This window comes from Miscanthus floridulus, chromosome 7 (assembly GCF_019320115.1).
Source record: "Miscanthus floridulus cultivar M001 chromosome 7, ASM1932011v1, whole genome shotgun sequence".
Taxonomy (NCBI): Eukaryota; Viridiplantae; Streptophyta; class Magnoliopsida; order Poales; family Poaceae; genus Miscanthus; species Miscanthus floridulus.
In genome coordinates, this window is record NC_089586.1 from 75,590,194 (window position 1) to 75,662,282 (window position 72,089).

The 72,089-nt window shown below is 44.1% G+C and overlaps 3 protein-coding genes and 2 pseudogenes across 4 annotated transcripts; 4 read left to right on the forward strand and 1 right to left on the reverse strand.

The window, feature by feature from the left end:
* Positions 1-7,111: 7,111 nt before the first annotated feature.
* LOC136463477 (protein BIC1-like) lies at positions 7,112-7,958 on the forward strand. Its single transcript, XM_066462472.1, has one exon. The coding sequence runs from the start codon at positions 7,343-7,345 to the stop codon at positions 7,838-7,840; it is 498 nt and encodes a 165-aa protein (XP_066318569.1). The 5' UTR covers positions 7,112-7,342; the 3' UTR covers positions 7,841-7,958.
* Positions 7,959-26,736: 18,778 nt separating this feature from the next.
* LOC136465674 (uncharacterized) lies at positions 26,737-28,520 on the forward strand (annotated as a pseudogene).
* A 787-nt stretch (positions 28,521-29,307) lies between these two features.
* On the forward strand, positions 29,308-30,403 carry LOC136466362 (uncharacterized; annotated as a pseudogene).
* Positions 30,404-37,640: 7,237 nt separating this feature from the next.
* Positions 37,641-41,317, forward strand: LOC136467106 (glucan endo-1,3-beta-glucosidase 14-like). The gene is made up of 4 exons (XM_066465655.1): positions 37,641-38,136; positions 39,413-40,467; positions 40,802-40,955; positions 41,039-41,317. Exons 1-3 carry the CDS (start codon positions 38,025-38,027, stop codon positions 40,856-40,858), a joined length of 1,224 nt encoding a protein of 407 aa, XP_066321752.1. The 5' UTR covers positions 37,641-38,024; the 3' UTR covers positions 40,859-40,955; positions 41,039-41,317.
* Positions 41,318-41,394: 77 nt separating this feature from the next.
* LOC136467104 (uncharacterized protein At5g03900, chloroplastic-like) lies at positions 41,395-47,388 on the reverse strand. 2 transcript variants are annotated; one of them, XM_066465653.1, is made up of 13 exons: positions 46,831-47,388; positions 46,633-46,740; positions 46,448-46,548; positions 46,087-46,161; positions 45,371-45,440; positions 45,201-45,266; positions 45,010-45,102; positions 44,791-44,856; positions 44,017-44,159; positions 43,632-43,718; positions 43,490-43,553; positions 43,142-43,285; positions 41,395-42,109 (listed from the first exon to the last, which is right to left on the reverse strand). In XM_066465653.1, exons 1-13 carry the CDS (start codon positions 47,239-47,241, stop codon positions 41,969-41,971), a joined length of 1,569 nt encoding a protein of 522 aa, XP_066321750.1. In that variant the 5' UTR covers positions 47,242-47,388; the 3' UTR covers positions 41,395-41,968. The 2 variants fall into 2 exon arrangements, with proteins under 2 accessions (XP_066321750.1, XP_066321751.1); XM_066465654.1 differs by having other exon boundaries at positions 46,087-46,158; positions 46,831-47,386.
* Between the last annotated feature and the right edge of the window lie 24,701 nt (positions 47,389-72,089).

The window sequence follows — 72,089 nt, forward strand, 5'->3', positions numbered from 1 at the left end:
GTATCTTGGGATTGACTGTTCTAGCTTCTCTTGATTTGGTTGATGTTAGAACCTTAGTCTTTCCTTTGAGCAGCCTAGCATCAATCATGTTTTGATCTCCTAGGAAAGGATTATCATCAACTTTCATTTTCCGAGGCGTATCAAATTTGAGCCTTCCTTGCTGAATAGCCCTCTGTATATGCTGCCGAAAAATTCTACATTCATTAATGGAATGAGAAGTGGCGTTATGGAACTTGCAGAACTTCTTATTCTTCAATTGATCAGGGGGGCAACATAACATGATTATCGGATAACTTGATATGTCCCTTCTTAAGCAAGAAATCGAAGAGTTTGTCTGATTTTGTGACCTCAAAGTCATAGCTCTCCTCGACTCCTCTTTCCCAAGGATTTGGCACCATTACTATCTTTTTGCCCCAATTCCATTCAACCACAGCAACCTCTTCTTCTTCTTCATAGCCGTCATCGACTGAGTATGGATTATAAGCTTCGGCCACTGTGGTACTCTTCTGGAATCGAGTGTCCCTGCGCATGCTCTGGAATTGGCTATTGAGCGCTGCCACTTGTTGAGCCAATTGACCCAAGTTGTCAAATTCTTGTCTCAACAGCTTTTCTTTCCACATTGGCAGCATTCCTTGAACAGCTAAAGTAGCTAGCTGATCATCAGTCAAGTTTAATGAGAAGCACAAGTTTCTAGTCTCTTAGAACCTCTAAAGAAACTCATTGCCCGATTTATTAGTCTTCTACCTTATATTTGTCAGATCGGTAATCTTCTTTTCTCTAGTCCCAGTATAAAAATATGTATAAAATTTCTTTTCTAGATCAGCCCAATTGGCAAAGTTGACCGACAGTGATGAAAACCAAGTGAAGGCTGGCCCTGACAGGGATAAGAAGAAGAAACAAACTCGATGGGCCTCCTCAACTGATGCCTCATCCAATTGTGTAAGATACAGACTGATATGTTCTATCGTGCTTGTACTGTCTTGGCCAGTGAACTTGGCAAACTCTGGAAGCCTATAATTTGTAGGAAGAGCGACCAAATCATACCATTCTAGATATGGGCGTTTGTATGAAAAGGTCAGCCCTTTTGGCTTCAGACCGAACTGATTCTTCATCATCTCGGTCACCTTTAGCAACAACTCGTCAGCATGTGAATTTGGATTTCTCTGCACCTACTGGCCCATCTGTGGATTGAAATCTCGTGTGCCTTGATACTCTAGATTTGGAATCATATGAAGGGTGTTATAATCTGTGCCATAATGATACTCTTATAGAATCTCTATCTACTGAGTCCTTTGCTGGCTTGCTGCTTGAAGTCTTTGATTGTAGACATGAGGATCTATATCTCTACGGATCCTTTAAATTGATGGTGCTATTTTTTGAGCCGACGACGGCATGTGGCCTGATGTGCCAAAATTGATCATCTGGTTCTGACCTTGCCCCACTGGCTGTTGTACATGATGTACTGATAGTCTAGGATTATACTGTATCTGATTCATAGTAGTTCCTTGAGCTTGTTCAGATAAACCCTGAACTGCCTAGACATCATCATTACCAGCTGGTGCTGCTTCTTGATGGCTGGTACCGACTTGATTAGTCTCTTGGGTCGCCAGATGTGAAATGTTGTAATAAGCCAGCCCAACTTGACCAACTGGAAACCCATGAACCGCCTCTTTCATGGCATTGTGAAATGTGTCCAAGAAAGCTTCATTATGGCTTGATATGGCATCACGAACAGATTTGTCTACAACTTCCACAAAGAAACGCATGTCTTCAGCTTCAACTGTATCTGTCTGCCCGTGTAATAGAACTCTTGGTAGTGGATATTTCTAAACAATTGTGTTGCCGCGTGTTTTGGTGTAGGACAACAAACACTTGTTCTAAAATTCTTCTATAGCTTTGATGATGAGACCTTTATCTCCATCAGGTAGATCTTCATGATGTACCATAAGGATGTCGTTATTGTGAACCGCCATGATGATTGTGGGGTCCCACCAGGTGTGCCAGAAATGTGTGTCAGCACAAAATTCCATCCTATGCCGAGGGCACACGAGCAAGCTCGAAGGGTCCGCTCGATAGAGCTGGAGATCTGCCTAGCTTCAGCATAGGGGTGATCGATCCTGCGCACTCCTCCTGAGACGTGCCAGTCAATTTGACCCTGCAATTGACAAGGAGAGAAAATTTATCAGTAATTTAGGGCGGAACATGCCGGTGTTGCTAGACAGTCCTGAATGTGTGGCTCTAAGAGCCGATATGAAAGGAGATCGACTAAATAGTCGATTCTGGCATATTCATAAGAATAAAGCAGTTAAAGCTCATGGGGTTGTGTAAGAAGAATCGGTTATAGTTCAGGATGAATATAATTATTTAGACAAATATCAGTCAATGGCAAAAGGATGTCAGCAATGATTAATTTATGCTAAGCCAATGACTGCAAGTAACCGAACCCCTTTTTATATAAAAGAAATAGCTCATCACCATTCAACCATTTAATAAAGATAAGTCTAATGAACATATTAGATCTCATCTATCGCTATGACCAGTGAGGCATGAGGCAGAATCATGCAGGCCGTAGAAACAACAATAAACTCGACGACCCTAACTTATCACTAATATCAGTGGGGCATGAGGCAGAATCATGCAGGTCGTAATACAATAATAAGATCATGGGGCTAACACATCTTTCAACATATCCCTACTTCAACGATCTCATGATGTGAACTGTTCATGAAAGCGCTCGATATCGGCTAAGACAGTCAATTCAGGCATAGCGCACTGTTAAGGTCGTGCCCTCTCAGAAACAGATCTACCAAATAACGATCCCCACTCCACGGTGCTAACAGTGGGGTGTGAGGTAGAATCACACAGACCGTGATAACAGGTCATGGAATAGTTTTCGCTAGCCAATAGATCTACTCAAGATCAGACATGCCTTAACCGCACGCTATGCACGATCAAGATTAATATAAAACAGCCGATAAAACATAATTCATCATTTAAAGTGCAGATTAGATCAGTTTAGATTAACAAACGATGGGTTAAACAAGATATGAGACCGATCTAGATCAATCCCAACTGGGCGAAGTGATATTGCTGTAATTAAATAAATAATGGAAGCAATAAGCAATATCGATAACTTAATGAATCTATCCGAAGGAACGTCACCCTTAGATAGAACCGATAACTTAACATTAATCTAGTTCGAGCAATGGAGGTCGACCGGATCGATACAGCCTTACTTGAACTAGACAAGAATCGATAACTAACCTATACCAGAGTCGCAGTGGAGGTCGACCGGATCGATGCAGCTATACGAATAGAGGTACAAGCCATGATGGTACTTACAGACAAGCAGTGGAGGTCGATCGGATCGATGCAGCCATACTCGCTGAAGAACTCACCGAGATCTACTCTACTCCTACTCCTAAGGGGTGGCCGGGGCCGAAAAAAGTAAATAACTTATATTGGATTGATTGTGTGTCTTGTTACAATAGCCGGGGGTTTATATTTATACCCTAGGTTGATAAGAGTCCTAAACGAACATGACTAGATAACAAAAAGAAATATAGATACATGGACTCTAACTTTCCTTATGTAGAGTCCTTGCTGATGAAGCTTCCTTGTTTGATACGTGTCCTTGTTTCTTTCATCCTGATATGCACCTGGACGTTATGTCTCTCTTAAATATATTAAATAATATTTCCTGTCTGGCTCGTAAATATCCCTTAATTAGGAGACTTTTTGCTTTTGACATCATCGGCCGATCTCTTCCTCTCTAGGATAAGCTTATCAAACTTTGGTGTAAATAATATCCCAAAAGTTTTAGTTCAGTGCAGAGTGCAGACAACATTGAGCCCTTGGTTCAGACCTGCGTGACAGCTCTATCCTCAAAGATGTAAGTCATAATAAATCTTATGTTTAATCAGTCAGCCTTTGTGATGCAGATTTTTACATTTCATTTATGGCCTTTAGTAATTCCTACATCTATGGTTAATAAGTTTAGCTTTTTAGAGGAGCAACGAGAAATTTTCTTTTGTCCATGAGTGGCTACTAAACTTGGACATGACTATGCATTTTTGCAAATAACATGTGGTGTCCCTTTGCTACAAGTAGTGCAACTACTGCAACCGCCTTAAGCAAGTATGTCATGTGAGCTTTGCTAAATTATTACTGCTTGTGCTTCACTATGTGAAGTTTAATGAGAATTTGAGAGTATGTATGAAACTAAATTAATGAGTCCTAATATCATCTAATCTACTCTTGCTCAGATGAATATGAACTTAGTTTCCTTTGACACCAAATGCTAACCGCTACTTAGTTGCTATGAACTTGGTTGTGAATTGATATTTAGATTCTCATGCTCTACTTGTTGGGCTCTCAAAAATATATGCATTGAACTATAGTAGTTAACTAGTCTCAAAACTTCCCAATAAATAGATGCATTTCTTTCTAGAATCATAGCCGAGAGCTGACTTATCTTATATTCATTTTGATTTTCAGGTAGCACATCTTATGGGTAGCAAACCAATTAAAGTGCTCGTGGATAATCTTTAAGTTCAAACTTAATTGTTCAAACTATATGGCTGTGAGTCAGACCAATTTGTATTTGATAAAATGTGACAACGGTGGGCTTGCTAATACATGAATGATCAATGTTTGTTTATGTGATTGGTGCATCTTATGAGCTATGATGTATGTTAATGTAATGATGATTTAGCACTAGTTTGTGATGTTCTTTTTTGTCACTATGGTTTGGATTTGGGCTGGTTATAAGATGCAGACAACTATTCTATGACGAACACAAATTCCAATCTGTGACGGCTCAATTTGGGCCAACAAATGTATAACGCGGGATATATGACGTTTTTTCGATAGTCATGGTGAGTTAACTATGACATATTTTCGCTTGTCTGTGACCAAAGTAAACCGTCATGTATAGGGTATTTTTTGTAGTGGACAAAGTCCCCTTAACCAAATCCACCATGGTGTTTTTATATTGGGGGGATATGATCCTAATTTTGTACATAATGAAACTTATATATAAACATAATTATATCATAGGGCCCAACTATCAACTTCTTAGGTCTTCTTTCTTGAAGCTTGTCTCTCTTCCTTGCAATCTCCTCCTCTACAAGCTACAACTTGGAGATGGCAAACCAAACCTCAAGAAAAATCCTTCTGATTGGTTTGTTACTGTTGTGATGCCCTCTAAGCCCATGATAGCCTTCCCAGTAATACTTACATATAATGTTCTTCTTTTGTCATTTGGTATACCCTATATAATAATATCCATTAGCTACCATGAAGTCCTTATCACTGACTAGCTATCGGAGATCACTACCCTTATGAAGACCCTCATCTATTTTTTCATTCAATGTTTGATCGCCGTCCACATAGCCAAATATGTGGATGATTAATTGGGATATGGGTGGGTGGGTTAGGGGGCATAGTGCACTAGTGGTAGTTGTAGATGAAACAAAGGACTGAGAAAAGCCAAGGCAAGGTGTGCATGGAGGTGTTTGTTTAGGGGAAGGTGGCGCCATTCAAGATTGAAGATGAGATGGAGAGGTAAAAGAGGTTGTGATAGAGAAAAGGGAATGCTTGTTTGATACGTGCTAACTACTTGCAAATTTGTGTGTTAGTAGCATGGTTAGAAATACAAACTAGTTGTGATGGTATCATTCCAATTTTATAAAATGAAGTGGTAGATTTTTAAACCATGAAATTCTTAATGGTATGAATCCAATTAACCCAATAAAAAACTTGGATGGATCAGGGCAGGGAGTAGTTTGTCTGAATTTAGTGCATGGATGTTGTGGGGTGTCTAATTGTATAGTTGGATATTAAGAACCAAACTTTTGCCATGGTTGGAGGCTAGCTCAAGACTTTATACAGTATCAATAACATTCATTAGCTAGGGGAAGGACGGGGCATTCAAGTTTTTTTTTTTTGACAACAGACAGGGCATTCAAGGTTGAAGATGAGTTGGAGGGGTAAAAGAGGCATCGATGGAGAAAAGGGAATGCTTTTTTTTATGTGTGCTAATTAGTACATGCAATATGTGTGTTTGTAGATAGCATGGTTAGAAATACAAACTAGTTGTGATGTTATGGTTCTAATTTTACAAAATGTAGAGGTAGATTTCAAAACCATGAAATTTATAATGGTACGAATCCAATTAAGCTAATGAAAAACTTGGATGGATCGATCAGGGCCGGGGCAAGGAGCATTTTGTCCGAATTTAGTGCACATGTGTTGTAGAGTGTCTAATTAATTGTAGAGTTGGATGTTAAAAATCTCAAACTTTTGCCGTGGCTAGAGGTTAGCTCATGACTTTTTTTTTCTTTTAAAAGAAAACATAAAGCACGACAATGTATGTACTCCGTGAAATGTTCTACAGCCTGTTCGGTTGGCTGGTTCGTATCGTTGCTGATTCGTTTACGTGAGAGAGAAGTACTGCTGGCTGGTTCGTGTGAACAGTATTTATATGAGAGGGCTGGCCAGGCCAGCCAGCCGCTCCCAGCCGATCAGGCCCCAGTAGTTTCGATGCACGTAGCATCCTTTGATGGCGGACTTGTCAAAGAGGACCAATGCTGCCGTACTATACCGACGCGGCGCCGCCTGACGGTTTGTGAGCTTTGAGCGCCAAGGCGATAGAGAGGGGGTTAGCAGTAGTACTGAGAACATGTTCTGCAGCACTGCTTCAGCGATACTTTTTAGCAAACAAATAGTATTTTTCTCTTATAATAAGTCAATATAAATATCAGCATAAGCTAAATTTCAGCGAAACTAACCGAGCCAATCTGAACAGCAAGGGGCAGGCGGCTGAGAGCGGCCGGTGTAGGCAAGTGGCCCCTCAAAAAAAAAATCCGCCCCACTCTCGCATCAACCCACTGGCCCTTCTGCGGCCAGCCAGGCCCTGAGGCCCCTCAGCTCGCTGGGGCGATCCGGCATCACAAGTGAATCCCACACGTGGACACGCACGACGCGCCCCGGCCAATGAATGCAGCGCGACGCGCAGCCATGCATATTCACTCCTGAGCCCCCTCCCGCCCGCCCCACCGCGCGCGCACCACGTAGCCGAGGCAAGCGCAGCCACACACCGCCCCGCGAGGACACGCTCTCCTCCCGCGCACCATAACATCGCGACCCCCCGCGCGAGCTTTCCCTGCCCGCTCGCCCAGCTTCTTTAATGTCTAGCAGACAGCGCACCCCGCCCGTCTACCTCCGATCCCTCGCCAAGTCTCCCACCCACTACTGATCCCCCCAGCTGATCTTTTCCTCTCTTCTCGCCTAGCCTGCCCGCCAGTTGCACCACAGCGTCTGTATCGGAGGGCCCGATTGCATGGCCATGCCGCCGCCCAACGACTCGGAGGCGCCATGCACGCAGCGGCTGCCCGCGGAGGACGAGCTGCAGCCGCCGCCGGCTGCGTGCTGCGACGCCGCCGCTTCGGACGACGATCGGGCGCCGGCGGCAGGGACGTCGTCTTCCGAGCCCGACCACCAGGCGGCGGCGCCAGCGGCGGGAAGCGGCGGCGGCGGCGGGGAGCTGGTGGCGCGGCGGCCGGCGGCGGGGGCGGAGGAGAGCGCGCGGGAGCGGCTGAAGCGGCACCGCACCGAAATGGCGGGGCGGGTGCGGATCCCGGAGATGTGGGGCCAGGAGCGGCTGCTCAAGGACTGGGTCGACTGCGCCGTCTTCGACCGCCCGCTCGCCGCCACCACGGGCCTGCTGACCGCCCGCGACGCGCTCGTCGCCGAGTGCGCCACCGCGCGCCGCCCGGGGCCGGCGGTCTCGCACGGCTCCACGGGGCGCCCGCTCCGAGTGCACAACGGCTGCTCGTGATCGTACTTCGTCGTCGGCTACATACTATAAATCGCCGCAGTTGAGAGTACTTTTGTTTTTATTTGCTACTCCGATCCCATGATTACCGGCGTACATACATGCATGATTTCAAACTCTAGCTATTTGAATCTTTACTGCGTGCTCGATCGGACTATGAATTTGATCGATGGTGGTGGTGATCCGCACCACGAAGTAATACTCACCATGCTTCTTTAGAACTGGTGGTTGTAATTAATGTAGCTGATCACCATTTTAAGCATGTCGATCCCAATCTGCTTGTTTATTTGCAGCTGATGAGCTAGAGTACGTTCTTGCTGTGTCATCGTAGTTTCGATCTTCCGAATTCATTTTTTGGCTTCTTCGTTCCATCAAAGCACCTATATCACCAAAATCCATCTACTAGAACACAATCTTGAATTTTTTGAGCTCTTAAACCTGAACACGGAGTGCTATTGCATGCACTCATGGGGTTTCCTAATCATGAATTCATGCATGCCTGCTGCTTAATAATTACAAAGATTGGAAACTTTTTGCTACCGAGAAATGTGACAGATAGACAAACAATATCTGTAGCTAGCGAGCTGGGGCTTGAATTAACTAACCTGCAGGAGCGCAGCTTTAGATCTCCATGATGAATCCGGCCGATCCTCACCAGTCACCAGATTCTGCATCAACGTCTTACCGACGTGGCCTCCTGCCCTTCTTTCGTTTGATTGTCTTTCCGTTTGTGGAACAGATTCTTCCCTCCTCAAATTTAGGCCCCGTTTAGATGCGAAAATTTTTGGCTTTAGGCTACTGTAGCACTTTCGTTTGTATTTGGCAAAAATTGTCCAATTATGGACTATTTAGGCTTAAAAGATTCGTCTCGTCAATTACGGGCAAACTGTGCAATTAGTTATTCTTTTTACCTACATTTAATGCTCCATGCATGTGCCGCAAGATTTGATGTGACGAGGAATCTTGAAAATTTTTGGATTTTGGCTTGCATCTAAACGGGCCTTACTCAACATGCTGTGGACTAGTCAATTATATATAGCTAGCTAGTCCTCATCAGTCATTAAAAATAAGTACTGTTGCGCTGACTGTACATACCAAATATTAGCACCGTACGCATCGCATGTATATGTACAGTAGCCACTTGAAATGTAGTGTAGATCACACACCATCGTCAGTACATATGCATCTGACTATGACTATATTGGAGAAAAGGATGACGAGGTGAAGTCGATATTTTGTTTTTTTGCAAATTGCTGATATAGGAGCGCGTATAGCTAGCCGAAACAAATATGATAAGCGACACAAAGTAATTACCAACTACGTACTGTGGTATATATAGCAACTAGTGGCTGTAAACTACTCCAGCAAATTAATCTGCTGCAGATTCCTCGGATTTGTTGTTCTTTTTTTTCCCCTTTTAGCAATATCATCCATATTCCGATCCCATAGTAAAACAGTGCTACATTACAACAAAAATTCCTTTTCCTCGTCAGAGGGAGAATGGAACGTCCCGCAAGAAAAAACAAGCTAGGAGAATGCTATCCGCTAGACAATTCTTAAGGTTATTCCCAGTGCATCATAAACCACTGCTACGGAACCGATTTCTAGAGACGGAAACAATTTATAGATGTGTATGAGGTATAAAATTAGTGGAATAGTTAATTATATTGTTGAGCCTCATGGGATAATTATATAAAAAGTACATTGCTTCTGGGGAAATAAACCCTCCTATAGAGATAAGGCAAGTTGGGAGTACACAATCCTAATCTACCATATATGGAGATATCCCAATATACCTAACATCCCCTCGTAGTTGGAGCAGCGCAGACGGTGAGACTAGAGATGTTAAAGCTTGTAAGCTAATGAGTTGACGATCTCCCCGCAATCATAAGGGTCGATGACTGACAAATGTTGTGGCTAGAATAGAAGCCGATGAGGTTGCTCGAGCAAGGCAATAGTCCTTTTTGTGCTGTTGTTGACGTAGCCGAGAGCGAGGGCAGGTAGCCAAGGTTGAGAATGTAGTGCTAAAGATAGTGGTGGTTGGGTCTCTGAGGTCAATGCGGTCGTACATGAATTCACGGGCGCAAAAGAGGCGCCATGGTGATAGAGACGCGTAGAGGCAGTCGTCATGGAAAAGGGCAATGCCGAGGTCAACGTGGCCAAGGCCATTGCGAACAGAGATGAAAATGACGATGCAATTGAGGCAAGGAACATGAGTGTTGATGATTAAGTCGATGTTGTCAAGCCACCAGGACGAAGGCATGCACCAATATTGCAAATGTTGGATGTACCAGGTGTGTAAGGGACCAGCAGAGAGGGACTCGACGATGGTTGAGGCGTTGCGTAGAATGGCGGGGCTAGAAAGTGCCAATGCATCCCTTGTTTTTAGGAGTAGATAGAATAGATAGGGAAGATATGGCGATGTTGGTGACGAGGTTGTGCTAGACGAAGTAGGAGTGTGGGTACGAACGCTCCTACCCAAAGGCGAGCAATCTAGGCACACATTCTAGCCCAAAGGCAAGCGGTTTGGACGCAAGGTATGTCGGTGGTGATAGTGCTTGATGTCGACAACAAAGAACTCAAATAAATTAATGAAGATTGAGGGCAAATAGATAGAGAATAAGAGGTTGTGTAGCATGGTCGTCGATGCGCAGGGGACAGTGGCGAAGATGCAGCAGCGAGGGGACATACAGGTGGTGGTGTTACGGGCCAAGGAGATGTGGCATAGCAACAACCCTATTATTGCTTCAAGAACTTGCATGTAGTACTCAATGATGTTCTTCATGAGATCCAATGGAGGTGCTGAAGGGTCCTAAATGGCTAGAGGGGGTGAATTGCCTAATAAAATTTTCTACAAAACACTAGAGCGCAATGTTAGACAAATAAATGACATAAATGCTTTTTGCTCTAGCTCTAGTCAAAAGGCAAGCAACCTACCAATATGCTAATGACTGTGATCTCTATATCACACACAAGAGCTGTCACTACTAAGGCAAGCAACCTACCAATATGCTAATGACTGTGGTCTCTATATCACACACAAGAGCTATGTCACTACTAAATGTAGAGAGCTAGCTAGCACAAGGTACAACTAGAAACAACTTGCTACTCAACTAATTACTTTACTACCCAACAAACTAAGCAAGACTACAACTATCCCTACACAAGTATATCAAGAATGTAACACAAGAGTGATAGAGATATATACCGAACCAGGCAAGAGTCAAATCAATACAAGAATACCAATAGAGACATAATGATTTAACCTGAGGTTTGGCTGCTTGCCGGCAACTTACGTCCTCGTTGTGACAACGCACTCACTTGGTGGTTCACGCGCTAAAAGGCATACACAAGCCTAGTCTTACACAAAGGTGTCGTAAGAAACCAACACAAGATGAGGGTACACAAGTCATGAGCAATTTACTAGAGTTGCCTTTGGCGCTCCGCTAGGGAATAGGCACAAGAACCCCTCACAAGAATGTCGTGTCTGTCCACGAAAAATCACCAACTCATGCCAACACTCCTCCGCTGCTCCAAGCCGTCTAGGTGGTGGCAACCACCAAGGGTAACAAGAAAACCACAGCAACAACGATCCCCAAGTGCCACTAGATGCAATCACTCAAGTAAATACACTTGGAATCACTCAATCTCACTTTGGATGCACAATTAAGCAAGGAGATGAGTGGGAGAGGTTTCTTCAGCTCAAGAGGGATGTATCATATGTAAAAAATGTCCAAGAGAGTGAGCCATGGCCGACCAAAGCACTTAAATAGAGCCCCCAAGACACCACTAGCCGTTGGCCTCCAACCAACCACCGGACCGAGCTCTGGACCTAGAGTTATGGGGGTCCGGACCAAGACCCCTCGGTCTGATGCTCCCCTGTGCCTAGTGATGAGCCGCCACATGTCCCCATTAAAAATTTCAACCGTTGTCGCGCTCCAACGGTCACTGTCGGACCCAGCATCGGACCCGCACAACGCCTTGGCCGGACCAACACGCACCACGGTCTAGAGCTTTCTAGTAAGCTTCCCAAGAGGGAAAATGTGTCGGACTGAGTCCAACCAAACTAGCCGGACCAAAGTGCCCCGGTCCGACGCCTTGCGAAATCCACACCGAGAGCTCCAAAACTGCTCAAAATCGAGACTCACGTGTAGAGCAGCCGGCCGGACTATGCCCTAGAGTCCGGAGCTCCCAAGCCTTCACTGCTGAGCACCCACCGGACCTATGGCCAAGAGGCTGAGGCCTGAGTCCGAAGCTGACGTAGGAACAGTGCACAGCTAGGGTTAGCCGTCGGACTGATGCCTTGCTAGCCTGGGTCTGACGCCCTTCTCTTTTCTTCCACCCTTGCTTCCACATGCTGACACCAAAGTGTCCCAACACTTGTGCATGTGTGTTAGAGTTTTTCCAAAGCATTTTCCTAGGTCAAGTTAGCACACACTAGGTCCTAATGCATATGCATAAATTTTACTTCACCTAGTGGCACTTGATTACCATAATTTTCCTCTCTTCATAGTATGACTATCTATCCTAAACCCAACTACACTCACTATAATGTCATGACCGGCAAAACAAAAATGGCCCTATGCCTTATACCTTTGCCTTGAACCCATTTTATTTTTTTCTTTCTTCTTTTCCAAGTTGGAGCACTTGATTCACCATCTTTTGGCCATCTCCATCACTTGAGTGCCATCTAGCTCCATTACTTGGACTTGGACCAACCTATCTCAATTACACATTTAGTGCATAGGGTTAGTCTAATAGGTTTCATCAATTAGCCAAAACCAAGCTAGGGCTTTCAGATGCACACAAATGGTTGATCAGACCGTTCACATCACTACGTAAAAAATGTTTTTTAGCAACGGGATGAATTTTTTGTAGGGGTGGCTGGTGATAGAGCCGCCCCTACAAATGGTTGTCAAATGAGCCGCCCATACAAATGAATTTGTAGGGGCGGCCGGTGTTATCAGCCGCCCCTACAAATGGCCCGATTTGCCCCTACAAATTGATTTGTAGGGGCGGCTCAACAATGAAGTGCCTCTACAAATGGACGCCGAATATTAAAAAGTAAGCACTAAAATTCAAATTTTGTAAACGACCTCGGATGAAGAAACAATAAAAATGAAAGTTGTAGATCTCGAAAAGTTATGAAACTTTGTCGTTGACAACCTTTTCAGTTGAGATCATTTACTACTTGAAAATACTGTTTGAAATTATTGTTCCCGTTTTGTCCTCTAATTCGGAGCTAATTCTTAAAACTGGTCTAGTTTTTGCATACGAACTCCGATTTCGACGTTCCATATATCAAAATCGATCAGAAAAAAATTTTGGATCCGTCCATCCCTGCTTTGTCGGGGTCGGAAAATTTTAAATTGGTCAAAAACTAGTCACAAGATCATCTTTTCGTGGTCACAAGCTTTTTGTCGATTTTGAGCACGTCTTCTGAAATTTCCACAGGCCACGTCTTTCACTTGTTTGAGCTCATATTTTCTGTGGTTACTTCTTTTGTGCTCCTAAGTGAAGGGAAAATATAAAAAAAAGAAAAAGAAAAAGTCAAAATTTCCCAAAAAAACAACGACAGCCCAAAAAAATAAAAAAAGAGAGGGGCAAAAGAGAAACAATATCTAGAGGAGCACATAGAGAAGGCCAAACGTTATTTTGGAACACTAATTGATTTCAGATGAAAAAATCATGAACATAGAAGTTGCAGAACTTATCAAGATCTACAAGTTTTATTTTGGTCATTTCTTCATCCGATAAAGTGTTAATAACATTGTTCACAAAATTTACATATCTCTCTTATAGTTTCATAAACAATAAGAGGGATATGTAACATTTGTGAACAATGTTACTACCACTATATCGGATGAATAAATGATCAAAATAGAAGTTGTAGATCTCAGAAAGTTATGAAACTCTATAGTTGACAACTTTTTAATTTGAAAACATCTTGTCAAGGAAAATTACGTTTGAATTTCTAAAATTTGAAATTTAAATTTTGTAAACGGCCTCGGATGGAGAAACAACCAAAATAAAAGTTGTAGATCTCGATAAGTTATGAAACTTTGTAGTTGACAACTTTTTGATTTGAAATCATCTTGTCAAGCAAAACTACGTTTGAATTTCCAAAAATTTGAAATTTGAATTTTTTAAACGATCTCGGATGGACAAACAGTAAAAATGAAAGTTGTAGATCTTGAAAAGTTATGAAACTTTGTTCTTGATAACTTTCTCATTTGAAACCATCTTGTCATAGAAAACTACGTTCGAATTTCTATTATTTGAAATTCAAATTTTATAAGTGACCTCGGATGGAGAAACTACCAAAATGAAAGTTGTAGACCTCGAAAAGTTATAAAACTTTGTAGTTGACAACTTTTTCATTTAAATTAGTTTAGGGCCTCAAACAATCAATTTATGCTCAGTTTTGTATAATACATGGGGAATCAAAATGGATTGTGGACACAAGTGAATGTGAGGTGTAGTGGTAGAGGAGATGGCGCACGAGAGAGAGGTCGCCAGTTCGAATCCCGGCCGATGCAAAGTGTGCAAAAATCGTGAAAAATGCTGCAACCATAGAGTCAGGGTGTGTGGCTGCCGGTGGGGACCTCCTCGGTTAAAAAAATGCTAGTTTTTGCCCCTTTTTTCGTGGTTTCTGGAAATTGATTTGTAGGGGCGGCTCAATATCCAGCCGCCCCTACAAATTAGATTTGTAGGGGCGGCTGATAACACCAGCCGCCCCTAAAAATTGATTTGTAGGGACGGCCTGAGAACCGCCCCTACAAATCAGTGATTTTTAGCCACCCTTTCATAGGGGCGGCTGGCAAAACCGCCCCTACAGAGGGTTACCAGCCGCCCCTAAAAACCTTTTTCTACATAGTGCATGGCAAGGCAAAGTAGGCTATGCACTTTCAGCTGATGTGAGGTCAAACATGTACAAGCGATATAGCTTCGTGGAGAGAGAGAGAGGGAGAGAGTATAGATATAGCTCAGTCTTGATATCCTAGAGATCAAGATTAGAAAACCTTGTACAAGGTTTAGATACATTATCATAAATACAACATATGCAATGAACTGACACTAGTAGAGAACAGACCTTTGATCCAAGGGCCAAACCAGGCTCTAGTCCCGAGAAATATTGTGCCCGGGACTAGAGAGACCTTTAGTCCCGGTTGGTGGCTCCAACCGGCACTAAAGGTCCCTGCCCAATGGCTCCTGCGCCAGGCCGCTGTGGCAGGGGACCTTTAGTCCCGGTTGGAGCCACCAACCGGGACTAAAGGTCGACCTTTACTCCCGGTTGGTGGCTCCAACCGGGAGTAAAGCTCTTGTCCCGGCTAGTGGCGTGGCCCGGGACTGAAAAGTGACCTTTAGTCCCGGTTGGATCCACCAACCGGGACTAAAGGTCCCCCCTATAAATCCTGCTGGCCGTCTTCTTCCTCTCTGAGCCCGCCCGAGAGCTTCAGTTCAAATTTAAGCAGTGTCCTTGCTCTTTCTCCATCCATTCTTCGATTCCTCCATCGATTTCTTCGATTCCTCCGTCGATTCTTCGGTTCTAAAGGTTACCAACTTTATACTCTCATGTTTCACCATTGTCTTATCTCATTTTGTTCACTATATATATATGGTTCTTTATTGTGGTTTTTTTTCATTTGTAAGCAATTTGAGCTCAAAATCACTTCAAGCTTGCATATTTACATGAAGGAAGGTTAAAGTAGCTATTAAAAACTAGTATTCACCGTTCATTTATAGCATGCATAGCACACTTCATTGTTTAGAGATATAGAGAATTTTAGAGTTTTTTTAATTTTATTTGTTTATAAAATGAGAAATTTATAGTGTATTAAAAATGAGTATAGAGAGTAGATGACAACTGCTTCCGGGTCCTCAGCCTCTCATGGGTTTCCAAAGCGACTTAGGCCGGGCCTCCCACTCATTGCATGCGGCAAGTGTTGTGATGAGACGAAGATTGTGATAGAGTACCGAGTGAAGAAGGAGGGTCCCAACAAGGGTCGCATTTTCTACAAGTGTCCGGATCGCAATGTGAGTTATTTTATCGTATTTAATGACTATGGTTAGTTTATACCTATTTTCATGATGATTGTGATTAAAGTTCTAATTTTCTATTTTAATTTTAGTGGGATGGCACTGGATGTTCAGGCTTCTACTAGGAGGAAGAGTATGTTGAACTCGTGCAAAAATATCTTGCACAACAGGCAGATATGGCGGCTAATGAGGCAGTGATCTAGCCGAAGAAGCCCAAAGATGTTGAACAAATGGGGGATCTGTCTATTTTAGTTGGGATTGGTCGCGAAATCCTTGTGCTGCTGAAGTGCATTTTAGCTTTAGTGTTTTTAGTGGTAGTTGGGATTGTCTACATTGTAGCGAGGCTTTCTTAAATTTATAGCTTTTGTGGTGGTATGCATATTGTATAATTAACTAATTATGTTCTAGGTTTTAATATGGTATTTATGTCATGTAATGCAGATGAGTCGGCATTGGATGTACAATGCTGATCGTTGCTCCCAAGAGTTCATGGACGGCGTGCATTCTTTGTTACGTGCGGCCGAGGCAAACAAACGCGATGGTTTCATGTGCTGCCCATGTGCCGTATGTAAGAATACGATGGAATATGCTAACTCAAAGGCTCTTCATTCACACTTGTTCAAGTCAGGTTTCATGTCAAACTATATTTGTTGGACAAAGCACAGAGAAACCAGAGTTGTAATGGAAGAAGGTGAAGAAGAACAATGGGGCGATGATGACATTTTTGCTGAATATGGTGCCTTCAATGATACTGCAATGGGGGAAGCTGAAGAAGAGGTGGGGGCAAAGGAGAAGCCCGCTGAAGAAGAGGTGGGGGCAGAGGAGAAGCCCGCTGAAGAAGAGGTAGGGGCAGAGGAGGAGCCCGCTGACGATCTTGGTCAGGCCATTCATGACGCACAAAGAGAATGCAAAAGTGAAAAGGAGATGATCAAGTTCGACCGCATGCTAGAGGATCACAAGAAATTGCTATACCCAACTTGTGATGCGGGGCAGAAAAAGTTAGGTACCACATTGGAATTGCTGCAATGGAAGGCAAAGAATAGTGTATCTGACAAGGGATTCACGGAGTTACTAAAAATCCAAAAGAAGATGCTTCTGAAGGATAACGAATTGCCCAGCACTACGTACGAAGCAAAACAGGTAGTCTGCCCTTTAGGATTAGAAATCTAGAAGATACATGCATGTCCTAATGACTGCATCCTCTACCGTGGCACGGAGTACGAGAAGTTGGATGCATACCCTGTATGTCATGCGTTGTGGTATAAGATCAGGCGAGATGACTCTGGTGATGTTGAGGGCAAACGTCCTAAGAAGAAAATCCCTGCCAAGGTTATGTGGTATGCTCCTATAATACCACGCTTGAAACGTCTTTTTAGAAATAGAGACCATGCAAAGTTGTTGCGATGGCACAAAGAAGACCGTAAGGTAGACAATATGTTGAGACACCCTGCTGATGGGTCCTAGTGGAGAGCAATCGATAGAGAATTCCTCGAGTTTGCAAGTGACGCACTTGGCCTGTTACTCTATGTATCTACAACCTTCCTCCCTAGTTATGCATGAAGCGTAAGTTTATTATGATGCCGGTGCTCATCCAAGGCCCAAAGCAACCTGGCAACGACATCGATGTGTACCTGAGGCCACTAGTTGAAGAACTTCTACTTTTGTGGAACAAGCCAGGTGTACGCGTGTGGGATGAGCACAAGCAGGAGCACTTTGACCTGCGAGCATTGTTGTTCGTAACAATCAATGATTGGCCAGCTCTAAGTAATCTTTCAGGACAATCAAACAAGGGATATAATGCATGCATGCACTATTTCGGTGACATGAAAGGTATTAACCCGATTGGTGTTCCTGAATCACGACACGAGGGGAGACTAAGTGGAAAGGGGACACTAGGGAAGAAAACATATATTGGTAAGGGTGATGATTATTTCAATAAAGCACACTACACAGTTCTACAGAACTCCTCCTTGGTAGATCCGTATATCGAGACACACAAGAACCTCCTCCGATCTGAGTTCTCAGGGAAGTCTGAAGCATGGATTACGCGTCAGCACATGGAAACTTTCAGCGACTGGTTGCGAAAAGAATGTCAAGGTGATGTGAGTACTGATGAGGAGCTGTATTTGTTGGCTAGGCAGCCATCATGGCATATCCTCACATACAAAGGGTACGAGATAAATGGGAATATATTTTACACAGTAGCACAAGATAAAAGGAGCACCAACCAGAACAGTGGTGTCCGCATAGATGCCACCGACCCTAGTGGGAACAAGCAAACATACTATGGCCGCACAGAGGAGATATGGGAACTAGACTATGCATCTCATTTTAAGGTACCTTTGTTCAAGTGCCAGTGGGTAAAGACGACTGGAGGCGACGTAGCAGTCGACAACCAGTATGGAATGACAACAGTGGACCTCAACAATATTGGGTACAAAGGCGAACCATTTGTCCTTGCGAAGGATGTGACTCAGGTGTTCTATGTCAAGGACATGTCTACAAAACCGAAGAGAGGGAAAAACGACAACCACCCAATCAATGATGAGCCAAAGTGCCACAAAGTTCTTTCAGGAAACAGAAACATCGTCGGAATCGAAGACAAGTCAGACATGTCAGAAGATTATGAAAAGGATGACCGAATTTCACCCTTCACAGTGAACAAAGACCCTAGCATCCAGCTAAACGATGAGGACACTCTATGGTTACGGCGCGATCATAACCAAGGGACATACGTCAAGAAGAACTTCATTACTGTGCCCGCTTGATATATATATTGATGTTCAATAGTGTGTATTAGAGATATTATGTAATAATTGTGACTTTATGTTTGATGTTGAATTATGTCACGTTGAAATGATGTGAAAACAAATTTATGTTTGATTTTCCTGTGTGTAATAAAGCAAAATAGAATCTATATTTTTTAAAAATATTTTTATGTCTTTTATTTAATTTTCTATGCAATTAACTATCCTTTTATCATTTGTGTAAAAAGAAATATATTAAAATCCTAATGAATTGGCGGGCAGCGAAACTGCAGTTTGGCTGCCCGCCAAAAACCTTTAGTCCCGGGCGCCACCACCAGCCGGGACTAAGTCCCGGGTGCCACCACCAGCCGGGACTAAAGGTGTTACCTTTAGTCCCGGGCGTTAACAGGGCCCGGTACTAAAGGGCCTTTAGTCCCGGCTGGTGGTGGCGCCCGGGACTAAAGGTCCTCTCCCTTATATAGCCTCTGCGCCCGCCCCGGCCCCTTTTCTTCCTCCTCCCCACTGCCGAGCCAAGCCCTAATAGACCCGCCACCGCTCGTTCGATCCGCCGCCGACGCCGCACCTCGCGAGCGCCCGCACGCACACTGGCGCCCCACCGCCCCGACATCGCACGCCCCGACTAAGCGCACTCGCCGACGCACCGCCCCCCGACCACCCCGGCCCGGCGCCCCGACGCCCCACCGCCCCGACGCTCGGCCCCGACGCCACACTACGGCCCGGCCCGATGCCACGCCGCCCCTGACGCCGCGCCACGCCCCTGACGCCGCCCCTGACGCACGCCACCCCTGACGCCCGACGCCACGCCGCCCCTGACGCCACGCCGCCCCTGGCGCCCGACGCCACGCCGCCACTGACACCGCGCGCGCAGCCCTGACGACTCCACCCCGGGCCGGCTGGCCATGACGCTCGCGCAACCACCGACGCCACCCGGCCCAGCCACCGACACCGCCCTCGTCATCACCGCCTTCGGACGCCCATCACCGCCGACCCCTACGTACGTCGATCGTCACCGCCGACCCCTACGTACGTCGATATGTGTTTGTATGTGATATATGCAGAGGAACGCCTCGTTGTGTTGTATGCGGAGCAACGCCGTCGTTGTGTTGTATGCGGAGCAACGCCGCTTCGTTGTATTGTATGCGGAGCAACGCCGCCTCGTTGTGTTGTATGTGGAGCAACGCCGCCTCGTTGTGTTGTATGCGGAGCAACGCCGCCTCGTTGTGTTGTATGCGGAGCAACGTCGCCCCGTTGTTGTATATGCGGAGCAACGCCGCCCCGTTATTGTATATGCGGAGCGACGCCGCCCCGTTGTTGTATACCCTAGCGAGAACGACGATTCGCCCTAGCGAAAACGACGAATTCGCCCTAGCGAGAACGATGAATTCGCCCTAGCGAGAACGACGAATTCGCCCTGACGAATTCGTCGTTCTCGCTAGGGCGAATTCGTCGTTTATATGACTTGTTTACATATATGACTTGTTTGTATATATGACTTGTTTATATGACTTGTTTACATATATGACTTGTTTGCATATATGACTTGTTGACATATATGATTGTTTACATATATGAATTGTTTACATATATGACTTGTTTATATGACTTGTTTATATATGTGACTTAGATTTATTTTGTATATGACTTATTGTACATGTATGACTTGTTTACATATATGAATTGTTTATATATATGACTTGTTTATATGACTTGTTTATATATGTGACTTAGATTTATTTTGTTTATGACTTATTGTACATATATGACTTGTTTACATATATGACTTGTTTATATATATGTGACTTAGATAAATTTGTATATGACTTATTGTATATATATATGACTTGTTTATATATGTGACTTAAATTTTGTTAAATTTGATCCATATGTCGTATACAAACACCCTAACCCCCCGAAGGATTATAAGCCTCAACCTGAGAGAAATCTCATGAATTTCTTAGTGAACCAACGCGACAAGAAGGAGATACTTTTCCCCTACAACTTCAAGTGAGTGTTATTATAAGTAATTAATGTCGATCATATATATGGGACATCAATATTTCTTTACTAGCTAGTTACCTCTCTCTCTCTCTCTCTCTCTCTCTCACACACACACACACACACACACACACATATATATATATATATATATATGTATGTATGTATGTATGTATGTATGTTTATGCAGCAATCCCTAGATATTGATGGTCATCGATATGGTCAATAGTAGATTGAAAATCTTAGACTCGTTGAGAAAACCGCAAACGGAGTATCAAGACATGATAGATATTATACAAGGATAATTAATTTAGTTTCTCTATAACAACATATATATATAATGGCGCCGATCTCTCAACAATTATTAAATGTTAAATTATTTTTTTATTTTATTGGGAGCAGGGTTTGGAAAAGGTTCATTGAGGAACAAAAAATAAAACATTGCAAAGCGTCACTGGGTGTAATCGCACACAAAGTAAGTACTATAACTACACATTTATATTCAATTAACACCATATGATGATTTCAATTCACCCTAATTGATTTTTTTGTCGTAAAAGTGGGTTCTAAGGCAGGAGCAGGGTAACAACTACTGTGGATACTATGTTTGCGAGTTCATCATGGCGTACTCAAAGAGAACTCCTGAAGAGCAACTCAAAGTATGTATATAAATACTTTTTCCTTTATATTATTTCGATCGTATATTTACAATTTCTTTATTGCTCTCATTTGTATAAGTAATTACATGAGCAATACACATACATATATATATATTAATACTTTTTCCTTTAACTTTTATTGAAGACTGAATGGTCGAGGGAAAGAGTCATATGACTTGACCAACTTAAAGCAATTCGAGAGACTATAGCAGGATTTCTAAATGACCAGGTCATCAACCCCAACGGCGAGTTCTACAATGACGACCCGAACGAAACGTGGATGCCAAATCTGAAGGAGTGAATTGCTAAGGACATAAACAATTTATATATCAAACCTTTGTAATATATATATATATATATATACATATTATATGTACATAAAATAACGTGTGTGTATATATGATCATCATATATATATGCATGTACGCGTATATTCGTTTGTTATTTATGTACAAAGTTCGAACGAAAACTTATGCGTGCGAAGTACACATATATATTACTATTAGCAGCGTATTCGAAAATGTATTTTAATATCAAAACTAATCAATAAATGAAAAAAGAAACCAAAAATAGAAACCAGAAAAAAGAAAAAAAAGAGAGACATTTAGTCCCGGTTGGTAACACTAACCGGGACTCAATGTCCTGCCCCGTGGCGGTCCCTGGCCAGGCCTGGAGGCCCCCTTTACTCCCGGTTGGTGTTTTCAACCGGGACTAAAGGTCCCCTTTAGTCCCGGGCGTCAAGCCGGGACTAAAGGAGGGTACCTTTAGTCCCGGATTGGTGCTCCCGGTTGGGAAACCGGGACTAAAGGGGTTTCCCAACCGGGAGCAAAAAGCCTTGCTGCACCAGTGTGACTTGTCATTCATAGCAAAATAATGTTAAAATACAAATACACTGCATAACTTATTATTTCATACTTATATTTATACAACATTAGTGCTTTAGAAAAAGTGATATGCATGATAGAGTTCATTGGGAGTACAACTTGGTTGATATAGTCTGTAAGGGTGTTATTGGTTGCTTGTTGCATTATGCAACATAAACCAACAATGTGTGTGTGTTTTGTTGTCCTATACACATGCAAGTAGTGTTTAGTAAGATTGTGTTTGATTACTTAATTGTATTGCATGTGTTCATCTCTATGTCCTGTTATAGCCTTATAGGTTTGGGCGAAAGTGGCATTGGAAAATCTCGTACTTAGCAATATCATTTTTGGTATTGTGATATAATTTTTGTTTTTGTCTAAACATGAAAGCTATTATTTTATTACTTTAGAAAAAACATCTTTTACCTTTTTCATTAGTTATTTTTGATAAAAGGGGAAAATCTCATACTAACTGTTTTCGATTCAGTACTAGTGTTTCCAAGTGTATTCATCCCTAAGGTTAGGAAAGTGAGAAGATTCCAATTTTATGGACCCTATTGGCCCCGTTCGCTGGTCTGAAACTTGGCTGAAAAAACACTGTTATGGCTGAATTGTTGCGAGAGAAAAACACTATCCCGGTTGAAAAAACAAGCCGAACAAACCGAATATGGGGTCAGCCGAACGGGGCCATTAACTTGTGCAAGCCTACATTGCTTAATACGCCAAACTTGCCATACTAGCTAATGCAACTTTTGAATTGTTTGAACAGAGCGGAAGCTAGATACAAAGTAATGCACTGCACAAACTAGATACAGACTAATACATGCAATTAAATCTTGATTTTGCAAACGGAGTCAACAACTTGTGAGTAATTAAGTAGGTGCAAATACACATGTCATGAGCGGTAAGTAAGACAGAGAATCTAACCAATGTAAAATTGTAACCAACTTGTGAATATGTGAAGTCAACCAGAAAAGTTATCATAATTATACTAAATGGAGAGGCATTGTAAACTAAGTTTAGCTCAGTTGATTAGCTGAATAGGTTTATTGCGGTGGAATTTGTCCATTTAGATTATATTGAAGTTCTTGACTTGGTATGAGCGTTGATATTTTTCAAGAATTATTTTATGATTAGGGGCGCTATTTTTTCGGTAGCCGATAACGAGATGACTATAATAACGTTATCAGCCTCGAGATCTGTGAGCGCCTGTGCATCAAACTCATTGATCGTTCATGGGCCATAATATTGGTCCACGTGCGAACATTTTGCTCCACTGAAAAACTGCTCCGATCGGTCGGTGCATGCAGGCCCAGTACTGTCTGATGACGGCTCTGTCCACCGGTCCAATCAACAGAGCCCACTCATTTTGCTTAAATTACATAAACAGATCAATTTACACGTTTTAATTCACTCTGGTCGTAAAAATAGTGTTTCACTTTTGTGCGGTCTTGAGATGCATATCTTTGCCTAACTTTTTCTACAATATTACCTCCGGTCATAAAATATTTAAAACTATAATTGTCAACAACTTCTAAATTTTTTAGTTTGAAAAACGTATATGTAGAATTATTAAAAATAGCATAGACAATGAAAAGATGTGCCACACTTGTCACCTCTACCAAGTTGCCCCCTTTTTATTCACCACTCCAGATGAGTTTTCTCCCGTCGGCTGGGAGCACTCCCTACGGCTGCGCATCCTCCGTCAGAAGCGTTCAAGCATCCCCCGCGTTACCGCTGAACCGTGCAGAAAAGTCTCTCCCGTCGGTGCCTTCCGTCACGGAGAGATTTTCGGGCCATTCGCGCGCACAAACCAGACTCGCGCGCGCTCGGCGATGCTTTTGGCGCGCAGAAACGAAGCTCGCGCGCGCTTTGGCCCACCCAAAAGAGGTGCGCGGGGGAGTCTCCAGCGAATTATTTCGGCGCCGCGCACCTGACCCAGTCGAATTTGTTTTTATTTTAAGCGATTTTAAACTATTTTCAAATCTGGCACTGTTTTTTTTTTCAAAACTAACACTTTTTGGCCGCGTCTATTCGCATGGCATGGCAAAATCACTCTGCCGCGGCGACCGTTGACGTGGCAGGTCTGACGTGCCACCCGTCACGGCGCGGCGGGCCTGCCGCGCCACGCATCACGGCGCGGCAGACCTGCTACTCCTACTCGCCTTGTACTTCTGCTGCTGTACCTACACACAAAGCATGTATGACCCTATGGGCTGGCCATGGTAGAGCAAGCTAGGAGGAGGCGTGCACACAGATACATGTGAGTGATGTGACATTACGGTAGCGTAGGCTTCGCCATTGTGAGCCGCTCACGGGCTACCGGCATCTGACTATGTGCAGCTCACGGGCATAGAAGAAAAAGAATCGAGTCACTTATTAATCTGCAGCAAGAACGAAACGGCTTGATTAAACCAAAGAAAGACCTTGACATACAACCAGGCATGTATGTTTCTCTTCCTCCCAACATGCCAGAAACAACTAAAGAAGAGAATGCTGATCCCAGCAAAGACACCGCTACTTCAACCTCAGGAACATAGCAACATGGCCTGGCAAACAACGCTAGTAGCAATAAGCCCAAGAATTCAGGCCATTGAAGAAGAAACAGAGCTAATGCATTGAGAAGACAGCCTCACACCCAGCCACCTAGGCAGCAGTGCTAGAGGAAAGAAGTAGACACTTCACACCAATAACATTGAAGCAATAAGGAGGATGTGACTTGTGATTTGTTTTTATCGGTTATATATATTAATGTCGTGCCCTGCATTTGTTTTATAATTGTGTAGGTGCTGGTAGCCCATGAGCTGCTCTTAAGCACTGTGCATGTCACAATGGCGCTGCATCAAATGCACAGTCAAAAAGCAAGTCAGAGGCTGAGGGAGAGGTGTCACTGTGTCAGGTCACAATGACAAAGCATACGTCACCGTGGTGTCACATCACTCACATGTCTCTATGTGCACGCTTCCTCCTAGCTTGCTACCATAGCCAGCACATAGGGCCATACAAGCTTTGTGTGCAGGCACAGTAGCAGAAGTACAAGACGAGTAGGAGTAGCAGGTCTGTCGCACCGTGACGCGTGGCGCGGCAGGCCCGCCGCGCCGTGACGGGTGGTGCGGTAGACCTGCCACTTCAGCGGTCGCTGCAGCCGTTGACTGCCCCTACCGCGCCTCTATGCATAGCGCTGCAGAGTGATTTTACCGCGCCATGCGAATAGATGCGATCAAAAGTGTTAGTTTAAAAAAATAAACAGTGTCATATTTGAAAATAGTTAAAAAAAGTGTTAAAAATAAAAAAAAATCCCCCACCCCGCCTCTAGCTCCAGTCCGTCGCGCGAGCTAGGGGCCGCGCGCATCCACCAGCGGGCCAGCGTCCACCCGCAGCAGCGCGCCCCCAAGCCATAGCAGCCGCCCGTCGCCCGCCACGACTCCCGCTGCGACGCGACCAGCGCCTGACGCGACGCCGCTGCCAGTCACCGCTGCCGCCCACCGCGGTTCCGCCAGCCACCACCGCCACCAACCACCAGAGCGGTGCCGGCTGCCGTGCCTGCACGCAGCCACCACCAGCCCCTCCCGTCGCCCCGAGCCACCACGGTGTCTTCCCAATCGACTACGACGCTGCCGGCCATCCCTCAACAACAGCCAACAGCGCTGCCGCACGCCAACCTGAAGGGCAGCAGCCCCCTCCACCTCCGTACGGTGCTCCATCTTTTCTTTTCCTGTTGCAATTTAGATTTTTTCCCCATCTTCAGATCCTCAATCAATTTTGCATCTTGTATTTTCTTCTTGCCCTTGTTGATTGATGCGCTCATCTGACTTGATTTTGCCTGCTGTGGCATTTGAATGTCGTGGGGGGCTTCTTTGTTGTTGCAGCACCTGACGAGCTGAGCCGGAGCAACTCTAGCTTCTGAACCACCAACTCTGGCAGAACAATTTGGCTCTCGCTGACGGACAGCAAGGTCAGACCACAACCACCATGTAGCATATATGTTCTTGATCTGTGCTAGACTAGCTGTGGTGAATTAACTGCTATCTGCTTGCTAGCTGTTGTGATCCCTGCACCAATATTGCACTATCAAAGCTTGGTTGTAGTAGCGACCTGAAGATTTTGCTTCCAATTCTTTCAAAGCTTGCATCTAGATGTGCTTCTGATTGATGTCCAGTGACTATTTTTGCTGCTCTATATATACAGATTAATTCACCTGTCAATGAATTTTGTTGCTCTATTTTGCACAAATTTAGACATAACACAAATTTCCAGTGACTAATTTTGCTATAGCTGCTCTATTTTGCATTGTGATTCACTGGTTATGGTGTGCTAGCTGTATAGGAAATTTGTTGTTATGTCTTTTAATGTTCTATTACTAGCTATATAGGAATTTTTATTTTGTTTGACTGAAGCAATTTGTGTAATGTCTAAATTTGTGACAGGTTTCTCACTGTGATCTAGTTGGCTGTTGCTGCTTTATTTGGTTCTCTCTGTGGTTTGTGAACTGACCTCGAAGTCTTGGACAACTACTGTGACTTGGATAGCCGTTGGTTAGTTCTCATCTTCTTGTACAAGTTGTCAGATAAGATATGGCAGATCGTGGGTGGATGTTAGTGGTTGGAAGCGTGGTAGGCTATCAAATGAATGGGTTGATAAAACAAAAGAATTTTTGGATCATGCCTTCTCAATCCCTGAATTAGTTGAGTCTGATACAATTAGGTGCCCTTGTTCCTTATGCCGGAATTATTTCAGGCATAAAAGGCCAAGGATAGAGCTACATTTGTGCCCCAATGGGTTCAAGGAAAATTACCAAACTTGGATAGCACATGGTGAGAGGCTGAGAAATCACAACCTTGAGATTGGTTCTGGGGTAGAACATGACGTATTTGGTGAGACAGATCGGATGGATGCTATGCTAGTTGACTTAGCTGGTGAGAACCCACCATTAGTTGATGAAACACCAACTGGTTTTTTCCGAAGCCTTCTATAGAATGGTTGTTAGTGCAGATGAGCAAGTACATGAGCAAACCTTGCACTCTAGTCTCTCTGTTGTTGCTCGTCTATTGGCCATTAAATCACAGTACAATCTTTCAGTGGCATGTTATGATAATTTTGTGGAACTCATGCATGAACTCCTCCCTTCTAGTTCTAAGATTCCTAAGAACTTCTACTGTTCTAAAAAATTGCTAGAGGGCCTTGGTATGCCATACCATAAAATTGATGTTTGTGATAAAAATTGCATGTTGTACTACAAAGATAACAAGGATAAGGATAAATGTGACATATGCGGAACATCCCGCTATAAGGATGGATCAAATAAGGTTCCTCGTAAAGTGTTGCGCTACCTGCCCATTACAGAGAGGTTACAAAGATTATGCACATGAGGGCACAGCAAAATTCATGCGTTCACACAAAGAAACTCCTCTAGCAAGGTCTAGTAAAATGTTGCATCCATGTCATGGAGAGGCATGGAAGCAATTTGATGCCGATTACCCAGACTTTGAACAAGATGCTAGAAATGTAAGACTAGGTTTTGCAACTGATGGATTTACACCATATAAATTGAATGCAACCTCTTACTCTTGTTGGCCAGTATTTTGGGTTACCTATAATCTTCCACCTGGTGTTTGTATGGAGCCTGAGTATATATTCCTTGCTATGGTCATCCCTGGACCAGAACACCCTGGAAAAAACCTAAGTATTTTGCTTCAACCTTTGGTAGATGAATTGTTACAGCTGTGGGCTGGGGTACAGATATGGGATGCTTCAGTGAAGCAAAAATTTACAATGAGAGCAGCATACTTATGGTCTATACATGATTTTCCTGCATATGGCATGTTTGCTAGATGGAGCACCCATGGGATTTTTGCATGTCCACAATGCATGTGCGATTCTAATGCATATCGATTACGTAAAGGCCATAAGGCTACCTGGTTTGACTGCCATAGGCGGTTTCTTCCTGTAGACCATCCCTTTCGGAACCAAGTAAAGGCCTTTCGCAAGGGGCAAGGTAGTGCGAGAAGGCCTCCCTAGGCAATTGACTGGAGAGGAGGTTAAGGCTCAGCTGTACAGACTGGTTGATAACAAAGAAAAATATGGTAAAGAACACAACTGGACATATATAAGTGGCTTTTGGCAGCTTCCTTACTTCACTAAATTACTGCTTCGTCACAACATAGATGTGATGCATAATGAAAAAAATGTAGCTGAAGCTATTTGGAACACATGTTTTGATATTTCAGATAAGACTAAAGATAATGTGAAAGCTAGACAAGACCTGGAACTGCTTTGCAAATTGGAACCGCCCTTCTTTTCATTTATACCTAAAGAATGGCAAGTGGCAGAGACCAAGGGCACCATATTGCATAGATAAGGATGACAAACCCAAAATTCTAAATTGATTCCAAGAGCTTAAGTTCCCAGATGGGTATGCGGCTAATATTAGGCGTGGGGTTAATCTACTACAAAAGAAGATTTTTGGTTTGAAAAGTCATGACTTTTATATCTTTATTGAGCGCCTACTTCCTATTGCATTCCGGGGGTTTCTACCTGATGATATTTGGACCTGTTTGGCCGAGTTGAGTTATTTTTATAGACAGTTGTGTGCTAAACAAATCAACAGAGAATCTATATTAGCATTGCAAGAGAACATAGCAGTCCTTATCTGCAAACTAGAAAAGATATTCCCCCAGGCTTCTTCAATCCAATGCAACATCTAATAATTCATCTTTCTAATGAGGCATTATTAGGAGGCCTGTCCAGTATCGATGGATGTATCTATTTGAGAGGTGAACCCAAAACTCTATTGTTCATCTATTTAATAAGTACTTGCTGGATTTACTAAATGGAATTTAACATGTAGGTATATTCTGGGCATTAAAAAGAAAGTCCGAAATAAGGCTCGAGTTGAGGGATCCATTGTTGAGGCTTACCTTGTAGAAGAGGCTACAAACTTCCTTTCGTTGTATTTTAGATCTAAAGTACATTCTATACGAAATAAAACACACAGATATGATGATGGTGGCTCAACTTCTGTTAGAGGTTGTGGCATTGAATTGTTTGAGCAAACTGGTAGATGCTTCATCTCACAAGGCTTTTGTGACCTCACAACACAACAATGCAAGGCAGCAGCCCTCTATATATTAACTAACATCCCAGAGATGGATGATTTCTTCAAGTATGCCTTCTTTTTATCTGGTTCAAAATTATTTTCTGATTTGTAGTTGCACTATAACAATGTCAAATATGCCCTTGTAGAGAATTTGACAATGAACAATGGAAGGGTCGCTCACAGCCAACTAACCAACAAATCAATAACTTAAGATTAGATGGTTGGAAAGGCACACATGGCAGCAATAGAGGCCCCAATTTCTTTGATTGGTTCAAAAACATAGTAATGCCTCAACTCAATTGGAGCAAGTTTTCTTTCTTCTTTGTTTTAAATCACAAGCACTAATAAATGTAATGCAACTCTTTGTAGTGTACAATCAGATCAAGTGTTCACATTGTGTTGCGTCAAATTTCATATGGGTTTCGCAAAAGAGTACTTCGCATACCTATGGTTGCTATGATGTGAATGGATATAGATTTCGGTCGGAGAAGTATGAGAATAACAAGATAGGATTAGCTACAACCAATAGTGGTGTTTGTGTGACGTGTACTGATGGCAATGGCAATGTTCTTGAGTACTTTGGTGTTATTGAGGATATTATTAAAATTTCTTCGGAGGGTAGGGAACAACTTGAGCTAGTTTTATTTTATTGTCGTTGGTTTGATCCAACCTCTAGGGGTGTTAGGCGAACTGGAAATCTTGGTTTGGTGGAAGTGAAGTATAGCTCAAGGCTTCGAAACTTTGAACCATTTGTGTTGGCGAGTCAAGTTACACAGGTGTATTATCTGTCATATGCTTGTGATAAACCTAATTTGAGGGATTGGTGGGTAGTGTACCATGTAGTACCATGAGGTCGTTTGCCTCCAATTGACATCAACAATGATTCCATTGAAACCGAAGAACCATCACATGACATCTCATTTTTTCAAGAGGATGGACTAGAGGGCACATTTGTGATCGATCTAGGTGACATTGAAATAGTTGCCTCATCAGCAGATGAAATAACTGATCCAAAAGAATTGGAAGAGCTGGAGAAGCAAACTGATGCTCCACAGCAGGAAGACATAGTAGAAATTGATGAAGAAGGCGACGAAGATGATGCTGAATCCTATGATGAAGACTATTATGAAGACGAGGATTTCTAAAAAATGCTTACTGTTTTTTTCTGAAAATTATTGTACTAATGTTTAAGTCTTAGTTCTATCCTAATCTGTACTCACTACTATGTATCTTTTGTGTGCTGCTATGTATCCTAATCTGGACTCAGTGCTATGTATCTTTTGTGTGTTGCTATGCATCCTAATCTGGACTCAGTTTTATGTATGCAGTCTTTTTTTCTACTGCTATATTGTTATATTTAACTTTTGTATGCAGTCTTTTTTTCTACTACTTGTACTGTTGCGTTTAAAAGTCTGCTACTAACATTATGTTGCAACATGTTATGTGGCAGGAGATGCAGTCCTTCAATCATCGGACGGATAGGCGACTAAGATCAAGTGATGCCTCACATGACGTTGAGAGTCAGCCCCCTGTAGGAAAGAGGATAAGGGGCCGCAATAAACAGCATAAGCCTTGCAGTGGTCAGATAGCCATAATACCTGAGGGTGACAAGTATGTGCATGCTGATTTTTTTTCTCTTAGTGTGGACAATGCTAGTGTTAGAACTTGCTAATCCTTTTATGGTGTACTTCATTTTTCTTATTGAGCAGCCAATTCCACTTTGCTAATTACTCAATTGATGATAAAATGAAGAAAGGCCCCATCCGTGGAGTGCTTTGAAAGCAAGAATATCCTCTGATCATTGAAGGGACAACTAGAGATGGCCGTCCATTCAAATATCATGCAAGCAAGTGGGAACACTACTCGCACATTCTAAGGGATGATGCACAGACCCCAGCTAATCGTGTGAAACAAGAGTTCTGGGTGAGCATATAAGATCTGTCATTGTATTTCTTTCAACTGTAGGCATGTATGAGCAGTTGTCAAGTGGTGTTCAGCACTATTTACAGTAATGCTTGATTATTGTTTCTTTTCCAGAGCATATATTCAGTTCCTGAAGAACTTGAAGATGAAGCAGACCATGTATTTGAGAAATATGCACGCACCCAATGCAAGAATATGATGTACCAAGCTCGTCCAGATGCTGTCGAGCACTATTATCGCGAAATCATAAAGAGCCCAAAGTCTGATACATTTGCCTGTGCCAAACTACTTACTTTTGAAGAGTACATGCAATGCAAGCCTGAATGGTTCACTGACGAAGCCTGGGAGTCCCTTTGTAAGTATTGGTGCTCTGCTGAATACTTGAAGAAAAGGAGGCTTGGGCAAGAATCTCGGAAAAAAAATCCTGATGGCGCTCAAAACAGGGGTGGTTCTAAGCCACTAGTTGAGACTCAACAATATCTAGTAATCTCCTTTATCACCATCCATTTCTGAATAACTTTGAAATTTTCATATGCATTAACATTGGTCACTTCTTTTATGCCTTGAAGGAAGCTAAGCATGGACCTAGGAAGGGCACTATAATAAATGCTTTTTCCTGCATGAAAGCTGGCCTTAAGAATTGTGATACCAATGGGAATGCTGGCCCAATTCTAGAACGGGCAAAGAAACTTGTTGTATGTAGAAGAACTTTCTATCTAGTTTTAGCTTTTCCATTTGTAGTTTCTGACTAATAATTTCTGTTATTTTTAGGATGACTACAATGAAGCATTGCAAGAAAAGTATCCAGAGAATTGGCAAGAGCAACCTTTTGATAATTGCATATAATATTGGTGGTGGCTTGCCACATGGTCGTCTTGCAATAGGAAATGGTGCTGTCAACAAGGCTACAATGATTGATGCTACCAAGGCAAGTGGAACAAGACCAGCAACCTCAAGGGCTTTTCAAAATCTGTTGGCAAGATATGAGGAATCACTTGCCAACGTTGGTCGCTTAACTGAACAGAATAATGCCTTGGTTCAACAGAATGCTGCATTGACTCGAGATGTGAAGCATAATGGTCGTGTACTTGAGGTACAATTCTGTTTTGGTGCACTATCTGTCTACAACTCAAGGTTCATAAACATTGATTATGTATCTTCACATGCAGCTCATTATTAACATAGTACAAATAGAGATACCACCAGACCTGCTTCAGGAAGAAGAAAATGACATGGTAAGATTAACATTATCTTCACCTGTAGCTGCTTGTGTACCAATATCTTCACCTACAGCGAGCAGCTTGTGCTCAAAATTGTCTTGTTGTACCAATATTTGTCTTCCTTGTGCTTGTGCTCAAAATAGAGATACCACTAGCCCTCATTATCTTCACCTGCAGCTGCTTGTGTACCAATATTGGTGTGCAACTTTATTTTGTCTGCATGTGCTGTCTTGCTGTTAGGATTGGTGTTAGCATCTACATGTAAAAAGTTGCTGTTTAAACAAGTGGCTATTTTTGCTTGTTGGTTGCTAGCAAAGAAATTTATTATTTCTGTTCTATAATCAACACGTGTTTATATACAGAGGGCATGTGTGTGTTGCTGCTAGTAAGTCCTAGGTTTTTTGTGCTAAGGATCAATGGAGAAGCATAAGCTATGTTGCTTTGCATGGTTTCAGATTCGCCAAAGGAGCATCATATATCGTGTCCAGTGAATGAAACTGTGCAGCTGCTGCCTCCTATTTTATTTATTCAAAGTGATTCAGTGGTTGTAAATAGATGCATGCTTGCCTCCTGTTAGGATTGGTGTCAGCAGTAGGCTGTTTTATTTATTTATGCTTGCCTCCTGGAATGGTCCTATTTTTTTTGGTTGTAGGGAGGGACTATAGATGGATCATCTCATGCTTCAGCCATGGATAGGGACAACAGCGATGGCCATTGAGTTGTGCGGTAGCAGGAAGTATTTTGTGAAGCCGTAGCCTTTTGTTTATCTACTACGGCTGATGGCAACAACCAGCAAGTTCGAAGGCTATGCATGTGTCATGCTGGGTATTTTGTGCAAAGGAGGTATTTTGGTTGTGCATGAGCTGCTGCATATTTAGGTTGTGAAGCAACATATGCAGATTCCATCGCGCTTCAAGGCATGCGTGCTAGTTGTGGAGTAGCACTTACATATTGTCTATTCACTGCACGCGTGCGACAACCGGCAAGTTAAAGGCTATGCATGTGTCATGCTGGGTATTTTGTGCAAAGGAGGTATTTTGGTTGTGCATGAGCTGCTGTATATTTAGGTTGTGAAGCAACATATGCAGATTCCATCGCGCTTCAAGGCATGCGTGCTAGTTGTGGAGTAGCAGTTACATATTGTCTATTCACTGCACGCGTGCTTGTGCAGAAGTGGGTGCATACTGCCATTAAACAGCAGCTTGCTACTTGTAGACTTCCTGGGTCAAGGAATGTCGATTTTTTGGCTATCTTGTGCAGAAGTGGCTGCATACTGCCATAGGATAGCAGCTAGCTACCTGTAGTTGTGTTGGGAGATAGATAGCACCTAATTGTGAGTTAGCACTTTTAACTTGTGCTGCCTGTTAGGTACCTAACTAGAAGGCTAACTAGGAGGCACTAATTATTATATAACTTTGTATTTATGAACAACTTGAATGATATTCTAAGATTATTGAATATAATATTTATTACTTCAGTGAAGGGCGGGCCTGGTGCAAGCGGTAGAGTCTTACCGTCTGTGACCGGAAGGTCCTGGGTTCGAGTCACGGTCTCCTTGCATTGCACAGGCGAGGGTAAGGCTTGCCACTAACACCCTTCCCCAGACCCCGCACAGAGTGGGAGCTCTCTGCACTGGGTATTTATTACTTTAGTGTGGATGAATGGTTACATCAGTTGCTGTAATATTGTATTTAATGGCTAATTACTTGCTGTGAACAGTGGTCTTATAATAGCTAAATAATCAGTGATTTTGGACAGCAAATTGACTGGAAATATTTTCCCTGATGGAGGTGAACTGTCAGGAATTATTTCATGCCTGACGGTTGGGCCACCGACAGGAAAGTTGAACATATCCCTGACTGTTCAAGAACTGGTCGTGAAAGTTTGAAATTTCGGGAAAAGTTGAAAGTATCCTTGACTGTTCATAACCGTCAGGAAAAGCTTTCCTGACGGGAAGCTTGACAACTGATGCAGTAGCTTTTCCCTGACGGTAACCATCACGGATGACCTTCCCTGACGGTTTCTGCACTTTCCCTGACGGAACAGGCTGTCACGAAAAAACTTGGCTGGGTGGTGATTGTACGTATCAGCTTCTTGTCCCATCATCTAAAACCTATGGCTCGTACTCTCTCTGTTCCAAAATAAATATCGTTTTGGATCTTGCTTTCTCAAACTTTCTTAAGTTTGACTAGATTTATTAATATTAGCAATATTTTTGTCTCCTAATAAGTTTATTATAAAAATATATTTAATAATTAATCTAATAATACTTATTATGCATCATAAAAATCAATGATTTTTTGTACACATTTGGTAAGTGTTGAAAAGGTTTAACTTCTTGATAATGACACTTATTTTAGGACGACAGGAGTATATTGTCCTTGGTCCATATCGTCGATAGTAGGATTTCACCTCATACATTAAATCGAAAAGGCCCATCCTCCGCCTTCGTCTCACTTTATTCTATTGGTTTGGCGTCACAGGTAGCTAAAAGCAACTTAAAGAGACTCTTTATATCCTCTTGTACTGACAGGAAAATATATTTTGAGTGAAAAAAAATCATCTAATAGCTTTTTCAATATTAGATCTCTAAATATTGTGATCCTCTATTCCAGGTTTTTTAGGCAAAGATATAGAGAGTGAGGTTGACTCTTCAAAGAGCGTGCATACAGCTATTGGAGGATGGAAATATATAAAGAATAATTTTTATTTAAATGGTTCTTCAAACGATGATTTAGAGAATGAGTTGAAAAAAACCGTCGGAGATGTGCGAAGGGACTGTTCGGTTCAGAGCTAAATAATTTTTGTACCTCTATGAAGGCCCATTGGAGACGTACGCATACTCATTCCTATATGAACACATACATGCATGTACCTCTACGAAGCATGAACACCTCTGAAGTACTAAGGTAGACTGACAAATCTTCAGTGCTAGTTTACTATGATTGTTTAACCATCATATATTGCACATGCTCTAAACAACGGGAAATACATCGCCCATGGGCCATGGTCGAGGGTTTTTCCGTTTTCCGGTTAGTGCCTCTGCCAGATTGCGAGCTATGGCTGTTGGCTGTTGTCACACAGCAGCTTCCGATCGGCGTGCGCACTCACGCGGGATGCGTGCCTGCATTGGACGCGAGTCCCACCTACCCGAAGCCGGAGCAGCGCCAGGCACCGGGGTGCACGAGCCGACGAGGGATGACTGGATCCTCGTCACGCGCTCCTCTGGGTCCGGCCGGCGCCTACGCCCATCACACGCAGAGCGCACCGACGGCTCCCGGAAGGCCGGAACGCCCGCTCGGCCACACCGTCCCTGACGACGCAGCGAGCGCGACTGCTCTAGTGCTGTTAGTTGACTCCGAGCGCGTGACGCCGTGACTGACCTCACCTCCACAGACGAGAGAACCGAAGCTGCGGCACGCGGCACCAACCACAAGGGAAGCCACCGGGCCGGTGCATCGGATTTGAAAAAGTAAGTTTATTTGAGCAGCTGCAAAGCGTTTTACGAGTGACTTGCAAGTCTCTCTTTGCCCGTTTTCGGTCATCGTTTCGCACCCTGTTCGCTGGGACTTATTTGGCTTATAAGTTATACTTTTTCAGCCAACTAATAGTCTTTTTCTCTCACACTAAATCAGCCAACAGTACTTTCAGCCAACCAAACAAGCCCAAGCGAACAGGGCGCGGTCGTCGGAGAATGCAATGCAAGCTTTTGTCGTCTCTTCTTTGCAGGAAGGCATGTGTGTGGCAGGGTTTAGCTACCAGTGTTTTCCATTCCATTAGGGTTTGTGAAATAGATCCGACATTGGAGGCCCGTGGTCCATCATCTTTTCACTTAGTTTTTTTTTCTTTTGGGTTTCTGACATGGAAGAGATTGTTTATTGTTATCTTGTTGCTTATAAGCTAATAATTAGTAGAAGCACGGTAAATAAATAAATCATTTCACCAATGTTTGATGAGATGAGAAAAGTTATGATGCACCACCACATTTAATTGTGACAATTTGTTGTACGACACTCTTCAATATTGGTATTCACTGATGGACACTACTCAATGTTGTTTTTGCTAGAAGATACTCTTCAATTGTGGCAATTGGCTCCTAGGCACTTTGGCTATTAAAATAATATATTTTTTCTAGGACCAGATTGGAGATAAATTAAAAGTGAGCATTATGCCCTTGACTATTATACTGCAATCCTTAATATTTATCTAAAAAATCATAACTTGCATATGAAGTTTTAAAACGATGAACTTTATATCAAAATTATGGTGCTCAATGAGATCTACAACTTCGTAGTTGCCAAATTTTTTATTTGAAACTATTTAGAGTGTCAAAACTTCTTTTAAATTCTCAGATGTAGTGGTTCATCAAACTAAACACCCTACAAGAGAGAGAAATCACCTCTGCTTTTTGGCCTGATGTTAAAAGAAAGATTGTGAGCCATTTGATGGACAACAATAGGAGGGAGAGAGAGGGAGGGAGGGAGGGAGAGAGAGAGAGAACAAGCGGTTGAAAAATAGAAAAACAATGATAGTCAAGGTTTTCTACTAAAACATTCAGCCCTGTTTAGATGCAAAGTCTTTTTTTTGTTGTTTTAGAAAAAAATATCATAGTTTTATGGAATACTTTGGTTTTGAAAACCTAACGGTGTTTGGATGTAAAGAACTTTGTAGTTTTGAAAACCATGGTATTGCTAAAACTCTAGTCTTTTTGGAGTTTTAGAAAGTCCACTCTAGACTTCATTTTTCTAAATTATGATTTTACACATCTCTTGTTCTAGAGCTGAAGTTTTCTTAATGCTACAGTTCGTAAACCACAACATCCAAACAGGGCCTGAATGTCTGTGGCACGAGGGATTGCAGGCATCCTATTTTTGTCCTTCTGTTTACCTAGACGGCCATATATTTAATTTAAATGGTAAATGGAAGCCAAATGTGTCATTTATACCCTAAATAATCCATTAAATGGATTGATCATTTAAACGGTCGAAACAGCCTAATAAATGGAACAAAGGTCAAACGTTTAGTCGGTAGTAGGATCTGAGTTCATAAAAAGAACCCAACTGTGATTGGCATCTCTATAAAAAACGTTTAGCTCTGTTTAAACACAGTGTAAGCCTATAAAACATAGAAAATGATACGGGCCTGCTGTGGAGCGGTCGGAGAGAGGCAGCCGAAGGAAGGTGGCAGGTGCCATTCTGCTGGAAGTGCCAAAGTGTGGTGGTACATGAGCTAAGGACGCCCGACCCGGGCCCCTCCTCATCCGGCTGGTCGTTCGTCTCTTTCCTCGCATTCTCGCCACCGCCGGTGCCACGGATCAAGCCAGACAGAGAGCCACATATCTAGGCAAGAGCCTATTTATTACTGTATTATATACACACTCTCTCTGACATTGCAGGCTTGCGGTATCCAACTGCGTATAATATAGCCAACAGCCTCCAAGGCCATTCCCCTGCGTGCGTCCGCCGTGCGCCTTCCCTACCGATCGAGTAAACCCCACGCAAGCACACAGCCTTGCCTCTGTGCGTCTGATTGGAGTTGCTTGGTCGCTCCTCCTCTGCGGCCCTCCGCGTGTTCGTCCCTCTGTCTTGGGAGCGGCGGAATCCAGTGGATCGAAGGTGCGTGGATGGCAACAGCCGGGAGGCCGTCAAGAACTGCGCTGTCGCTGCCAGCTCCGTCCTGCAACCTCGCCGCCGCCTGCTGCTTCGTCCTGCTTGTCGTCCCCATCCTCCTCACGGGTGAGTTTACTAGCATCGGTTAATCAATCTCCACCCAACCTCTAGAATAATCAGCTCGCCAAATACCCAATGATTGTGATAAGGTATGGATATGGTGGTTGATGTTCTTGACTAGCCTGCAGGTATATATAGTGTGTGATGTTCTTGCCAATGGCATAGTGCCCTGTTCGTTTGGCTGACAGGCCATGGCTGAAATAACTGTTGGCTGATTTATTGTTTGAGAAAAATACTGCTCGTTGGCTGAAAAAGTACGGCTTATAAGCGAAGCGAACATGGTGTACACCGTGGCGTATGGTTACAAGGACCCTTTGCTAAGATTCTATTGTAGCTATAGAGTAGATGGCACGTTTGTTAAGATCATGTAGTACATTACCATGTGCTGTTGCCAAAACCAATCGAGCTTATGACTTCACCATTTAATTCAGAGGCGAAATGGAGTCACAATGGAATGTTCGCTATAGTCTAGCTTGCCAATGCCAGGTGCGCCGTGGCGTAAGGCGCCGCCCACTATGGCGGCATATCTCAACTCCGAATCGCCATTTCAGCTTTTCAGGGCGCCTTTCCGAAGCGCAAAATGCCCACTGGCAAGCAGCCAGCTTAATTTACTCGCTCCTGAATTATCTGCCACTGATGACGATGAGCATGAGCCGTTGGCTGTTGCTACTTTCTCCACACCACAACAGTCTGTTCGTTTCGTCGTAAATGATCGTTGATTATTTACTGCTGGTTGGTTTGGTGTGAGAGAAAAATATTATTCTACCTTATAATCCACGATCGTATACGAGCAAGCGAACAAGCTGTGCCCGGATATGCAACGGGCAGTCCACGTGGTTTTTCGAATAAGCAGGTGGGCCGATTTAATAGCAGTTTTTTTTAGGTTATTGGTAGCTCTCAGTGACAGTGCCAGTGGTGGCAGAGCCACATGCCCATGTGGTCCACTGAGATCTTGCTTCCATTGGATCACGTGCTCCGTAGACCGTAGCATTATACTAGCTATTTGTATAGTTGTATTATACTCCTATATTCCATACTCTTACGTACGTACCCGGCGCTGTGTTACCATGGTCAAATTATCACATGCATCAAATTAATTAAGCTGTGTTTCTTCGATCTCCTTGTTTCAATGGCCACAGATCGGATCACCACTCACTGTCACTAAAACTTCACCGGAATGAATGTGTGAACCACAATCTAGCCTAGATCGGATGAGTTTGTACTCGTCCTTGATGCTGATATATAACAAAAAAATTAAGACAATCAATATAATTAATTGCAGATCAGCAAGTGGCGGTGGCCGAGTCTCTGTCGATCGGCGTCAACTACGGGCAGATCGCCAGCAACCTGCCGTCGCCGGAGCAGGTGTCGTGGCTGCTCCGGTCGATGCGGATCAGCAAGGTGAAGCTGTACGACGCGGACCCCAACGTGCTGCGCGCGTTCCTGGGCACGGGCGTGGAGTTCGTGGTGGGCATCGGCAACGAGTACGTCCCGGCGATGGTGAGCCCCGCGGCGGCGCAGGCGTGGCTGCAGCAGCACGTGGTGCCGTACCTCCGCGCGGGGGCGCGCATCACCTGCGTCACCGTGGGCAACGAGGTGTTCAAGCAGGGCGGCAGCAACGACACGGTCCTCCAGGCGGCGGTGCTCCCCGCCATGCAGTCCGTGCACAGGGCGCTGGGCGCGCTGGGGCTCCAGGGCCGCGTCAACGTCACCACGGCGCACTCGCTGGACATCATGGGCGTCTCCTTCCCTCCTTCCGCCGGCGCGTTCCACCCGGCCGCGCTGGCGCACCTGCAGCCGTTCCTGGGCTTCCTGTCCGCGACGCGGGCGCCGTTCCTCATCAACTGCTACCCGTACTTCGCGTACAAGGACGACCCGGCGCGGGTGCCGCTGGACTACGTGCTCTTCCGGCCCAACGCCGCCGGCGTCGTCGACGCCCGCACGGGGCTCCGCTACGACAACATGCTGTACGCGCAGGTGGACGCCGTGTACGCGGCCATCCAGGGGCTCGGGTACACGGACGTCGAGGTCAAGGTGTCCGAGACCGGGTGGCCGTCGCGGGGCGACGCCGATGAGCCAGGCGCCACGCCCGAGTACGCGGGGACCTACATCCGCAACCTGCTGCAGCGGATCGAGATGAAGCAGGGCACGCCGCTGCGCCCGGCCACGCCCGTCGACGTCTACGTGTTCGCGCTCTTCAACGAGAACCTCAAGCCCGGACCGGCGTCGGAGAGGAACTACGGCCTCTTCTACCCCGACGGCACGCCGGTGTACAACGTCGGCCTGCACGGCTACCTCCCGCCGATGCTGGTGTCGTCGTCGACGGCAGCACGACAGGTACATACGGTTTATTCTTGATTGATTGATTGATCAGTCTTCAGGACAGGTTACCTGATTGTTCCAGTCTTGTCACGTTTTAGTGGAGCACTGGGGCTGGCAGACACCGAGTGAAATGCCGAGTGGCATGGCCAGGTTAGGCATGGTCGCAAGGAATAGGTTCTCCACCACGGAAAAGGGAGGATGCCGCAATCAGTAGTTGCATTTAGCACAAAATTCACACACAAACAAATGCCATTGCATCTGCTGTCGTCTGAAATGTGCAAATGCGTCATGCCAGTATATATATAAAATTAAAACTCAAATATCCCCTTGTGCAATTTATGGTTGGCAGGTGATTCGTTTGTTTGCACCAGTCGCCATCGCGTCCGTCGCATTCGTCTTATCCTGACAGCCTAAGCTACCGACGGAGCAAGAGCACTAACAGCTGCAGCCAGGAAATGTTAGCTAAGCATCTCATGCTGACAGGGTTTCCTGTCGCAACTAAGGTAAATCAGTTTGACATTAGCACTGTACAGCATATTTTTTTTTTCTGTATGTCAGATAAATAACAAACTGGCATATCCGGCAGGAACTTCTGAGTAATTTGGCCACCTCAACTTGGGTGCGTATGCTGGATTTCTAATAGCGATCAGAAACTCTTGTTGTACTCATACCGACAATAGGTTAGAACTGACTGAAGCATATGCATCGTCGATTCATCAGAGTGTACCTTTTCACCCAAAAAAAGAAAGGTACAAACAGTAGGAATAGCTGCATTGACTGCAACTATTTACTGGTGGGATAATTTGTATCAATACTATGTAATTCTGTCCTTTTGACCTCTGGTAGATTTCCCTCGTTTAATTCTCCGTGTATGGAGTACAGAAACTGGACATGTTGAGGCGGACGTCTCTCATTCGCAATGACAATTCACAAACGCAGACAGGAGATACACATTTTTTTTTTTTTGAAACTTACACATTTTCAGGTTAATGCAAGAAACTGTTACGTTCCCATCATGAATTGATTCACCTGGCTGAAAGTTATAACAGTATGTCTATTCCTAGACAGGACAGAGTTCCTACGAAAGCCAAGTCTGAGTCCCTTGTTTACAGACTGATCTTTTTACATGTTCTGATGGGACTCCATTCAAACTGAGTAACATCATATCCGTATTCCCTGTTTTTCGTGTCGAATTCTGAATTTGATCTCCAGTCCCGTGAATTGAACTATACAAATATGCAGATCAATGCCACATATATGTACATCAGCTTGCAAACAATGGTCGATTTCAATTAAACCAACAGCTTCCACAAAACTTTCATAGCAAAGTGGTCAGTGGTGGGCTGGTGGTGATATGACTGTTAGTGAGGTCCACTACCATCCAATTTCACTTGGTTGAGTGGTTCAGTCAGATCTATCTTCCAATCCACTGGATGCAGATAAAAATTACCACCAAGTCTGATGTGAGGACCATGTAGAGCTACTACGAATGTCAAGTATATATCGGTCATGTCCATCACTCTGATTCAAGCTCCTTAAATCTCCTCTCCCACTCCTTGACTTCATAATCCTGCTCCAATAGATCCTTTTCAGTAGTATAGACGATCTCCTCCGGCGTAATTACTTTCCGTTCAGCCATATCACGTGCACTAAGCAGCTGAAAATATAGGAAAACACAAGCCAAATTTATGCTACTTCAAAAGTTCAAAAAAGACCAACTTAGTGAAGATCATGAAGCCAAGTATCAATTACTTCCTCTAATTGGAAATATAAGCCCATTCAGACATCGACAACTAGTAATATTAATAAAAATACATTATCTGAAGTGGAAATAATTATATATTAGGAAAATATTCACAATGAATCTAGTAATCCCAATCTTGTATTGTCAATCTATATAAAATTTTGGATATCGCTAGTCAAAGGTGAAAAGATCTTTCGGACAAACCTAGATAGATTGGATGTAGTATCTAAAATGTGTATGGCATGAAGTTGATGAGATGGCACCAAAATAAATTGAGTAATATTAAAGAATGCAATAAAGAATGCACACCGCACAATCTAAAAATGTCATGATAAGCATATATTTCCATTCAAATAGCCAGTTTTGTTGTAGCTGTTGAGAACGGAAGGTCCAGGCTGCATAACAGATTATTGACACACAATTTGATCTTATGCTTTAAGCCCCTCTACAGTGGCTTCACTATGGATCTGAGTTATTATGCAGGGAGGTGGTGGCTGCCATGGAGATGGAGGCACAGGGAGAGAATAGGCATGGCAGAGAGTGGCGGCAGCTAGGGGAAGGAGAAAAGGATTGAAAGCTGTTTAAGAGAGTTAGCGCAAAGGCTGAAAGCAGTTTAAGAGACTCAGCAAAAGGCAGAGAGATGACCCTAAACTACGCTTAATCCAGTGGTACTGTTCACGCGTGGCCGTACCACAGGATGACAGGGAGCCCTCGTCAGCCACTGTTAGACCTGCTGGATCAGTCATAGACATTAAGCCCACAACAGGTTTCTTTTTAGAAGTTTCTAATGTCAGGAATAAATAAGTTGCTACCGGTCACAATAAGTCTAGTCTATAAGGTTTCTGTGAATGCTACAAATCCATCCTGATTTTCTCCAAACAGATCCACACATGGGTAATGGAAAAATAATTACATAGAGTTGTGTGGAACTTCAATTGTTATTACCTTTCTTCTTAGAGAAGAATCTGGTGACACGAGTTCCTGAGCTCGCTGTTCTCTGGCCTTATTCCTCTTTCTAATGTCATTGTTGGTCTTGCGTAGCAGAAACCATCTAAATAAAGGTATTGCAAAAAAGGAGCCAGCGTATATCTAGAAATGATCACATTGTATCAGTACATATCATTAATTTATAGGTAATTCAATAATCATCAATTTTGCAACATTCACAACATTTGGAAACTCCCTTAAAAAGAGAAGGGCTAGTGATTTCTGTCAGGCCAAATATGCATAAATGGAGTGACTAGAGTAATGACCACGATATGTACTAAACCGGCATATCAAGCCCAGCCATACCTGAAGCAAAGGATATAACTGTGCCGCAAATGAGATTAGTCCACTAGGTGTCACTGTCATTTGCCTTCATGATAAATTTTAATACATATTGTTAGCATTACATATCAATGATATGTGGGGCCAGAATTATTATAATTCTTACTTCAACAAGTTTCCAAGAATGATGACACCAAAGAGATTGAGTCCTCCCAAACCAGCAACCATTGCCTTCTCTGATGCATTCGCTTTACTGCAAAATCAACAGGTAGGTGTATGGAAGGGCATAGAATAGATTAAAATAGCAAATTTAGAGCGGATGAAAAAATACCTCGGAATGAATCAACCTATATAACATAACGCCTAATCTCTAGATCCTCATGCATTACGCTCCTGATGTAACGTATTTACAATATAATATTTAAAATCCACATACACTAATTGTATTAGAAATCTAAAAAAATTATCATGGGAGTTTCACACTTCTTTATTTGGTAAAATTGCAGCCTGGGTTAGTTCAACTTCACTAAGGATGACAATGATATACTGACCTGAATTTCCACGGTATCTCCTCTAAGTACTTTTCAATTCCACTGAACATTGCTGACCATTTGGTACCCACATATTCCCTGCTCCTACCACCTTTTGATGAAGCAGTACGTTGCAGCGATGGGAATCGATACAGGATATTGCCCTATAAGAAAAACAAAACCATTAAGTTACTCAGAAAAATGCCATCTTTAGTATGTAGCTGGCACAGGCAGAGCTATCTGTCAGCTAAGGTGGGCAACATTTAACTCGCTGTGTACTACTGATGTGTGATGGTTGCACCCCATATGCTTGTATTCCCCTTCTTCCTCCTCAACCTCAAATGAAGGAACTAGTGCATGTAATGTAAGGGTGTTTTTGCTTTGGCTGATGCCTCCATGGCATCTGAAACCACCACTGCACCCTTCATCATCCAGGACATGGCATTTCCCAGAACCTTTTTTCTTACATCTACTCACACATTGCATGTTCCTTTATCATTTTTCTTCGTTGGAAACTTGCAATAAATCTCAAGGATTAGATACTTAGGCATGCAAGTCAATTAAGATCTTCTAGTATTTTATAGTAGAGAACCTGACATGATTGGGGTTGTTTGTTTATTCCAATTTTTTTATGGTACCTAATAGAGAGAAAAAAAACAGTAATAACACCCCCCCCCCCCCCCCTCCCCCGGCCCTTGGCCAGCGTTAGCTGGGTGGGTTGAAAGTGTAGGGCATATTTGACAATGGTAGTCCTCAGGTACAGGTCTGAACTGCTAGAAGAGAAGAAGGTTGGACCTGATCATCAATTTCTGGATGTCCCTGGAATCGTAAAAGAACTGGAAGAACAAATGATTCATCGTCCTGCAGTTCAAGAAATGATATGAAAATATGAATACGATAAGCCTCCCCTCAGTTTATTATTCAAAGGAAGAGTAAATTGCTTTCCCAGGTGCAGGGAGTAGAGAACTTAATCTCTTAACAAAACAACAATACTTAGGGAAAGAGTTCCCATGCCTTGGACTCTTCTGATGGAGGTGGCACATCAAGAAACGGGGCCAGTTCTTCAGCTGTAACAACTCCACCATTTGATGAAATGTACTGCCCAATCTGTGAATTCAAATAGGAATTAGAAATCTGTAATAGCAAAAATGAATATATAATAAATGATCATGAAGCTAAATTTTCTCAAAAGAAAAAGAAAATACCATCTTCCACCGCTTCTCTTCAAGCCCATCGTTTGGGTCACCATCCCCAAACACAAACGAAAATACCTATGGCATTTATTTAATAAACATTACACACAGTTTCAAACTACCTACACATTCCATCAAAACATAGTGAGAATGAACAATCAAGTCAAACCCTTTTAGATTACAGATTCAATAAAGTTCATCCCATTTTCATTTTCTACTCGACGCCTTCTGTAATAATCTGCATCCAAGTACCTGCAGGCACATGAACAGTGTGAATAATAAGAACGCACATGATACTTTCTGTTCAAAACTTCGGATACAACGTTGCAATTTCAAAATGATATGTGTATGTCCCATTTCATTATAGTCATCTTAACATGAAGTGGTGAGAACAATATAGCTAGAACTTTCTAGCAACACAATACAGAATCTTTTCACAATTGAATAGTCGGATGGCTTAGAATCATTGTTATTGTAGTTAAATTTCATGAACCTCTCATCAGGAATATTATCATGCCCAAATCATTAGATGATTTGCATGACAGGCGTAATGGATGCATTCCTGGAAAAACCGTATATACCTTCAACCCATGTACTTTCTTCTATTGGTTTGCCGACAAGCAACATTTCGAATTGAACTTTGTTTTGGGTTCTTTTCCCTTTTCCCCTAGGATGGTTTATTTGAACACGAAATTCCAAAACACTAAGCATGCAAAGTACAGGCAACATCCAACTTGAAATGTACAGTAATAAATGATGTGGACATGTGGTTGACAGATTGAGTAGGTCTACGAGTCCAAGAGCAAGGGGAATTGCCTTTTTGTTCTTTTAAGTCAAATAACATAATAGCATGATCCAGCACTTTCAGAACACCTCACAAAATGTATATGAAACTTACCAAAACATATCTGTCGGAATGATGACAGTAGAACCATAAGATCTCCGCCGCCTACCACGACTATCTTCATCACTGCTAGTAGAAGAAGTGCTACCAATCAAAGGGGTGTTGAGTTAAATGACAAAAACTACAACTAAAGTTCCAAAAAAAGCAACTCATGAAATCTAAGTGTGCTTCATTTTTATAACACTTCACGAATCAAATTACAGAGAGAGCACCTCTAAGATAAAATTCACAGAATGCCCGTTTCAGGGAACTGAAACATATGACAAAGATGAAGATATTGTTCCAGAACAGCCCTTTAGGCAGTGAACATACAATAATTAGCACACAAACTCTTTCCTGCTATACTAAAACATACCTTGAGCTTGAGAGAATGGCAATGATTGTAGTGTACACCAGCACAATTGAGGCAATGAGCGCAGTGCCAAATGAAACACGTACCAGATAAGCACCCACTTGCTACAAAAGAGCAGCAGCACAAATCAATATCAGAAGAGCTCATAGTAACCTAGTGCATTATTACACCTTCCTTGCTGGAAATACCTTGGCTTTGTCAACAAGAGGCTCGACACGCATCCTAAACGATTTGCCAGCCAGCTTTGCCCTGTAGTCCTTTGGGAAGACGTATAGCACCTCCCCGTCCTCCGATACCTACACAATCAGCGATGATTATCAGAGAAGGCCGGAAGGTTACCAGCGGAGGAGGAAAGGATGGAGTAACTGGCAGATACAGCGGCGCACCTCCAGGAAGCCTTCAGTGTCGGCGGCGAGTGCTTGGAGCGCGCGCTCTGCCTGCGCGAGCTGCAGCCCAGCGCGAGAGGCGACGTCGCCTATGGTGACGCGACCGCCGAAGTGGTCCACCGCCTCCATGGCGCGGTCGCGCACGTCGGAGGGGAGGCGGTCCGTCTCCACGGCGCCGCCCGGGCGCGCAAGCGCAGGCGGTGCCCCGATGGTGCCTCCAGCGCGCGCCCGCACGTTGGGGCGCCACGGGGACGGTGAGGGGCGGTCGGGAGCGACGCGGAGGCGGCAGGGGGCAGGAAGGGAAGGGGAGAGCAAGGAGAAGGGGGCGTGGCGCGGGGGGTTGCGTGGAGGAGGGAGGGGCGGGCGGAAACGAAGGTGGAGGGATAGAGAGATGGAGGCGGCGGCGGCCATGGGGGAGGACGGGTCGACGGCGGAGGCTTGGGGCCTTGGGGGTGGGTTCAGGCGGTGGCACTGGGCATTCTGTGAGAAGCGGCTAAGGGGAGGAAGAGGTGGACGTCAGTCGTCAGGAGGTGTGTGCTGGCCGTGGCCACGAGATCGGATTTGATCCAGAGCAGCCACCGGGGTCCCGACGCGATGAGACTGAGCGACTTCACCTTTCCTCTCTCAAGTGATCGATCATGTCAGAGGTTACTGCTCCGGCCATGCCTATCAAAAAAAAAACCCTGCTCCGGCCATCTAATTTTTCTACCAAACAAAATATATATACTATTAAGAGTCAAGAGGTTACACAATTCACAGGTTGAAAATGTTAGTCTCAAGAAACACAAGATATAGGATATGCTCCCTCTCAATATGTTCATCAAGTACTCGAATTACTTGAGAAATACACTTGATCCAATTAAGAGTCTAGAGGAGTTCATCATATATCTTGGTCAAGACATAATAAATTTACAACAATTGAAATTATGCCAAAGAATACATACCACCACTAAGGGAGATATATCACCACACAAATTTCCACTGACTTAAACAATCACAAGTGAAACTTTATTGATTTGAATGGCTATAGTTCTTACTTAATGAAATATGGTGAATTAGAACTCTTGTGCTCATCCAAGATCTATATCATGCCCCTAGTCATTTCTTTACAAAGAGACCAAAAGGTAAAATTCATAAAATTTTTGAATTACAAATTAGGAGGTACCATTCTTTCAGCCTGTTCGCTTGTTGGTTTCAGCCAGCCCAAATCAGCCAGCCAACAGTGTTTTTCTCTCACAACAAACCAGCATCAGCCAGCCCAAATCAGCCCAGAAACCAACTAGCGAACATGCCGTTTATTGACATGATCTTGGATGATCAATCGGATGAATCCATGTACATTTGATGAGCTTTAGAGTGGAGAAATAATCATGAAGTCTAGTCTTCAAATCATTTCTCCATCTCATTAAGTTCAATTCCACTCAAGGATTGGGCATCTAACATTAATCCAGAGTACTCGGTTTATAAAGACTTAGACCTCCTAGAGTAGCTTGGTCTTCAAATCATTTTTTCTACCAAACCTCATTGTGACTAACGTATATTTTGCAGAGGCAATTTAAGTTAGTCACAATGATGGTTGATAATCTCAAAAAATGATGGTTGATGATTGTGCAATCGATGTTTTTTCATGTCTCTATTGATGGAGTTCGTTTCGGTTTTCAAAAATATACGTCAAGGTTAAAGACGGATTAGTTCTAAGTGTCATGTGGAGTTGGAAGACACTTAGAGTAGTTTAGAACTTTATTTTTCCAATGCCATACTATAAAGGGGGTATGAACTAGTAGCTTGATCTAGGTAAGTCTAGTGAGTTAGTGTGGTGCACGCTTGTGAAACTTAGCACAAGGTAGCTCAGAGGAAGTCCAAGAAACAATTGGAAGCAAGTCATTTATATAGGTTTTTTAATCGGAAGTGAATGGAGGTGTTTTTATACCACTGGATTAATCCAGTGCTATGGCCTTGAGAGCATTGAATTATGCGCTACAGCACCATGCTAAATTTTGTTGTACAAAGAGAAGCAGTGAACACCGGATTGATCGATTCGGTGCTTAGGCAACGGATCACCCGGTGTTATCTAGAGAGCTAGCAGAGAGGAATATTGGCCACTGGATTATTCGCGCCGGACTATGCGTTACTTAGGTCACTTCACCGTACATAGCAACGAATAGTTAGATACTAGTTGTTGGACACGCACGGATTAGTCCGGTGCTCAGTTCAAACGGTCAATGGAACATCCGGTGGTGCTGAATTCTGTGCAGTGGAGTTGTAATGGCTCACCCATCGGAGGTCCCTTACAATCAGAGCGTCAGGATAGCACAGCCGGATGGCGCCCAAGGCTCCTCTGACTCTACGACAACGCTGAGGTCCATCTACACCGCAGCAGCACCCTCCTGGACTCCGGCGCAGTAGACCATAGACTCAACCCTCGAACCGCCTTATACCTGACCTACCTCGGTTTATAAGGGGAGGTCAGATACTACAAAGGGTGGAGGTCGAAACCAAACAGAATAGAACTTGCCAAACTTCACCGAGCTCAGCATCGAAAGCAGAGCAACCCAGAGAGGAGTGACCGAGTGCTTCTCCCCCTCGTCTGTCTTCTCCATCGCCGGGGAAGCAACCTCACCGCTGACAAGCCATAGGATCACACCGAGCGATCCTTTTCAAATCTCTTACACTCTCGTTGTAACCCTCGATTTGGATGCTCTCGAATACAAAGAACCACCACCACTCGATGTAGGGCCCCTGATAGCCCGAACCAGGATATATCGCTGTGTCTCGTCTTGTGTTCTTAAGTCCACCCGAACCACCGTAGACCCACACTCAGTGACACCCGACGAAAAATGATACTTTCCACGGTTTCTACCCCACAACACCAGCACTCGCAACCACAACGCCGTACGATCCATGCATCCATGTGTTCCTCTGTCATCCAAGTACTTTCCTATATATTTACAGAAATTGAAGTTCAGTTATGAGACTTGTGACTTACCAAATGAAGTGTCTGTGACAGTCAAATCTGTTGCCATGCTTTGTGACCTATCAGATTTGGAGAGGAGCCTAGTATGTGAAGGGTGGGATTTTTTTATTTTTAATACTTTTTATTCAATATTTCAATAATAAATGCTCCTAAAATATTTTTGCACATCTAACCCTTTTGGTCGTGCCAGTGCCGTTGACACGACCAAATAACGTTGTCGCGCCACATGCATTGGCGTGGCAACATCTACCACATTATACGGCGTTTCCGATGTGGAAAATGCTGTCACACCACTCCCGCTGGCGTGATAGTATTGTTCTGTTGCGCCACCAGAGATGGTGTGACAAGACTGAAACTTTGAAAAATCATAACTCTTTGATACAACATCGCATGAAGATGAAATTTATATGAAAATTATAGCTCTCGATGAGATCTACAGCTTTCTAGTTTTTAGTTTTTTCATCAGAGAACGTTAAGGTGCTTAAAACAATAATATAAAATTTTAAGAGCATAATAATCACGTAATGGTGCTTGTCGTATTAGACAAATAATATCTTTTCTTTACGATGTCGAATGAAAATACTTTTTACACTAAAGTTGGAGCTGTCAATGAGATCATCAACTTTATAGTTTTGAGTTTTTCGATGTCGAAAACACCGTCTAACGTGGCAGATGTTGCCGCGCCAATGCATGTAGCGCGACAATGTTATTTGGTCGTGCCAGCAGCACTGGCACGAACAAAAGGATTAGATGCACAAATTTTTTTAGGAGCGTTTATTATTGAAATATTGAATAAAAAAGGATTAAAAAAAATTTCTCCGCTTTCATGTGGTGTTTTGTGACTGGGCAAATGTGGAGATGAGCTACTTGGTCTCTTTAGGATGCAAATGAGAAGGCTGTATTTGTATGCTGCTACATGTATTTTAACTCCATGTAACGGCTAGTTGTCTAATTTGAATGCAACAGCTAGCAAAGATCTTCTCATACGTGTACATAAATCCTATGTTTTCCTGTGGTGCTGCCAAAGGGATGCTGATTTACTTTTCCGTGTATTTTAACCATATAGGATTGGAGAAACATAGCACATCAATTTTGATGTTTTTCCTATCCCTATATGTTTTCTGTCCTGTGATCCAAACAGGACCTAAAATGGTTGAGAGATCATAATGTCTAATTTTATAAGTTAAGAGAGTATATTATCCAATATTATGGTTTACAGAAATGCTTCCTACACGGCGTCCGTAGGTCGGGCGCTGTCTTCCTAGGCATGTGCAGCGTACTGGCCCAACAGACAACCATCCTGTTGTCGACGAAATCTAGTCTCCAGTCTACCGAGGGGTATGCCCATGTTAGTAGATGAATCAATGTAGGTGTGTGAGATACGAATTAGATGGTGACACAGAACTCAGAGACTGCAATTTAGGCAGGTTCAGGCCATCAGCTTGACGTAATACCATACGTCCTGTGTCTTTGGTGGATTATATTATGAGATGAGGCAAAAACGAGGAGGTCCCTACCCGCCTTATATAGCTCGGGGTAGGGTTACAGGTCGGTTGTATCTATCCTGATCAGTTACATGATATGTGTTTACAAGGAATACGATATCTAGCATATCCGATCAGATTCTCCTTCGTCATCAAGGATGCTTCACGCAGGCTTGCGGTGCACACCGACCCGTGCCGTGCCCCGCACGGCTTGGTTTGGTGGGCTGGGCCTCCCTTGGGAGCACGGCCATGTACAACCCTGTGGGTATACGAGGTTATACCCCCACAAATGGGGAGAGCGTCTCGAAGCTACGACAGATTTATAACGGTTCGACCCCAACTCTTCAACTTCGAGGGTTTTTGGGAAACCACGCTCGCTGCGCCACGTTTACTCCCAAAATCTCCATGTGCTTTCCTGGGCCACTAACTGGGCCTAGTGGATCTACAATTGAAGCCGCGTCATACGCATGCTGCCAACTAGAGTTAAGTGCAAAGCACTGTTTCGTAGATATATTTGAGAATTTCAAGCAAGATTTTTTCTTTGAGACTGCTACAAGATTTCTTCTCAATCTTCTAGCAGTCTCAGGGACTATGTGTGTACACATCATCTGGCGATGACTGTACTATTTTTCTTAGCTAAGTTGGGGACTGGTTTTCTGCTAAGTTGGGGAGGGGTTTGGCATATGAAGTCTACAAATATTGACCCTGGCACCATGTGAATACTTCATCTACTGTCAGACTCGGGGACTAAGTGGGCACACTTCAGCTAGCGGTGAATGTGCTTATTTCTAGGACCCTATTTTCTTTAAAGCGACTAAGTCGTAGACTGCAATCGTTCAAGCTCCTTGTTTTGCTCTAAGAGTCAATTCTGCCTAAGGCATGGATGCTAAGCATCTCTCTTTTTGCTCTTGAGGGGCTAAGTTCCTCCGTGCTGACTAAGTCAGGGACGCTAAGCGTCCAACTTCGCTGCCCGAAACCTAAGTGGACACACTTCACCTAAGGTGAAGGCTTCAAATTTTTTTACTTGAGCTCCATACATCCTTCTGGCAAACCTCAGCTGCGAGTGAGTCTGAGCTCGGCTCCTAGTTAAACTGGTCGGATGCATAGTTTCATTGTTTGAACGCCAGTTCAAACTAGTCGTACACTTAACTCAACTGCTTAGCTCCTAGTTAAACTGGTCAGATGCTTGCTCCTATTGATCGGCTACACGATGAACTGCTCGGACAAGCTCAAGACGGCGTTGCTCATAGGATGCAAGGTGTTTGGGGACTAGCTGTGGGGGTATAACCCCGTATACCCATAGGGTTATACATGGGCCGTGCTCCTAGGGGAGGCCCAGTCCATGAAACCAAGCCGCACGGGGCATGGCACGGGTCGGCGTGCGTCGCAAGCCTACGTGAAGCATCCTTGATGGCGAAAGAGAATCTGATCGGATATGCTAGATATCGTATTCCTTATAAACACATATCATGTAACCGATCAGGATAGATACAACTGACCTATAACCTCACCCACAAGCTATATAAGGCGGATAGGGACCCCCTCGTTTTCACCTCATCTCATAATATAATCCACCAAAGACATAGGACGTAGGGTATTATGTCAACCTGACGGCCTGAACCTACCTAAATCGTTGTCTCCGCGTTGTGTCACCATCTCATTCATAACTCACACACCTCCATCGATTCATCTACTACCATAGGCATACCCCTCAGTAGACTACCGACTAGATTTCATTGACACTTGCTCCCCTACATACTCCCCCATCTATGCGACCGATAACTCCCCTAGTCCGCCCATTGTTGTGTTCACCACGTCGTCTGCCCCTCCGCCTCCCGTCACGACATCCACTTGTGCCCATGCTGGGCGGCGTGAAATCTAGGTCGCTATAGATCCCCTCCCATCCAAGCTTCCTGCTCTAGCCCCCACCCGCCCTCTGCATCATCATTGCTTCTGTGCCCTACTCCATCCACCAACGCGCCCCACTCCACCCTACGGCCTTCTCTAGTGCGTGGTCTGCCTTCTCCACCAGAGCGACCCACTATTGGTGGTAGATAAAAAATATTATAAACCATCAATATAACATGCATAAGGGTATGAAAGTAATCACCAACAAAGGTTTAGGGATTTAAACTATCAAATTCCATGAGTTTTGGTGAATCTATGTTTTCTGTAGGGTTTATCCAGGAAACCATCAAGGTGGACCTAGATGTCAGATATAATCGCATTTAATTGTGGCATAAACGACTCTAGAAGGTTCTAGAGGACACCACACCGTGGTGGAGGGCAAGAGGCCATCAGGTGGGACCAGCCGGTCCCACCTATAGACCAGCCAGCATGTGGGGCCACCTGTTAGCCTCTGCCTTGCTACGTCGGTACTCTACCTCCTCTTAGGTTGCATCTACGCCATCCATTCAAGTCAGTTTGATCTGAGGGCTCAGAATTGATCCTCCGGCCTATATATACTAGCCCCTGCCACCCCCCTGAGGCATCAAACCCTGATCAAGTCATTTGAGAAGATAGAAACCCTAATCATCCTTAGAGCTCCACCATATTTTAGGGCATAGCTAGCTAGGTTAGGTCTAGAGGGAGGCAAGCTTCGCTTGGATTCCTGATCTTGTCTAGAGCGTGGCTTGGTATAGCTTTTGTACCCCCTCTTTTTAGTATCTCTCATTACTTTTATATGTTTGCTACAATTGTTATAACATTGTTTCTCATATTAATCATATTCCTAGTTATCATGTTCATCGTCTACTTTGATTATATGCTTAGTATAGTTAGATTAGCGTTATGTTTAAGCCTAAGTTCGTATAGCGCTCGCTCCAAAGTACAAGGGGTGAGTGGTCGACATTGTGTAAGCGTAGTGCTTATACGTTGTTTACCTACAGATGCACCCTATATTCCGAGCCATGTGGTAGATCGTGGATGTGACACTCCCGTTGAGTCCTTTGTAGTCCACTCCCTGAATATAGGACAAGTAGGATCCAGTTATGAAGGAAGACAAGCTCTGTTCTTAATCTTCCTTAGTAATATCCCTTATGTGTAGAGATGAAGTTGATCTTAACCATGATTACTAAGTGTAATTACACTAATCAACGTATACTTTGACTTGTAATTAAGAATGACTTAGGAATTATTCCTCTAATATTCTACTTAGCCATGCTAATGCCATAGAAAGGAGTACTCTAAGTGATTACTTATCATTTATCATTACTTATCATATACATCTATCTCTTAACTTACCCCTATTGTGAGTAGAAGTTGGTTATGGTTAATCTCTCCATCTTGCATATAAGTTATCAATATATTCCAACTACCCATCCTTCCCTGTGGTAAAAATATAAATAACGATACCTGGTGACAAGAATCTAACATACAGGTATGTTAAGCCTCGGGTCCAATGATTCTCGAACGAAGAAGACCCCCCGACTGACCCCTACAGGATCACCTAGGGGCTCGAGGGCTATGCCCATCGGGCATGCTCGCGCACACTGTCTGGCAAAGAGACTCGGCTGAGCCTGACTCGGCCGCAACTTCTGCCTGGGGCTCGGGGGCTTCCCCTAGCCTTAGGCTCCTGATCTACGACGTGACCAAGCCCGACCTCCTCTCTCCAACAGCAGCAAAGCTCTCCTCCTCTCTAGTCCCCATGGCCAACAAAGACATCATCCCCTATGGTTTTGATCTTAGCAAGAAGCCCGATGCACTTGCACTGACCATAGTTCCCCTAGAAGTTACCCCATTCGCTCAAGCCAATCTTACTTCGCCCAAGCCATCTACCGTCTAGTGATCGCTTCATCGCCGCCATGTCCACTTCTTGAAGATAAGCCACACCAACAAGAGCCTCGTTTAGACGTCTAGAAGCTGATCAAGGTGACAAAGGAGATCAACCTCCTTCCTCTGAAGGACATGAGGTGCTGACCGGAGTGAAGACCCATAAGTTTGGAGGTGTCACATGTGTGAAATATAAATCGGTCACCCCTCATACCACCATTGATGGAGTCCGGGCTATGCCGAATTAGATCAAGGTTGTTCCCCCGAAGGAGAGGAAAAGGAAGGCGCCATCACCACGTATCCCAGAGGTTGAGAAGCATCCAAGGATGACTATTGCCCTCTTAGAGAAGAAGATTGAAGACCTCTCTGATGTTATCTATACCTTAGAGCAAAGGATCGACGAAGAACATGTCTACCGCAAGAGCCTACAACACGATCTTAATGCTTTAAATCATTTTGTTGCTAAGATGAGGAAGTGAGAATTAGATAGTTGATAATAAGGCATGAGTGGTTAGGTCACGTGTTTAAAGATAGTATGTTTAGGTTACTCGCTTAGCTCAGATTGTTAGAGTGATTGAAGTTTGTGTTTAGGTTGGTTTGTGTAATAAAGTGCCCTATGATATTAATGGAGTCTTATTATTATTGTCTGCTCTCTATTTCTTTTGGATATGTGTGTTTGTCTCCACATGTTGTGCATAAAGGTATACAGGAAAACAAGTGTGGGGGAGACACACCACGATGATAGAACGGAATTCGATCGTGAAAATCATGAAATTTAGGAAATAATGATCCAAGGACCACGTCCAATGAAATAGGCCTCGAGCAGCCCCTAGAGTAGGACGCTCAGCCTCCTACATGGGCCAGCCAGCCCATCACAGCGTTGCCTCGCCTTGCGCTTCGTCCACGGTCAGGTTTGTGGCCCATACACTTTATTTTCACCTATTATGCTTTCCGTTTCTAACCGAATTAAAAATCCTTTGATAAAACAACTTTAAAACCTGAGAAAAGATTATTTTAGTCATGACTTAAGGAAGTCTTGCTACTGTTGGAAACTTATTATTAGTGACCCCATGTTACTTAAGTTGTTGTGGAATGAGATATAGTAGAATAATGAGAACTTGATTCTTGTTGTCTTGATATTGGAGAATTTTATTTCAAAAAGTAAAATGAATAGCTACACCTCTCCTTTGTGGTAAGCAATATCCCACCAGAGCCAAATATAGACTAGAGAAATTTTCTATATATACTACTTGTTATTGTGTTGAGTCTGGTCAAACCTTGTGACGCTTGCTGAGAACCTTATCATGCTCTCAAGATCAAGATCACGTACACTCCACATATATCTACTGCTCCTACACTGGGAGTACGCAACAACATGTTTTCCATCCACCCAAAAATGTTCTACTCCTATATTGGGAATAGATATAAAAAATATCATTGTTAGGATAAATGCTCCAAGTTCTTGTAAATGTCTCTTGAAAAGTTTCAATTGCAGAAGAAGAGGTATGGGTTATGCAAAAGTTATTCATGAAAGAAAAGAAAGAAAAAAGTATTAGAAAAAATGGGCAAGGGTCTAAGATATCTAAAACAATGGGTACTCAAATGCCTACCTAAAAAAAGAGAGAAAGAGATGAATAAGATAGCCCATGTTTTCTTGCAAAAGTTTTCAAGTTTCAAACAAGATAGACATGTTTAAAGGAGCATAGTAGAATTAGGTTAGCCACCATATACATATCCACACACATGCACATCTTGATCTAAGAGTATGACATTTTTCTCCTCGGATCCTCGTTTTGACTTTACAATATATGCAATGCAAGTATGTTCTCATATTCATCCCTACCAGAGCTCCACACAAGCTTTTAGAAGTAGGTAAAAAGAAGGCATAGTCATCAATGCCTTGGTGAGGATCCAAAAATACCACATATATAGAGTGATTTGAGAGTAGCACAAAAAGGAGAAGGTAAGCTATGTTTTTATTTTCAAAAAATTTAAATGTTTCTCCAATTGACTTGACTGAAGGAAGATGGTGATTTGTTTCAAGCTGTTCCATTATTCAATCACCCAAAGTTTCATGGTAGACACTTTGAATCCTACAGTGCATGCATGACTGGGAATGGTCTTATGTTGATGCCTTGTCCCAAGGTTATGTCTTGAGTAATCCATCCTTTTATCGAGGATGTGTAAAAGCCTAAGTGTTGGGGAGCTTGTTGACGGTAGCTAACATTCGTCATAAATCATCAATATAACTTGCATAAATAGCTAAAATGGATCACCAACATAGACTTAGGGGTTTAAACTAACAAATTCTATGAGTTTTGGTGAATCTATGTTTCTAGCAGGATTTAATCAGAAAACCATCAAGGATGACCTATTCGTCAAAGGAAATCACGGAATTTCACCGCATAATCAACGTGGGAAGATTCTAGAAGACTCTAGGAGGCTCTCTACCGAAGCGGGACATATGTCACTGACATGTGGGGCTGACCAGCCCCACATGTAGGCCACCCGACCCCTATGGGTCCCACCTATCAGCCCCATTGGTACGTTAGTTCTCCACCGTCTCCTAGAATGCTTCTACACCGTTTATTTAAGTCGGTTTGATCCGAGAGTCTAGGATGGTTCAATAGGGCTATATATACCTACCTACACCCCCCTCTAGGGCATGCCTCATTTGATCCTAGGAGCTGAGAAGCCAGAAACCCTAATTCATATGTCCACTAGGATCATACCTAGCAATCAAGAGAAGATTAGTCCTTGATAGGGTCTAGTCTTATATTAGAGATAGAGAGATAGAGTGAGAGGGAATGTCGGTGCTCTCTCTATGGCTTGTACCTTGGCAAAATCAAGTTCTTCTTGAGCTTGCTTCTGAAATTTCTTTAGTAATCGACTTCTAATTCAAGTAAGCATCTTGTTTATATTGTTCTTCAGGTTTGCGACTCTCTTTTGAGTACTTTAATCCTTGTAGCTCCTGGGTTAAAGTAGTATTCGTAGTGTAAGCGTGGTGCTTTGACTCGGTTACTCATGGATGTACCTTATTTTCTAAATCGGTGGTACCTCGCGAGGGTGACTCTTATAGCCTCGTTGAATCCTTTGTAGTCCACCTCCCGTTAGTAGGCCTAGCAGGACATTGTTACTATAGGAAACATACTCTGCCTATGTTTTCTCTAGTAATAACCCCAGAATTGAACAATAGAAGATAAAGCTTATCGAAGTTAGAACTAGAAGACCTTAGTAGTTTCCTCTACGCTCCTATTATCTAGCCTTGATTGTGAAGTTGGGTTAAGTTAGATTTGGTTATTCTCACATACATTTCCTCAAGTTCAATATAAAACTAGATACTCCCGGTGAAGTGCTACATCGGTATAATATCCATGCGCTTACGGATTATTCTGTGTGCATTAATTTATACCAACATCGACCTTTCTTGAGCACCGCAAAAGCCATCATCTACATGGACAGTGCCAAGATCTACTTCACAATAAAGGATAGAAAGGAGAAGTTCACTTTCAAGAATCGTATCTTGCAATCTCCTAGTCATTCACAAACTTTATACTTGCCCGAAGAGACAACAGTAAACAAGAAGAAGAACATCCAAAGAAGAAGGAAGAATAAGGCTAGGCAGCCACAAGAAGAAACAATCAACATGATCAACATAATCCGATCAGAGTACGACCACCTACTTACTTCACCATACCTTACCAAGAAGGATGATCCTGGTGTACCGACAATCGAGTGTACCATAGGACAAAGAATTTTTCACAAGACCTTTTGTGACATTGGGTCAGATGTTAACATACTATCAAAGGTAACATATGAATACTTATTCAGTGATGAACCTTTGTTCCGTACATATATGCAATTGCAGATGGCAGACCAATCAATCTGATTTCTAGAGGGAATAGCAAAAGACATCAAGGTCAAAATACAAGATCACCATGTCCCTGCTGACTTCATGATTCTTGACATGGGAGAAGAAGAAGAAGACGTACTTATCATCCTTGGAAGACCGTTCCTCAACACCACAAACGCGATAATCTACATTGGATCAGGGTAAATCCACTTCCAATTTCCTAAAAAAAGGTACGTTGCTATTTCAATATTTATACAACTTATGAACAACCAAAAGAAGATCCGCTCCAAGAGGAGACGTCAAGCATCCCAACGCCGGAGGGATCAACTCCCCAAGAATGATGAAGATGTAGAAGCTGTGAAAGATGAATCTACTATGCCAAAATCAAGTCCATAGACCAAGCAGGTGTGGAAGAAAAAAAGTGACATCATCATCAGAGTCACCATCACAAGAGGTGCAACCATCAAGGTCTCCATCTCTGGGACCGACAGATGCACCCGAAGAATGAACAAGATTGGAGAAAAGTCCTGTCCGGAGGACTTAAAAATCTGAACCTTCGCAAGGAGGTAAAATTGGTAGTTATCCATATTTACCCTTTCGCATTGCATAAATTATTTTCACTTTAGCATATTTACTTTTTTGCATTTACATTGCATTGAGAAAATAAAATAAAAATCTTATCATTGCATTATAAAACCTTAAGCCCCATGTGAATATCTTTACGGTGTGTAAAAACCCATAAGAACATTCACCATGGTGGCATAAAAATAAATAAAAATACCATGCATACAATTATATAAGAAAATCCAAAATATATTAAATAGACATCTTGCTAAAAGTTTGCCAATTCAAAAATATTTCTAAACCTCAAGAATGACTAATCTCCGAATGGCTGAGCGCTAACCCTTTACCCTAATCCATTCCATGAGTTTTGGTGTTCTTGTTGGTATTTTGCAGGATGCTGCACAAAGATGAAGAGCAAGTTCACCCGGTCGACTTCATCTCACTCCACTCCAACACGAGAAAGACATCCGCTGGCAAATCTGCTTTGGGAAGGATCACTTAACTTCAACATTCGACCATGACAACATCTAGCTTGGGGGAGGAGCATCCCCCATGTATCTAGCTAAGTATTTCTTTCCTTTTGTTATTCTTAAGTTTGCTTTACATTTGCTAGTTTAAAAAAGATGTATAACTAAAAATAAAATAAAAAATTATCTTTGTGTTAGATATATTAGTAATGTGTGATCTAAAAATGAAAACAAAATAAAAAGTGTGTGTTTCCTTTAAGTTTGATTTTTAAGAGCTAAATAAATAAATGAGCTCTGAAGGTAATCTCTTGAATGGAAATGATGAATAGTTGCTCTGTTGTAATTCCTTTCAAGTACCTAGTTTTAACCTTGAATTCTCTCAAGTTTTGGATAAGACTGTTTTGATATAAGAATTTACTCTGAACTTAAAACTCATGGGTAGCATATGCTTGATCTAAGTCTAGGTAATTGACGGATATGATAGGTCTGAGCTGTTGTTTATCTTGTTCCAAGTGATACTAAAGTTCTAGAGATTTATTTTTTAAAAAACATAAAAATGCTACATGATAAGTTTCTATATGACAAAGCTTGAATTCCTACCAAGACTAAACATTTTAGACTAGGAAAACTTCCACTCATTTATGCTACTTGTTTGCATTGAGTTTAGTCAAGCTTTGTTAACCCTTATGAGAGGTTTGTCATGCTCTTAAAATCAGGATCATGTACACACCACCCATATATGCACTACTCCTACACTAGGGGTAGGCGCAAAAACATGACATTCCATTTAGATCCATTCAAAAATATTTTACTCATGCATTGGGAGTCGACACCAAAAATATGCTTGATAGGATTTTCCACCAAATAAATGCTCTAAGTTCTTGTTGTTATCTCTCAAAAGTTTGTTGCAAAAAAGAAGCATGAGCTATGCAAAAGTTACTCATGAAAAAAAAGAAAAAAAAGTTGAGGAAAAAATAGATAAGTGTCTGAGATATCTAAAACAATAGGTACTTAGATGCCTGCCTGAAAAAAAAGAGAGATGAGTAAGATAACCCATGTTCTCTTACAAAGTTGTTTTGAGATTTAAAAGAGAGATATGTTTTCAAGGAGTATGGTAGAATTAGGTTACCAACCATATATCCACACACATACACATCTTGATTTGATTGTATGAGTCAACTCTCTTTGGATGCGGGGTTTGACTTTGCAATATATGTATTGCAAGTATGCTCTTTCATGTTATTTCCACTCCTATGAGCTCCACATAAGCCTTAGTTGTAGGAAGAGAAAGGCATATCATCACTATTGCTTTGGTGAGGATCCACAAATACCACATATATTGAGAGACTTGAGAGTGTCATATAAAGCAAGCTCTGAGTTTTATTTTGAAAACTTATAAAAAATTCAAAATAATGGTTTAACAAAGAACTTGAGACATAGTGCTTGACTTAATCGTTCTATCTTTCAATTGATAAAGACCCAAGTGAAGGCTAAGAAACCCCATGGTTAAAAGTAATATGGGTAAGGTTGAAAGCCAGATCAGTTTATTCTAATCCAGAGGAGAATTCTTGTTTGAACCCATGTATACTATTAAGGAGTGAAAGCATCGATGTAACTCCTGATCCATTTGCTGAGTTTAGCTTTGCTCAGGGATGAGCAAAGGTTAAGCTTAGGGGAGTTTGTTGGTGGTAGATAACAAACATTATAAACCATCAATATAACAAGTGCCCATGTTGGGCGGCGTGAAATCCAGGTCGCTATAGATCCCCTCCCATCCAAGCTTCCTGCTCTAGCCCCCACCCTCCCTCTGCATCATCATCGCTATCGTGCCCTACTCCATCCACCGAAGCAACCCGCCATAGCCTTCTCCAACGCGCGCCCCACTCCACCCTATGGCCTTCTCTAGCGCGTGGTCCGCCTTCTCCACCGGAGTGACCCACTATTGGTGGTAGATAAAAAAATATTATAAACCATCAATATAACAAGTATAAGGGTATGAAAGTAATCACCAACAAAGGCTTAGGGGTTTAAACTATCAAATTCCACAAGTTTTAGTGAATCAGTATTTTTTGCACGGTTTATCTAGGAAACCGTCAAGGTGGACCTAGATGTCAGATATAATCGTGCTTAATTGAGGCATAAACAACTCTAGAAGGTTCCAGAGGACACTAGAGGACACCACACCACGGTGAAGGGCAAGAGGCCGCCAGGTGGGACCGGTCGGTCCCACCTACAGACCGGCAAGCCTATGGGGCCACCTGTCAGCCTCTGCCTTGCTACGTTAGTTCTCTACCTCCTCTTAGGTTGCATCTACGCCATCCATTCAAGTTGGTTTGATTAGAGGGCTCAGAATTGATGCTCTGGCCTATATATACCAGCCCCTACCACCCCCTGAGGCATCAAACCCTGATCAAGTTATTTGAGAAGATAAAAACCCTAATCATCCTCAGAGCTCCACCATATTTTAGGCCATAGCTAGCTAGGTTAGGTCTAGAGGGAGGCAAGCTTCGCTTGGATTCCTGATCTTGTCAAGAGCGTGGCTTGGTATAGCTTTTGTACCCTCTCTTTTTAGTATCTCTCATTACTTTTATATGTTTGCTACAATTGTTATGACATTATTTCTCATATTAATCATATTCCTAGTTATCATATTTATCGTCTACTTTGATTATATGCTTAGTATAGTTAGATGAGCATTATGTTTAAGCCTAAGTTCATATAGTGCTCGCTCCAAAGTACAAGGGGTGAGTGGTCGACATTGTGTAAATGTGGTGCTTATACGTTGTTTACCTATGGATGCACCCTATATTTTGGGCCTTGTGATAGATCGCAGATGTGACACTCCCGTTGAGTCCTTTGTAGTCCACTCCCCGAATATAGGACAAGTAGGATCCAGTTACGAAGGAAGACAAGCTCTGTTCTTAATCTTCCTTAGTAATATCCCTTGTGTGTAGAGATGAAGTTGATCTTAACCATGATTACTAAGTGTAATTACACTGATCAATGTATGCTTTGACTTGTAATTAAGAATGATTTAGGAATTATTCCTCTAATATTCTACTTAGCCATGCTAATGCCATAGAAAGGAGTACTCTAAGTGATTACTTATCATTTATCATTACTTATCATATACATTTATCTCTTAACTTACCCCTGTTGTGAGTAGAAGTTGGTTATGGTTAATCTCTCCATTTTGCATATAAGTTATCAATATAATCCAACTGCCCGTCCTTCCCTGTGGTAAAAATATAAATAGCGATACCTAGTGACGAGAATCTAACATACAGGTATGTTAAGCCTCGGGTCCACTGATTCCCAAACAAAAAAGATCCCCTGACCGACCCCTATAGGATCACCTAGGGGCTCGAGGACTATGCTCATCAGGCACACTCACGCACACCCTCTGGTAAAGAGACTCAGTTGAGCCTGACTCAGCCATAGCTTCCGCCTAGGGCTCAGGGGCTTCCCCTAGCCTTGGGCTCTCGATCTACGATGCGACCAAGCCTAGCCCTTGGCTTCTGTCCAGCTAATAATGCTAGCCAAGGCCTGGGCACAAGAAGACAAGCCCTAGGCTACCGATGCCTGGGGGCTCCCTAGCATCGCTCCCTAGGCATGCCCCTGCCAACTAATCCTCTAATAGGGTCATGTTCAGGGCATGACACAAGAAGACAATGCTTCCCATGGCCTCCGGGGGCTCAGGGGCTTCTGGGCCCATGCGACAACCCCTAGAGCCAACCTCCTTCACCACCAAGAAGACTCCATATGGTATCACCTAGGGGAGGCTAGTCCAAGCGGACACCCTCTGACACGTAGAGTGTTGGAATAGAGCAACCGGACAATACCCAAGCTTCTTTGGCTCCAAGACACCTCAACGGTCCATGATGCACCGCTGCAAGCCCCTCCTAGACTCCAGCGCATATAGACCATAGACTAGAACCCTCAAACCGCCTTGCACCCGACCTATCTCCATATATAAGGGATAAGGTCAGACCTAGAGGGGAGAGGATCCTAGTTCGATCACTAGACACTCCGTTCTATTCTATCTGCCTCCGCTTTGCACCGAGAGCAGGGCAACCTAGAGAGGGGCACCGAGAGCCCCTCCTCTACCACATCCCACCATCTCCTTCCTTTTTGATGAGGAGGAGACTTCACCGGTGATGTGGCAAACTTAGGATTAGCATCGAGCTAACCCCCTACCAAATCTTCTTCCTTTACATTCTGTTGTAACTCCCTAGATTTTGGGTGCTCTTAAGTATAAGGATCATCAGCTACTGGATATAGGGACCGAATTGGCCCAAACTAGGATAAATTGTTGCATCTTCGTTGCATGATTCTTGTGTTCCTAAGTCCACCTGAGCCACTAGAGACGTCATACTATGACACTGACTCAAACAACATGCTTGCTACAGTTTTGACCCTGTGACAGCTGGCGTGCCAGGTGGGGGCAACGTCAAGTGTGATTCTGTCTCTACAGTGGCTAGAGCCACCAGCCTCGTTGCTAGAGCAAGCGGCACCACCCTAGATGGTGGTGTCTGCTTCCCTAGTGAGTTCTTCATTGTGGTCGACGCCTTCACTACGGGCTAGGTCCTCAACTTTAGGAACCTAGCCTACATCGCTGACTGCTCACCAAGCTCTGTCTACTCCATAGGGCTACGCCAATGGGCAACGAGCCCCCAATGTCACCCCCTCCGCCAGGGCCCTCGAGAGTGGATCTCAAGGTCCTGGCCCAACAGATCTGGCATAGCTTGGGCTCGGATCCTGCTGTGTCAGACCACCACCGGATGTTCTACATGCTGGCTAACGTCCATCATCAGGTCACTACAGGCGAGGCGCTCTCGTCGCCTAATCACTTCTGGTATAACCTCTCGGATCTGCCCTCGAGAGTCCGAAGTGTGGTGGAATCCTTCTAGATGGAGTTAGAGCACCTCATTGTCCGTGAGGCTCCTCGGAGTCCCATCCTCTTTGGTACGGCAGGGGCTGATGCACCCTCATTGTGCGCCTTCTTTGCGACCCTCCAAGGAAGCAATCTAGAACACCACTCCAGCGACGCCGAGTGTGATGCGATGCCTCGCTAATGATGTCATGTCAATGAAAAGGCTCCCACTAAGGGAGCACATGGGCTAGCATCACCGGAACAAAGCCCCAACTACCACATGAATCGTCCTAGGGAGGGGGTGACCCGACATCAAGCAGGGTGGGCATACCTAGAAGCCCCTCGATGGAGCGCAAGCTTCAAAAGTGGAACCTTGCACAGCAACACCACGCATGGCCCCCCATGGGCAGTGACGACAACCAGGCCAAGTCCCCCATCGGCCTAAGTCGATGGGCGGAGAAGAAAAGGCAACGTCAGCACCTGGTTCATCTAGTTCTCGGAGCACGCTCGACGCACCTAGCGGCAACAGCGGCTTGGTAGGACCCTCCACCCAGGCACCTAGTCCCCAAGAGGGGCTAGCTCAGTCAAAGGGAGTCCTGGCCCTTCCCCATTATGGAAGACCCTCGCCAAGCTGATCCCCTGGGAGGCCAGCATCTGATCCAAACTAGGACACCCCCGCCTCTACCTCCCATCAAGCATCTAGGAGACGGGCAGGAAGCTATGTAACTCTTCCTATTTATTTCCTAGGCTGAATATTAAGCTCGCTTCTTGTTCACCGCTAATCTCCCTCCTTCCGGTAAGCGCGAAGTGCCGTCCGCGCACCACTCGCCAAGCCAACTAGGCCTCCTCCTCCTGGTCTATTTATGTCTCTTAGCTCCCTAACCTAGCGCCCACACTTGTGTGCCATCAAAAGGGGTCATGAACCCTAGCCACCCATGACATAACCAAGGATCCCAGGGGAAATGAGGCCCCAAATACTGACCAAAAGGGGTGAGCACCGACGACACCCGAGAAGCAGAAAAACAGGGACGGCAAAGAAACTACAAACAAATGAACTTAATATTTACAAAAACATTAGTTTGTTTTGGGGACTCCACCCCATTGTTTGGCCATAGAGCACATTCTAGTTGATCTTTCTTCTTTCATAGGTACAGGCGGGGAGGCACAGCGCACGACCATCACCCTTCGTGGTCTAGCGAGGGACCATGGAGGACCGCATCTAGTGGAGAAATCCTCAGGATGGCATTGATGACTTCCTCCAGCTAGGGCATAAGGAGCGCCATGTCAGTGTCATTTGTGTTCCTAGGGAGCCCCTTCGCCACCTAATGAACGTCCACCAGATCACAGAAGTGGAAGTGTACCACAACCAATGCGGAGGCCACCCCCTGCTGGACGCCATCCTCCATAACCTCACGAAAGCGCACTAGCGTGGCACAAAGGTGCTCGTTCACCTCCCTAGCATTGTCGCACACACACCACCAGAAGAGGGCGTGGCAAGCTCCTAGGGCTGTGACACGAAGCTCCCTCGACTCTGCGCCTCAGGACTCAAGGAGGGCTCGCAGCCTGCCCTCCTCGTCGTGGGACCCGTGAAGCTACTCTGTCAAGTGGTGGACCTCCTCCCTCTCCCTAGCACCAACAAAGACGAGAGGCGTCAAGGTTGAACATCGTAAGCATGGCTCGCAAATCAAGATCGGTGGAAATCAAGAAGGGAAGGGAATGTCCCACACCTTCAAGCTCCTCCCTCAAACGGGCAACCTCCGTCTACGTCATGTCATGGACATTCTTCGCCATTGTCGCCACCAGCCGCTCCTCCTCGACCTCCCTCCGAGCGTCCTCGGTGACCTTGAGGGCATCCTCCCATTCCTTCCACAGTGCCTTGACTGCTGTCGCTGGGAGAGTGATCGAGGCATCATGGGAAGCGCCCCCGGTGATGGAGCGCACCAGCCCAATTTTGCCACTGATGGAGAAGGCGGCAGTAGGCAAGCCCGATAATGGGGAGGCTCGACGCCGCTCGAAGAACCAACCTTGATGAACGCCCTCTCAAGGAAGCCCTTGCGTGCGACGAAGACAATAACATCAGAAGCAATGACAAGGATGAAGAAATGCAGAGATGACTCATACTTGTCCCTCCGAGGAGGCGATCAGTGGGGCAGGATCACCACCGGAGCCAGAACCACTGTCAAAGCCAAAACCACCGCTAGGGGCGAACCAAAGACAAGCGCGGGCGGCGCTAATGTCGTTGATGGGGGCACCACCATCCACGTCCACTCCACCTTAGAAGGTGGGGCCGAGGGCTCCGACATCATCCCGGTGAATGGATGGCCATCTAGAGGAGGGCGATCGGCGCTGAAGAGGGGAGGGCCGATGCCTGCCCCTGGTAGTTCACGCCAATGGGCTCAAGCATTAGCACCCAAAGCAGTGTCTCCGAGATTGGGTAAGGTAACTCCATCATCAGGTCAGTGATCCCCTAGTGCAGCCACAGCGAATGCACCTGCTCCCTTAGCAGGAGGACCGGCGATGGATGAACATGCGACCACCATCGGCTCGGTCAGCCCCGGTGCTCTCAGAGCCTCGATAGCCCCTACGAGAGCAGGGACATCCATAGCCTCCTCCACCAGGGGTATAGCCACCATGACTCTAGAGCGATGCCTCCTAGCCTCACCGCCATGAAGGAAGGCAGCACTGGGACCATGATGGGGAGGTAGAACTAGTTCTCCTACCAGTTCACTTGACCTTTGAGTCCTAGCGAGTGAGCAAGGGTGAGGTACTAACCAACAGCATGTGGACACACCTAGATTTGGACACCTCCCAACGCCTCTAGAGAACGAAATGGGTAGCGATCCCTAGGAACGCCTTGCACAGTGTGATGAAGGTCATGATGTGGAGGATCCCCTCTTGCGTCAGGTCATGAAGCCGAAGGCCATAGAAGAGTAGGAGACCTCGCACGAAGGCATGCAGGGGAAGGCCGAGCCCTAGGCGGTGGAAGGAAGTAAAGGAGATGATCTCCCCATCCCTAGGCGTGGGTGCCAGCCAACTGCTAGAACCTCCTCCGGCGCCAACACATTCTCCTCCATCCTCCTAATCTCTGCCTTGGTGACCCCATATGGCCCCCATTCTACCATGGGGATGAAGGAGGGGGCAAGCGGAAGTGAGTGAATGTGCAAGAGCAGGAGGAAGTAGAGGTCGCAGGAAGAGGAAAGGTTTCATCAAAAGCATAAGGTAACTCCCCCTCTCCACCTTTCCATCTCCGCTTTTGTACTCCAAGAGCAGCGGCAACCGTGCCCCCACAATCCCACACATGATCGTGCGATGCAATGGTGGTTGCTAGACCCAAGGTAGAGGCAAACCACCACCTCCCTGTTGGCCTAACCTTGTTTGGCCGAGCCACGCACGCCACCCACTCTACGTATGCCTCTTCATGGGACTTGGGAGATTTGCCTCCCCCCGAGCCCACCAGCTATCATCAACGGCTCGGATCCACGTGCACTAAGTGTCGTGGCTCCTCCTCCACTAGATCTACTCCACATGGCCCCGACGTATCATCCCCCAGACAAGACGGGATGGCTCGGGGGCGCGCGCACATCATAACTCCTCCACCAGGTACGATAGCCCTAACGCCATCAACCACCTATGCAGGGCGTCAGTGGACAAGACGTGCCTAGAAGCCACCCCTTTGCTGGCAAGAAGGCCCCATAATGGCCTCAGGGACTACGTCGGCTCCTCAGATAGAGCAGCTCGACCTCCCGATCAACGGGGTGCTCGATTGGTGCATCCCCTGAAAACCAACCAACTCCACGGAGTTGGGTCGGGAGCTGCTGAGTAGTAGGCCCAATGAGGGCCTTCGTCTGAGCCTCAGCACCTTCCCACTTCCCCAATCTATGGCTACAGAGGGTTGGCCCCAAAAAGCTGGCTTGAGAGGATCAAAACCAGTTATCACAGCCCTTAGAAGGGCGCGGAGATCTAGATGATTAGATGACCCTGAGCCAGAGCCCAACGCTCTTGATCACCCGGCCCATGGCAGGCTCCGATTAGAAAGGATGGTGCCCTGGGGCCTATAGTCGGTGACTCCCAGATGAGTCTGCTGAGCTCTCGCTCAAGTTAAAGACCCATACGACGTGGACTCGTGAAGGGACCAGCATCATCTTCGCTTGGCCTCGACAGCCGAGCACCATCCATCACACTAGAGAAGAAGGCCCCAAGCGGGGCACAACACTCCCACTAGGAGAAGCCATCCCCGCCAAGGAGGATTTGGTCACTAGAAGATCGAATTTAGCCCTTCATTGCCATCACGCTAGGTGAGGCCACGAAGGGCTCGGGGGCTCCTAACGAGATCCTAACATATAGGTATGTTAAGCCTTGGGTCCAATTGTTCTCGAATGAAGAAGACCCATGGATCGACCTCTTTAGGATCACCCGAGGGCTCGGGGGCTATGCCCATTGGGCACGCTCGCGCGTACACTCTAGCAAAGAGACTCGACTAAGCCTGTCTCAGCCGTAGCTTCTGCCTTAGGCTCGGGGGCTTCCTAGAGCCTTGGGCTCCCAATCTACAATGCAACCAAGCTTGACCATTGGCTCTTGCCCAGCTAAGGATGCCAGCTAAGGCCCGGGCACAAGAAGATAAGCCATATGCTACCGATGCACGGGGCTCCCTGGCGTCGCTCCCTAGGCATGCCCCTGCCAACTGCTCCTCCAATAGGGTCATGTCTAGGGCGTGACACAAGAAGACAAAGCTTCCCATGGCCTCCTAGGGCTTGAGGGCTTCAAGGACTATGCGACAGCCCCTAGAGCTGACCTTCTTCGCCACCAAGAAGACTCCAGAAAGTCTCACCCGAGGGAGGCCGGTCTAAGCCGACACCCTTTGACACACAGAATGTTAGAACAGAGCTACCAAATGGCCCTTAGGCTTCTTTGGCTCTAAGACACCTCGATGGTCCATGGCGCACCACCACAAGCCCATCCTAGACTTTGACGCACGTAGACCATAGACTAGAACCCTCAAACCGCCTTGTACCTGACATATCTAGTTATATAAGGGATAAGGTCAGACCTAGAGGGGAGAGGATCCTAGTTCGATCACTAGACACTCCATTCCATTCCATCTGCCTTCGCTCTACATCGAGAGTAGGGCAACTTGGAGAGGGGCACTGAGAGCCCCTCCTCCAATGCATCCTGTCGTCTCCTTCCTCTTCGATGAGGGGGAGAGTCCACCGGTGGTGAGGCAACCATAGGATTAGGATCGAGCTAACCCCCTACCAAATATTCTTCCTTTACACTCTGTTGTAACCCCTAGATTTTGGGTGCTTTTGAGTATAAGGATCATCAGCTGCTGGATGTAGGGACCAAATTGGCCCAAACCAGGATAAATTGTTGCATCTTCTCTACATGATTCTTGTGTTCTTGAGTCCACCCAAGCCACCGAAGACCCCATACTATGACACCGACTCAAACAACATGCTTGTCATGGTTTTGACCCCGCAACACCTGGAATACTCTTGAGTGAAATGCTACAATGGTATATTATCCGTGCACTTGCAGATCCTTTTTATTCATACAATTATTCTTTCAAGTCACAAGTAAATACCAATAAGCATTTCTAATGTCATTGCTAGAGATTAAATTCAAAACCTTGTTCGTAGTAGAGACATTAAGAAATGCCAACAACCACCGCAGCCTTTCTCCATCGGAGCTCGCTAGCATCGAGCTCCACATCGACGAGCCTCCATTCGTCCAAGAAGCAAGTAGATGCTAAGCTAAAAGCGTATGTTGCAAGAGTATGTTTCAAGTGTTGTATATCGATGTTGCAGATGTTTTAGATGTTGTAATGGCTATGCACGTATGTTTCAAGTGTATGTTCCAAATATTTTATCTGTTCCAAAAGTATGTTGCAAGTGTTTTATCTAGATATTGCAAAAGAACATCTAGATGTTGCATATACATGGATGTTGCAAGCATATGTTTTCAAGTGTTTTAGGTATTCATATATATGTTTGCAAGTGTTTCATCTGAATGTTGCATATGTTTGCAATGATTTTTAAGTGTTTTTAGGTGCTTTTGCAAGTGTTTTAGACACTTGTTAGTGTTTCATTTGTCTTCTTTTGTATGTTGCACCTATTGCATTTGGATATTTCAAAAGTAGATTAGGTGTTATAGATGGGATGTGCGTGGGAAGCGGCTGAAGGTGTGGGCAATGTTCGAGGTGGTGTGGGTGATGTCTGAGGTGGTGCGGGCGACGTCTAGGGCAACATGGACCTGCTGCTGCAGTGCTCGCTCATGAGCCCAATGTGCTAGGGCACTAACTCGCTCGCTATGCGGCACTGTCCCCATGCGTCCGAGTGCTATAGTTTAAGCGATAATGCTTCTATGAGGGCACCTGTCCAGGCGTGTCCGCGTCGAACACGCCGTTGTGGGCTTGTGTGCCGATCGGCCCAACATCAATGTGCGGCCATCGTTACCCAACTCGCCTCACTCGCTCACCCCTGCACTGTCACACCCTAACATTTCTATTTTGGGTTATAAATAAAAAACACTAAATAAAATGAATGATTTTAATATTTGGGTAAAATTTGCCAACAATAGTTTAGATTTCTATATATTTTTATTAAAGAAATAGTGTTTTTTCCAAATATTTCTGAATTAATTTGATAGGCTTTTGTAGATGTGGTGCTTGCTTGTTGCTTGAGTTTTAGGCTTTTGAGTGTGGTAAGTTTTCAAAACACGTTTAGACGCCATTCGATCCTTCCCGGGAATTTTCTGGACTTTTTTGGAACTTTTCCCATTTTTCTTAGAGCAAAATCCATTTTTTGGATACTCTAAAATCACTTGTCATGGGATCCAAATAATTTATTTGGATTCATCATATCTCAATCTATCTCTAGAAATTTTCCTTGAATTTTTGGGATTTTAGAAATATTTTTTAGAGATTTAAAAATATTTTAGCCTTTTCTAGAATTATTTTTGAACTAAAAATGATTTTTATAAAAATCCCGAAATGAATAAAAATAGGTCGTTTTTCATGAACCTCGAACCCTAGACCTATATATATACCGGCATAGCGCTGGTTTCAGAAGTACAACCCCTTTCACGAGCCGCCACTCCCATCGTGGCATATCTAAAGCCGAATTTCTGCATCTCTAGGTTTTCGGCAAACCTTCGGCGAGCGTTTCTGGCCATCTTCGGCGTCTCATGCGGAAACTATCACCATTGCGAGGTTTGTCTCATCGTGCTCTACATCAGCATGCCTTTGGTTTTGCAAATCCGTGTCCATTTGATGCTT

Coding starts and splice junctions, on each gene's coding strand:
- LOC136463477 (XM_066462472.1), top strand. CDS start 7,343: ATGGCCATGCCGCCGCCCAACGACTCGGAGGCGCCATGCACGCAGCGG.
- LOC136467106 (XM_066465655.1), top strand. CDS start 38,025: ATGGCAACAGCCGGGAGGCCGTCAAGAACTGCGCTGTCGCTGCCAGCT. Junction 38,137..39,412: donor CGTCCCCATCCTCCTCACGG/GTGAGTTTACTA, acceptor AATTAATTGCAG/ATCAGCAAGTGGCGGTGGCC. Junction 40,468..40,801: donor CGTCGACGGCAGCACGACAG/GTACATACGGTT, acceptor TATGGTTGGCAG/GTGATTCGTTTGTTTGCACC.
- LOC136467104 (XM_066465653.1), bottom strand. CDS start 47,241: ATGGCCGCCGCCGCCTCCATCTCTCTATCCCTCCACCTTCGTTTCCGC. Junction 43,719..44,016: donor GAGATACCGTGGAAATTCAG/GTCAGTATATCA, acceptor TTGATTTTGCAG/TAAAGCGAATGCATCAGAGA. Junction 42,110..43,141: donor ATTCTTCTCTAAGAAGAAAG/GTAATAACAATT, acceptor CTATATTTTCAG/CTGCTTAGTGCACGTGATAT.